The 72,089-nt window shown below is 43.4% G+C and overlaps 1 protein-coding gene across 1 annotated transcript; it reads right to left on the reverse strand.

Moving 5' to 3' along the window:
- Window positions 1-4,246: 4,246 nt before the first annotated feature.
- Window positions 4,247-47,628, reverse strand: LOC146870408 (uncharacterized). Its single transcript, XM_085643062.1, has 6 exons — window positions 47,538-47,628; window positions 46,688-46,744; window positions 46,303-46,452; window positions 40,709-40,765; window positions 40,325-40,474; window positions 4,247-4,980 (listed from the first exon to the last, which is right to left on the reverse strand). Exons 1-6 carry the CDS (start codon window positions 47,626-47,628, stop codon window positions 4,934-4,936), a joined length of 552 nt encoding a protein of 183 aa, XP_085499188.1. The 3' UTR covers window positions 4,247-4,933.
- Between the last annotated feature and the right edge of the window lie 24,461 nt (window positions 47,629-72,089).

Consider the following 72,089-nt stretch of genomic DNA (forward strand, 5'->3'; position numbering starts at 1 on the left):
AGTGGCTCGGTGACGGTCGTCCAGCGGCATTGGTGAGACCAGGGCCACAGTGGGAAGTGATGAGGTGCTCGTCACCGTGCTGGCAGGTCAAGGTGCAAGCAGCGGGGTTGTCGTTGCTGAAGCGCTGTCATCAGCTGATGAGTCGATGGCTTTGGTAGGCCAAGGCTGCAGTGCAGGTTGAGGACTGTGAGTCCTGTAACTTACGAATGGTACCCTTAAACCCCAGTGCAAGCAGAGGCATCACTGTCGGTGTGGATCGACGTCGTTGGTGATACCAGGATAGCAGTGTGAAGCAAGGCGGTGCGGAGTGTGGTGCCCACAGGTCGTGGTGCAAGCAGCATTTCGGTGGCGGCGTCAGGTGGTGTCATCGGTGAGACCAGGGTTGCGCTGCAAACTGCGGTGGTGCCCTCTGCAGTGCCTTCGGGACATGGAGTTGGCAGCGGAGTCGTAGACGGCGTCGGGTTGCTTTTTCTTCTGTTGCAGCACAAAACACACAGTCCCCAGTGCTGATGGCAGAAGAACTTGAAGACCGTAGAAATTGACAGAGTGCACACCTTTTTTCCAAGTTTTCCCTTGTTTACGTCATTTAAATTGTTATGTGCGTGCAAGCCCGAAATCGTGGACTGCCCGGCCACGTGGAAGACAAGTAGAGAGATGTGGGGCGAGACTCCACCCCACTTCGGACGCACAGCATTCAAAAGGGCATATGAAAAATGCCGCAAATTAATCAGATTTTGTCAAAAAGTTTTATTTCCATTTAATCCACTTTTTCAATTCGTCACTCATTTTTATCCGGACAAATGTTGGACACCATGTTTTACATTAAATCCTTAGTGCTTGTAGACATGCCAATACAGGCCTTGATCTGCAGCATGGAATGATACATAGGTCCTCCTTAACAAGTACTTTTCATTACCCAATGCATTTCGGGCCTAGTCTGGCCCTTCGTCAGGGGTTATCTACAAATTAAAACACATTGATTAACTTCTGTCTGGTTTGCATATTTGCGGGGGAACTGTTTAATGAGCTTAATGAGTTGGACTTTTGTTCAACACGGGAGTCGCAAGAGCTAGAGTAGGTATTTACCGAGTTAAAGGTACATCACTAATTTTGTGGGTATTATGTTGATTATGGGGTGAACCTTTGTTACAGATAATGTATTTTTATCTTTCTTATGCATGAACAGACACTAATTAGAGTTGTTTAAAGACAGAAGTTAATCAATGTGTTTTAATTTGTAGATAACCCCTGACGAAGGGCCAGACTGGGCCCGAAATGCATTGGGTAATGAAAAGTACTTGTTAAGGAGGACCTATGTATCATTCCATGCTGCAGATCAAGGCCTGTATTGGCATGTCTACAAGCACTAAGGATTTAATGAAAAACATGGTGTTCAACATTTGTCCGGATAAAAATGAGTGACGAATTGAAAAAGTGGATTAAATGGAAATAAAACTTTTTGACAAAATCTGATTAATTTGCGGCATTTTACATATGCCCTTTTGAATGCTGGGCGTCCGAAGTGGGGTGGAGTCTCGCCCCACATCTCTCTAGAAGAACTTCAAGCCCTTGCTGGTCCTGAGACTTCTACCTCAAGCCCTAGGAGAAACTCAAAAAAAGGAAGTTGCAGAAAGTTCAGTCCAGTCTTTTCACTGCCCAAGACAGAAGCAGCCACTGCAGGCCAACACAGCTAAGCACACAGCAAAATGGTAGTCCCTCCTCATAGCTTCTCCAGCTCTTCTTCTTGGCAGTTTTCTTGGTTCCAAAAGAGTTCTAAAGTTCTGGACCCCAATATTTGTACTCCACATTCCTTTGTCCTCTCAGGCAGAGAGTGTCTGTGCTTAGTTCAAACCAGTTCTCCTCTCTGGCTCAGCTTCCCAGCAAGAGGCAGAGATAGCATTGTCCAAGGCAGACAGGGCCTATTCAGGTGCTAATGAAAACTCCTCCCACTACTCTGAATGCAGCCCAGGTCTATTCAGCCCAGCCCTGACTCATGCAGACTCCCTGGAGCCACTGTGCATCCCCAGCCCCTGTCTCTCCGAAGACAGACAGTCAATACACATCCTAGCAGAGGCACACTGGATGGCTATGAAAGAAAATACTGACTTTCTAAAAGTGGTATTTTCAAACACAGAATGTAAAAATCACCCTCACTAAAAGATGCATTTTAACATTCTGAGTTCAGGCATACTACACTTAATCTTCCTATCGGGTCCCACTGGGAAGTTCTATTTATAAGATGTTATAAATAAACTCCCATTCTATTCTATGGGACAGATAGCGGTTTAATAGTGAAAAACAAAATGCACTGTAATTCACTACCAGGACGTGTCACGCACATCAGGGCATGTCCCACCCTACACATACACTGCACCCTGCCCATAGGGATACCTTGGGCCTAACTTAGGGGTGACTCGCATGTAAGAAAAGGGAAGGTTAGTGTAGGAGAGTAGGATCTGCTTCGTATAGTTAGCCCCACTTTTAGCTGATGTATCACTGTTTTTGACCTAGACTTACTGGGATCCTGCTAATCAGGACCCCAGTCTATCTGCTTTCTCCTCTAAATTGATTGCATGTACTTTAGGTACACTCCAGATTGGATACTGGGGTACCCTTATCAGTCTCTAGTATATGGTACACCATGTACCCAGGGCATAGGTACCCCTGGAGCTGAAGCATGTATTGTGCCACCCATGAGAGGCCATTCAAAATGACACCACATGTCTGCTACTGCAGCCTGTGTAAGGTGCTGCATGCACCCCTTACTTAGATATAGGTTACCTATATCTATTCTAAATCACTACACATATAAACCTATCAGTCACCCCTATGGCAGTCCTTATCAATCCTGAAGGCAGGGTGCTGGATTGTATCTGAGAGATGTGCCCCTGCATGAGCAGAGCTCCTCTGCAGCCTTTGGAACCTATTTGCCGGGGTTGTCTGTGATGCAGCTAACCATATATATTTAAGTGCATTATAACCTTGTGATAAATGTTAACTTTAAAATGGCTGCTTAGAAACATGTCGTGTTTGGTGTCAAACACCTTGGAATCATACCTCCCCACAAGTAACTGGCGGGAAAGGTATGATTCCACCCTTCTAGAGGGACTTCTGTGAAACTCCGGAACACCCAGTACCAGCTTTCTCGACTAGGGCATCACAAAATGGATGCTGCCAGCCACAGGCACGAGTCTGCCCTCTTGCTGCTGAGCCAAGCTCGAGCAGTGGAAGGCCTGACAATAGGTTTCCTGTCACATGGAGGTGTGACCACCTCCCAGACAGGCTTTAGTGTATTGTGGCTGGGTGGGTGCACTCTTAGAGTGCCAGAAGGTCTGCACTGGGGGCACAATTGGTGTCCCTGTGCATAGTCCAGCTCAAACCGGTTGCAGGGGCTACCAGCCCCTGCTCTGGTGTGAAACTTGACAAAGGACATGGGTGTAGCCACCCCTCTGTCCTGACCCTCCCCTTGGTGGGTCCCCAGAGTTAGTCCAACCCCTTCCTAGTGCCAGATAGGGCAGAGTAAGGTTGTATACATAGGCCACCTTGTGGGTGGAGGTCAGGTTCAACCATTGCAGAGCAAAATCCAGACCATCATGGACTCGGTTGCTCTAACTACCCAGACTCAGGTCAGAGCTTTCTTGGGCCTGACTGGGTATTACAGGAGGTTTGTCAAAGGATATGGATCTATAGTGACCCCTTTGAATGACTTAACTTCCAATGAATGCCTAAGAAAGTTCAGTGGACAGTTAGCTGTCAAAAGGCATTTGATGATCTGAAGCAGGCCATGTGCACTGCTCCCATTCTGCAAAGTCTTGACTATTCCAAACAATTCATTGTTCAAACTGATGCTTCTGAGTTGGGGGTAGAGGCTGTGTTATTGCTCCAGCGCTGAACGCTACAAATCCCCTGGCTACAGACCAGACCACAAATCATTCACTCATTCACTGGTGGGGCCTATAACACCAATCATTCATTCTATTCTCAGATCAATGGTCCTCAAGAGAGGGGGAGTTCTTTCCTTTATTCCATGCGCTGGAATTGGGAGGAAGATTGCACCAATCACCTGATGAGTAACAACAAGTTCACCTATACCTTCCTACCTCACCAGGATCTCAATACATTATAACGCAACAGTTCCTCCCATACTATTGGCCATGGATCCGCCAGTTGCTGGGAATAGCAACACTTATTTCTTCTAAACAATATACATTGAAATACTTCAAATAATAACCCGACACAGTTCATTAAATGAAATAATATGTTTAAATAATTAAAGCATAAGGAAATCATATAGCATTCAATATTTTGGTTCGCATATTTACCTAATCTGGCTAAATGGCGTCCTCTATGTCAAATTCAGATCTTTCGTCTCTATGCCCATAAATCAAAGAATCAGTTCGTAAGTTAATTGGGCATCTGATCAGTCCATCAGAGTCTCTGGCAGCAGCTGTCCAGCAGTGTCACCGTCCTCTCCGTCAGCATAACGTCAGGCTATCTGGTAAAGTGATGGTGTGCAAAGGAATAAGCGGCAAAGAGAGACATGTCCTACCCTCTCTAGTCTACTTTTATAATAAATTTTTATCCGCAAATGTTTCAATACATGTTTCAGAACAATTTTAATTGGTTAACCAGGATCATTCTTCCTGTTTCTCATACATTAAATGTTGCATTAGATGCAGCTTCTCAATTTGTGAGTAAATTTGCAACAGTTTCTAGTCCATTCAGGGCATGTTGATTCCCATGCGGGGTCGTGTCCTTTGTGTCATCAATTATAACAGTTCATAGTTTAAGTAAATCCTTTGTTCGGTGCTTGGCGCTCCTCCCAGGATGACCTTCACGGATACAGTCTGCCTGGGGTCAGGACGAGGTTATTGTTGCTCATCTTTTAGCGCAGGCGCACTTCACTCAGTGACTTCTGTGTCATGTCGGGGCGTCAGAATAGGGATGGCAGCCATTTTGTGGCCACTCCAGAAAGGTCAACTTAAGCAAAGAAACATAAAATGTAATTAATACATGGAAATGACTATTAGAATGGTATTCCCTCACTAACCCCTCTATGTGTGTGTATTGATCTAGCAAAAGCAACACACATTGCAGTTTATACTCACAATTTAAAGCACGATTCACAAATCACATCACATAAGCAACATAAAACATGCAAATTCTAAATATCTGATATTAGTATGCGTACGAAATTAGTTTACGTATCAATCAAGCCATGCAAATGCGATTCGCACGTGTATTTTCTAATTAGTAATGTTGATTAATTTAACACAGCAAACAATTAATACTATTAATGTCAATCAATTATTCATGTTAATTCAAAATGATGAAATGAAGGAGGTATACGTTTCTTAGGGAAAACATCGCTCCAGCATTATCACAACTGAATGAAGAGGGTCAGGATCAGCCAGTAGCTTTCATTAGAAGAAGGCAAACACCCAGAGAGAAACGTTGGTCAGCTATTGAGAGGGAGGCCTTTGCTGTGGTGTGGGCCCTGAAGAAGCTGAGGCCATACTGGTTTGGCACTCACTTTATTGTTCAGACAGACCATAAGCCCCTCTTATGGCTAAAACAGATTAAGGGTGAAAACCCCAAACTTTTGAGGTGGTCCTTTTCCTTACAGGGGATGGACTATACAGTGGAACATAGACCTGGGAGTAACCCTGTGTCACTTCCTATGGGGCCGGTGAGGAGGGACGGCCTCTTAAGGAAGCACTCGCACACGTTATATGCAGTAATATTGTGGATTTATTGTCAAAAGCAAAGGAATAAAGCAAACGAAACAATCTGGTTTAAGAATGTCCTTCCTGTGAAAATTTTTTATTTGCGTAATTAATTAAAATTGTTACAAATGTTTTATAAAAACTGACAATGAAAATGATTACTCTTTGCTTTTGCAAAAGGTACTTCTACTGTCCAAAGGTTAAGAAGTCCTCAGTGGCCCCCCGTCTGTTAGGCCCTCATGTTCAATTAATATTAGGCATTTTTTACTTCTTCCAGGAATTTGACTCCACAGCAAGCCAAGATTATGGAGGAGCCACTGAGCCAACATGTGACTGCCTGTCTGCAGGATCGAATGTTTAACACATTCAGGATAGGTTTCAATAAAAATTGTCTCTGGTTTAACAGGGCCGGGCATGTACATAAGAGATGGACCAAAGTTTCTGTATGATACCCGCAGAGGCGGCATTGTTTCGTCTGGTGCAGCTGTTTCCAAGGTGGTAGTAGGTCTTTTGAGACATGCATCCCCATCCGATAAGTCATAAATACTTTTTTAAGATGACCATTGAAGTGGGATGCTAAATAAGGCAATGGTTTTAAAGATGTAAAAGAGTTCATGATAGTCCACCCGTGCCGACGTTTTGACAGTGTCTCTTTGTCCTCCATAAATGATTTCCTTTTTGCCACCACGTTGGCTAGTTTACTTAACGTAGCCTTGTCTGACCCTGATTTCCAGACTGATACCAACTCCAGCTTTTCCTCACAGTATTTCAGATATTGTCCCCAAATAGACGGCTTTTCAGATTCCCCTCGTTTTTTTATTTCCTCCCAGCTTAGCCAATCCAATGTTTCTATGTGTGCAGTTCGAAGTTTATTTCAAAGTTTCACGAAGCTGCTCATACTCCGGTACTTCTGATTTTGTAGACCAAATTCAAGCCTGACTTGTGCGGCTGAGGCAGATTTAGGCAGATTGAAGACCGCTTTATAAATTTTGGTCTGTAGGTTGTTTAAAAAATCGGCCTCCTTCCCACACCATGTGACCAAGCCATACGATAAGGTCGGCATTATCTGTGCTGCCATCGCTTTTAATTGGTGACTATAATTTGGACAGTCCATTTTACCTTTTAGGGAGCGGTGGGCAAAAATAAGGGATTGTGCCTTTGTTTTTAATGCTGTTTTATGATCATTGTATTTTCCTCCTTTTGTTATTGTTACTCCCAAGTACTTATAATTCTCTTGTTCTTTCACTGTAATTCCTTGTGCCGTCCATTTGTATTTTAATTTGTTCGGGTCAACGAGCCGGACCACTTTTGTTTTTTCTTTATTCAGTTCCAAGCTTTCCCTTTCTAAGTACGATGTTAATTTGTTGATGGCTCTTTGTAAACCGATTGGGGTTTTACTCAGCAAGACTATGTCATCAGCGTATTGTAAATAATGAATTGGGTTGTTTACCAAGTGGGGAGGATGACTGTCTACTGATTCAATCGCAATTGTGAGGTCTGCAAGAAAGAGATTAAAAAGAGTGGGGGCTAGAACACAGCCTTGTTTTAGACCTTGGTGTGTTTGAATACTCCCTGTTGTACTACCTCCATTTCCCAGTTTCACCTTTGTCCACGTATTTTGGTGTAAAGCTTTGATGGCTATTAAGAGCTGGTGTGGCAGCCCCCAGCTCTCCAACTTGCTCCATAGGCGCTCTCTGTTTACTCGGTCGAAAGTGGACTTGATATCGATAAAACAAGCGTACAGTCTAGTACCTTTTCCTACGGCTTGATCTATTAGAATTGCCAGACAGGTTAGGTTCGTTGTTGTTCCCATTCCTTGCCTAAATCCTGTTTGAAATTTTGGCATGATCTTTGTTTCTTAGATCCAAGCTTGTAGTTTTGCTAAGATGCAAGAGGCATACAGTTTAGCCTCTATGTCTATTAGGGATATCAGTCTATAGTTCGAGGGGTTTCGATGGTCACCGCGCTTAAAAATGGGATGGATGATGCTCCCTTTCCAGGACACGGGTAGCTCTACAAGTTTGTATATTTGATTAAACAAAGGTGTTAAAATCTCCGACCACAGGTCCGGGTCATGCTTAAAGATTGCGTTTGGCAGCCCGTTGGGTCCTGCTGCCCCCTCTGTCTTTAATTTTAAGATTATCGTTCTTAGTTCTTTTTTGCTGGTTAAATCATCTAATTCTGTTAACCCGTTCTCCAGGTTTTCCTGCACGAATTCCCCGTTTTTGGTTTTATTCTCTCCTTTTAATTCCTCCATGTAGTACTTCTCTGCCCCAAAGTTGTTGTCGTGACCTGTCTCCGTTTTGCTATAGAGTTTGCACGTGTCTGATCCAGATGTCTGCTCCGACCCCGGCTTCCTGTTGAAGTTTAAACCCTTGATTAAGATCATTTATGATACCCCAAAAATCCCGGCTATTCGGATTTTTCCCCGAAATTAATAACTTATGCCAAATGGATTCTTTGTATGTATATTTTGCGGCTGCCAGTGCCTTCCTGTAATTACTCCTTGCTCTCCTCAGTTTAGATATATTTGCCGCAGTTCCCGATGTTTTTTGAATTGCCAGGGCCCGGATCTCCTTAGCCACTTTTCTTTTTTTTGCTCTGAGATCCATATTGAACCACGGCTCCTTTTTGTTATAAAAGATTGTGTGGTTCCCTGAACTTGCTGGGAACTTACGTTGCAAGACCTGAATCGTTTGTTCCCAATTGGATACTCGGTCCTCCTCCTTTTGGGTTCCAAAGTTAGCCATCTGTTCTTTGACTGAGGCCGTGATTTTACCCAGACCCTCACCGCGCCATTTTAATTTTTTCAGATTACACTTTGATGCGTGTTGCAATAGAGAGGTCATTGTTGGCGCCAAACTTGGTGCAGAATTCATACTTATAATTTGAGGAAGATGGTCACTTTCAGCTCGATGTTCTATACCAAACGCTTCGATGCTTGGGATTAACTCATCACTTACTATGGTATAATCAATTATTGAGTGAACCCTGCCACATTAATATGTGGCGGCTGCCGGCCTGTCCCCCTTAAGATTCCCGTTTAGTATTGATAGGCCGTGGTCATTAAGGCTAGATACTAACTGTTTCCCTACCTTGTTTGATTTTATCATCACCTTTGCCTTGTTTTGGTCGATAAGGACATTATTGAAATCACCGGAGATTACAAGTGGGTATTGTGCATAAGTCCTTTGCAAGAACTTAATAAGTGATAACAAGGTCACGTGTTTTTCTTTTTGTGACTGTCTGTCGGGATGGATATAGACATTAAGAATTATCAATTTCCAAGGTTCCGTGCCCAGTGACTGGTTTTCGAAAATTCTGATCACTTGGACCCACTTTAAGCCCAAGTCAATCTCCTCAGATGCCCAATTGAACTTAAGGGTTACATATGTCGAGAGTCCACCGCGAGGGTGACCGTATGTGGAGAGGCTTTCTGCATATATTTGGTGTTCTTGGAAGCCTGGAATTGGTGTTGATGCTAATTTCCAGGACTCCTGTATCAAAATTATGTCGTGTCGTAGAAAAAAGGCTTGGGTTTCATAGTCTTGGGCCATTTCTCGAAAGCCATGCACATTCCACGAACAGATTAAAACTATGGGCTTCTTTATTGCTTTCTGGAAGTGAATGTCCTTCCTTGCTGCACCGGTTCCAGAAGGGCTTGGTTCTCTTTCAGGGCTCCAGACGGGATTCCAGGCCTTGTCGATAGAGAAGAGAACACAAAACATAAAAAACAAAAGAGACCACTGATCAGTGGATGGCGTTTAGGTATCATGCCGAAGGGGTGGGGGCCAGGAGGGAATCACCGGCTCTATCAAAGGTGTGGAAAACAAAGAAGAAAGAGAGACGGTGACCTCCCGCTAACTACCCATTCCCTCCCTGTGGTTCAACAAGGCCCAGGATATACAGGCGTACCTGATCCAGCCACTCTCCTCCTGGAGAGCGGCGGGTCGTGGCGCGGTGTCGGACTCTTCCGACGGTCTCTCCAGGCTCCAGGGACATTGCTGAAACCTCCAGTTCACTGGCAGGCGGGTTGTCCTCAGTGGGGCGCGTGCTCGGCGTCTTTTCCTGTTCCAGCGCGTCTCCCGTGTGCACCCCGCTGATACTGCTGACTTCCTCCTTCAATACAGCAAGGTCCGCTGATTGTATCCACGAGGCCGACATCATGCCTCCGAACTCCTCCTCCTGCTGGCTTCGATTGAATTTAAAGGTACCAACCGCATCCCGCACCTGCATCAGTATGATATCGGCATGAACAGGAGCCCCTGAGTCCTGCTCGCCAGGCTCCTCCTTCCGACACCATGCAAATGCAGATGGGCTCTCAAGATATTTCCACTTAGAACATGAAGACTCAACTGGTCAAAGTTAGTTTCATGTCCCTATGTTTGGGTGTGTGTGTAGGAGAGTAGGATCTCCTTCGTATAGTTACCCCCACTTTTTGCTGATGTATCACTGTTTTCGAACTAGACTGTCTGGGATCCTGCTGTTCAGGACCCCAGTCTATCTGCTTTCTCCTCTAAATTGATTGCATGTACTTTAGATACACTCCAGATTGGATACTGGGGTACCCTTATCAGTCCCTAGTATATGGTACACCATGTACCCAGGGCATAGGTACCACAGAGGCCTCACAGGGGCTTAAGTATGTATTGTGCCACCCTTGAGAGGCCATTCAAAATGACACCACAGGTCTGCTACATCAGCCTGTGTAAGGTGGTGCATGCACCCCTTACTTAGATATAGGTTACCTATATCTATTCTAAATCACTACACATATAGACCTATCAGTCACCCCTATGGCAGGCCTTATCAATCCTGAAGGCAGGGTGCTGAGTTTTATGTGAGAGTGTGCCCCTGCATGAGCAGAGCCCCTCTGCAGGCTTCGGAACCTATTTTCCGGGGTTGTCTGTGATGCAGCCAACCATATATATTCAAGTGCATTATAACCTTGCAGTAAATGTTAACTTTAAAACGGCTGCTTAGAAACATGTTGTATTTGGTGTCAAACACCTTGGAATTATACACCCCCGTCAGTAACTGGCAGGAGAGGTATGATTCCACCCTTCTAGAGGGACTTTTGTGAAACACCGGTACCAGCTTTCTCGACCTGGGCATCACAAAATTGATGCTGCCAGACACAGACACAAGGCTGCCCTCCTGCTGCTGAGCCAAGCTCGAGCAGAGGAAGGCCTGACTTAACACCTCCCAGACAGGCTTTAGTGTATTGGAGCTGGGTGGGTGCACTCTTAGAGTGCCAGAAAGTCTGCACTGGGGGCACATTTGGTGTCCCTGTGCATAGTCCAGCTCAAACTGGTTGCAGGAGCCATTTGCTCCTGCTCTGGCGCGAAACTGGACAAAGGACATGTGTGTAGCCACCCCTCTGTCTTGACCCTCCCCTAGGTTGGTCTCCAAAGTTAGTCCAACTCCTTCCTTGGGTATAAAGTAGGAACTCTGACTACAGGACTGGAGATTTTACCTGGACTAAACTCTGCTACAGAAACCAAGTACTTCGACGGTCTACACTTTGCTGGACAACAGAAGAATCTCCCTTGGAGTAAAGGAGTTACTCCCCTACAGCAGCAGGCATCTTAACACATCTGACCAGTTTGCATCTCCCAAGCTCCTGAAGACTCCAAAGATTTCTGCATAATAGGAGGTGGGTTCTCGAGCGTCTCTGAGGTCGATCTGCTCTCTCAGCAATCCTGAGACCAGTATCCCTCGTGGGGACCGTGCAACTCAAACCCCTATGCACCGTGTACTTTTGCAGCAGCATATACTTTTTGGCAATCCCTGAGGCTGTGATTTGGACTACATGTAGTCCTGACCCCGAGCAGTATTTCTACTGAAGATTTCTGTCCTCCACTCAACGAGTGCTCCGTGGGCTGGTACTTCGTGATTCAGCTCGAGGTCCATTCGCGATCCCTGGTCCGTTGGCCTGTGGGTCCCTGCGAGGGTCACTTTGAATTTCCTTGGGCTTCCCTGGTTGCTTAAGACGTGCCCTGACTCCTCATAGCTTAGAGAGTCCCCAGGACCTTGCTGGTCCTCACCGTAACTTGTTTCCTCTGCCCGCGTGGGTTGCCTTTGCCAAGGCTTGTTGGTGTTCCATCCGGACACTGACCCTTCAGCACTAGACATCCTTCGTGGGACAGTTCACCTCCGGACTTTGGTCATTGTCGCCATCTCCTGGTCCCCGTGGCTGCAAAGTCAAGCATCCTACCTTCACATCTGAAGCACCCGACATCGGTGGGCATTCGTCTATCGAGCCCCTGGTCACCCTGAAGTGACCCAGACTCTGTCCCCTCTGCTTTCAGGTTCTTCTCACCTCAGATCCAGGCTTGGATCCAGACTTCTCATCTTCCCGGCAGCAGCCCTTTCTCGCATCACGCCATTGAAAACGACGAGGGTTTCTGACACCACTCGACCCCTATGCACCCGGCTCTTCTGGGATCGATGAGGGTTTCCGACACCACTTGACCCCTATGCACCTGGCTCCTCTGGGATAGGTAACACGGGTACCTCAGTACTCACAAGGGTGCTGGCCTTAGAACCTTCTATGTTCCAAAGGGTTTGCTTAATGTCCTCTCCGAAGTGTCCTTAAAGTGTAATTTTCCAACCGTGACTTTTCCATAGAGTTGTAAGGAACTCGCGTCTGTGTTCCCACACTGCACCCGTCCTCCAGGGGCTCCCTGTCTCACTCCTTTGGGTGGTTCCTTGGGGTCCCAGCGATTCTACGTGCTCTAGGCACTGTGTCTAGTGAAGTCGTTGTTATTATACCTTTTTTTAGTATATGGTTCGGTCTCCCCCTGGAGCTCGCTGTGTATTGTGCTATTTACTGTCGTATTGTGTGCTTTGTGCTCTAATCTCATATAGAGATTAGTAGAGATTGTTTAGTAATAAATACATATATTTTATATAACACTTGTGTGGTTCTCCTTTCATTTGGTCACTTAGGAGGTTCTGATCTGGTAAAAGAAGCTGCATTATATTCCTCGAAGATTAAGCCTGAAGGCTACTCTCCATAGCTACCACTAGGATAGCATTTATAAAGGTTATCTTTAACCGAATCACCATAAGGTTCGTTTGGACTGGTACAGGGTGCCCACTTTAATTAGTGGACAGCATATACCAGGCCAACTTCTCACAGTTAGGGCCTGGCAAGTAGGTGCACTTGCCAAGTCGACATGGCAGTTACAAACTGCGCGCATACTCTGCAGTGGCAGGGCTGAGTTACCTTTTCAGGGCTACTCATGTGTGTGGCAAAATCAGTGCTACAGGCCCACTAGTAGCATTTGGTATACAGGCCCTGGCACACTCAGCGCATTTTACTAGGGGTTTACCAGTAAATCAAATATGCCAATCATGGAAACACCAATCCATAATACAAATTTCACAGAGAGCATATGCACTTTAGCACTGAATAGCAGTGGTAAAGTGCCCAGAGTCCTAAAACCAACAACAGCAGGTCAGGAAAAAATTGGAGGAAGAAGCAAAATGTTTTGGATAACAACTGTTTTTCCTTGACAAATGTTTGAATTGTGGAGTTGGTTTTAGTATTGAACTTTGAAAAACTGCAAAGAACTAAAAATTGCTTACTTACCTTTTCTCTAGGAAATGTCTCAGTGTGATATCTAGGTGTACCACACTGAGTAGAAAAAGTAATCCAGAAAGTAATCTGTAAAGTAATCAAAAGCAATCCAACAGTAATTTCCACTGTATTGAAAAGATTTACAAACCTGTAACAAAAACATTTTCATTCAGTTTGCTTGTATTGTTCCACCTGCCTTGAAATTTATCAAATACACTTACCTGTGCCGGGCTTGTTGGTTCTAGGAAACAAATATAACTATATAATATTTTTATACAAATCAAATTGGTCTGAGTTCAGTCTTTGTGTGTGTGACATCATTTGCTGATTGAGTGTGTACCACAAATGCATAACACTACCCTCTGCTAAAGCCTTACTTCTCGCCCACACTTTCACAAATGGAGAGTAAGGTGCTATCAACTTTTACCTCTGCCTACCTTTGGGGTTCCACTGGACTCTGCGCACACTATACCTCATTTTGGTATAGTATATACAGAGCCAGATTCCTACAGACGTTTCCTCCTCAGATCTGTTCCTGGAATAAATACGCTATTATGAAGGATTCTCTGTTTCTGCATGGTGAATTCAACATTAGGAGAGTCCATTTAGTAAAAGATAATGAAACAAATTATACAAGAGAATTGGAACAACATTTCAATACTATACTAAGTGTAGGGTAAGAATATAGGAAGAAAATCTTTCCTTCATATGAAATTAAGATTGATGGGAAAATCGTTACAGTACTTGTGAATTCATATGCTTAGTGTACTATTCTTAGGAAGAATTTAATAGACCAGTTGTGGGAATATAAAAAACAATTTCCTCCTGATGTATCTCCTGAAGGTTATACTGATCACAAAATCGATTTGGTTGGTTACTTTTGGGCGGAGTTTGAATTTTTAGGAAAATACAGATGTGGGAAGGAATATGATTATAGAAAGGACAGACGTTGTTAGTTTGGCCTTGTCAACAAGATATGGGGATTAGGCTTAATCCCAAATTGAATCGGAAAGTGTATGTAGTAAATAATGTTGACTCTTTTATTAGTCATGAGGATGTCAAACATGAAAATGAGTTTGAGGAAAAAAGTTGCAAGAGAAGTATAAAGATGTGTTCAATGAGAAAGAAATTAGGTGAATTTCGTGAGTTCAAGCATCGCATAATATGAAAGGATGTCGCTATAGCAGTAAGACATAAAGTCAGCCAGGAATGTACCACTTATCCATAGAGAGAAACTAGAGGGAATGCTAAACAACTTATTCACAGAGGGAATCACAGAACCTTTAGAGGCCTCTCCTTGAGTTTCTCCAGTAGCTATATCTGTTAACGTTTTTGGAGTTTTGACACTCTATATTGATCTATGCAGTTTAAATAGTGCAATCTGGTTGGATAGCTACCCGTTACCTAATTGTCATGAATTAGATTCCACTTTAGCAGGTGCCACTGTGTTTTCAACCTTAGATCTAGCGAGCGCCAACCATCGGGGCAAACTGGAAGATGATTTGAATGTATTAACCATTTCTGTCATGCTTGAAGGGAATGTATTGTTACCGTAGAATGCCCCTGGGGTTGGCTAGTGCTGCTTCAGTCTTTTAAAGGTTAATGAAACAGACACTTGATGGTATACCAGGGGACATAGCATTTCAAGATACCATCTTTGTCTTTGTAAAAGATAGTGTTGACATTTCAAAAATGTGGACAGTGTTTTAAAGGCATTATCCGATAATGGATAGTCTCTAAAACGTACAAAACATACATTTTGAAACATGAAGTCGAATATCTAGGTAATTCAATTAGTGAGTTTAGTATTAAACCAAAGCGGAACCATAAAAAGCCATTTTGGAAGCTCCTGTTCGTGTTTTTAAGGAACAGTTAATGGCATTTCTTGGATGAAGGGAATTGTATTTGAAATTCAATCAGAATTATGCGTCAAAACTTGAACCTTTTATGAAATTAGTAAAGAAGAATGCTAAATTTGAATGGTGTGATTCTTTAACTAATATGTTCAATGACATCAAGGCTCAAATTGTTGAAGCGCCATGTTTCAAACCATTTGTCTTTGGATAAGAATGTGTAGTAGTGGTAGATGTGGGTGTGATCTAGGAGCTGTTTTAATGCTTCAAAAGCATGACAAAGAATGTAATAGATCATATGGATCTGCAACACTCTGTCAAGCTGAAAAGGAATGTTTCAGTTATTGAGAGACAACTTCTTACCTGTTTCTTGGGTTCTGAGTATTTTAGGATGTTTTATGGGGTACAAAATTTTCTCTAAAAACTGAACACAAACCATTTGTAAATATGTTCTCGTCTGGGGGGGAGGGAGGGGTCGTATGATGAGTGCAAGATTAGCTTTCAGATTATAGGCATTTCAGTATAAAATAGAAAAAGTTCCTGGTAGGAATAATGTTCATGCCAACTCTATGTCGAGATTACCTATTTTGAGGGATGTTCAGATGGAGAGGAACGAGAGCCCCATGAACATGCAGTAGCCTTTTCGTTTGCTGACATTAATGTAACTAATAAGGAATGTGCAGCTTTTGTTGAGGGAGCATGGTATGAAAAAATATAAAAGATTCAGTTTTGAATGACGTAATTATATTTATTAAGTAGGGATGATCCCAATAACATGGAATTTCTGGGGAATTAATGGGTTTTGCCAAAATCCAGGATGAATTTGCAGTAGAAAACAGTCAAATTAATGAGACGTAATAGATCAGTCCCCATGTTTAGGGTAAGCAAGAAATTAAATGATAGTTCTCACGAAGGCCATATTTGTATATTAGGTACCAGAAGATGGTTGCGTGTGAATTTTTGGTGGCCTGGTCCGGATATTATTGCAGAAAGGCAACTTATATCCTGTGTTTCTTGTTCAACAAGTGACAAATTGGATAATCCAATAATTGTATAATCTTGTACAGTTAGGTTTCCTGTTGCACCATGAACGGAGCTAGGAATGTATATAATTGGACAGTTTTCAGCTCTGCCTAAGCAGGAGACATTTGGTATTGTTGTAAATTATTCTTTTTCCAAGTGGCCTGAGATTAAGATTGTAGGGAATATTTTATTACTTGTGGTTGAATTTTTGGACACGTCATTCTGTAGAAAAGGGATTCCCAAGAAATTGTGTCTGACAATGATTCACAGTTTGTAAGTCTTTACACTCAAAATGACTTCACTAAATGTGGGATTAAACACAAAAGGATTTCAGGATCCAACCCTGAGTCAAATGGTCAGGTTGAGAGGTTCGATAGAGTATTGAAGGAGGCCATTCTGTTAGCTGTAAAAGGGAAAATCTATTGGAAGAAAGTGTTATATGCTATGTTACTTATGTACAGAACTACTCCCAATTCTGTGACTTCTGTGAGCCCTTTTGAATTTCTGAGGGGATTGCAAACCTAGTACCAAATTGGTGGCTAAGGAACAAGCATGGCTATACTTTTGAAATTTATTTTAACATTGTAAGAATACTTGTGGAAAGATACAAACAGAATATGAAAGCAGATAATGGATATTAATATAGGGAGTCCCAGCAAGCAAATAGTAAGTGTTGGAAATTGGGATTGAATAGAGTATAACAGTATTGGAGATTGATTTAAATATGAATGCACTCATGAGAAGATGACTGTGAACATTTGAATTCCTGTACTCTACACTGGAGCGCTCTGGGATGCTTTGGCTATTTTAAAATGCTGTTTGGGTTGAAGGCGGAACAGTATGGAACGTCGAGCATGTATTTCTTTTTGAGGTGAAACAGGTGGTGACAAAGATAGCGAAGGAAGTAGTAATAATGTGTTTTTTTATGTGGTCTAATGGGGCATTAATCAAGCCATACTTCGTTATGTTATACGAACCGTGCCAGAGAACGAAGTTTACCTGTCAGATTAAATGCTTATATTTTACAGTGATGCGTATATAAGGTAAATATGTGTGGTATGTTATTCCTGCAAAACCTATGACTAGTTGGTCTTGCACGTTCCCCTTGCACAAACTAGAAATGTGGGGGAATAAAAGGGATGACCCATGATCTCGAGGGATCTGTTACTCTTTGCACAAGCATCCTAGGGAGGTTTCCTCCTCTTTTGATCTATTCCTGGAATAAATAAGCTAATTTCAAGGATTCTCTGTGAATGTGTGGGGAATCCATTTCTTCGTACACCATCTCAACAGATACCCTATCTCATATGGCAGGAGAGTGATCACCCTCACCTGCAAGTAGAGACAGATCTCTCTCTTATCTACCAGAAGGGACATCTCTCTCTCTCATCTGCCAGGATGGTGCCTTCCCTCATATGGCAGGAAGGGGTCCCCTCACCACCTGCCAGTAGAGACAGCTCTCTCTCACCTACCAGGAGAGATTGCTCTCTCTCTCATCTACCAGTAGAGACAGCTCTAACTCATCTGCCAGGATGGTGGCCTCCCTCCTATGGCAGGAGAGAGATCTCCTCACCTGTCAGTAGAGACTGCTCTCTCTCCTCTACCAGAAGGGACATCCCTCTCTCACCTGTCAGCAGGGCCTGCTTTAGCCCTGTGTGACAATGTTTGTTGCCCCCCCCATGACCACCTCTGCCACGGATTCCCTCACTACCATCCTTTCACAGTACCCCTGAAGTCTCCACAACCACTCACTCTCAGATGCAGTTTAATTAATTATATAGTGCCACTCATACTTTTGTAGGGTGTCAGAGCACTTTACATCGCACACAGACTAACAACACAGAGACAATCAGTCATAGGTGTGTAAATCAGTGTACATGAAATGTTACGTTAGACAGAGGAATAAAAGGTGTAGGATTCACATGGCATCCATACTGGTAGGCATAATAGTTTGAGAGTGCTTGGTTTGCAGAAGCACAAATTTAGGGGCTTATTTATGAGGCCTTGCGTCACTTTTATGCCACCCGTGCTTCACTTTTTGTAACGCACCGGCAGTGTAAAAAAAAGCGCATTGTTGAGCTCTATTTACAAAGGGACGCATCTAGGCAGATGTGTCACTTTGTAAACCCCTGCGGCACATTATACCTGTGCCCGGTATAATGTATGCAGGGTGGGCATTCCCCCGCATCCAAGCCTCGTAGAAGTGGCGCATTGAAATCTATGAGATTTCAGTGCGCCACATCTAGGATGCTATTGCGCCAATATCTCACGCCTGCCTCACAGTAGGCGTAAGACTGACGCAGGCCCTTTCGAAAGGACATATTGCTGGAGTTGTGTCTGTTTTCAGAAACACCCCAGCAATGCATCAGTTTTGCGCCGACAGATACTGACGTGTCTGTCATTCCTTGCAACATGATTTGTCATACAGTAAATATGAAGCATCAATTGTGTTGCAAAGGGGGCTCACTGAGAAGTGTTGCATCGCTGCTTTCATGCAGCGATGAGACACTTCTCATAACTGAGGCCCTTACAATTTAAAAAATAAAACCATGGTTGGGGGTTCTCTTTAATAATAAGAATTGATTTTTACCCTGATGAACCCATTTTGTAACATTAGGATAATGAAAGACTGGGGCAAAATCATAACGCTCCAGCCTATATCTTGCCGTTTTCTTGCAGTTCTTTCATGACAGTTAATAGCTCACTGTTCTACATTAGGATTCTAACTTATACACTGCAAGTAACAAAAGGATCTCTGAGACAAAAGCAGTAACCCACTGGCCTATTTACATTATATGCACGTTGTGATCTGCATGGTACTAGGCCTGGGCAAAAATTTCATTCCGTTCGCGGAAATTGCGATAATTTGACATTTTCGCGTTCCGCGGAGAGCACGAAAATGTCAAAATTTCCGCTTTCCGCAACTTGGCGATAACTTGTTTCTTGCTCGCGCTGTAAAATAATACATTCTCGCGCGCGCGCGATCGCCTTACCTGAATCCCTGCGTTCGCCGACAAGTTTTCTTGATCCGGTCGCGTTCTCCATGAGATGTTGGATTGTTTTTAGCCATTTGTGCTGTCTCGCGACAGTTTGCGCCCACAGTGACGTCATGCGTCGCGCGATCACGTCTTTCTTCTCGCGATCATGCACCGCGAGACAACTCAAAACAAGATGGCCGCGCCCGCGAGCAACCACATGGGTAAGTTGGCGACCCGCAACCATGCAGAAAATCTCGCGAACAAAATTCCGCATCTTCGCGATATTTCCGCTTGTTTGCGATAATTTTAAACATTTTCGCGATAATTTGCGAAAGTGGATTTCGCAAATTCCGCCCACCCCTACATGGTACAAGTTCTTTGCATCAGGCATATTAACCCTCTGTGTTACCTTAGGATGAGTAAAAACGTCCACGAAACAAAACTCTGACCTCTCTCTCTCCCCAGAAAGAACATTAATCATTGGAGTTACTTTGACACTTTTATTGTTGGCTGAAAATTGCTGGAGGCAAAGAACACAGAAACATGTGCCTTTAAAACCATAATATATCGCTGACCCACCCGCAGTCAGCACCCGGTGTGGTGGCACCTGTCGCACCGCTCTAGAGCCGGCCCTGTCCCTCCCCCTTCATATGGCGCCTCCTCCCTCCCCCTTCATATGGCAGGAGGGAGATCTCCTCACCTGCCAGTAAGGACAGCTCTTTCGTCTGCCAGGATAAATATGTTATGTTATACGGTTTCTAAAGTGCATAGCTGCCCCAACAAGCGGGGCTTCCCAGCGCTGGAACAGAAGATAAATGAGCTGTCACTACTGGCATTACTGAAAGGAAAGGGGAAGGTTGGTGGAAAAAAGCCATGTCTTACGAAATTTCCCAAAATGAAGGCGGTTCTGGATGTTCCCGATGTAGAGAGGAAGTTTGTTCCAGAGAAAAGTGGCCAGGGTACCGAATGAGCGGCCACCAGCTCTTACCCTCTGGACTTGGGGAATAATGGTCAGGTTAAGGTAGGCGGCCACGAGAGCTGTAGGGTGATAGGAGGTTAGACAGGATTGGGCCTCCCTGGGAGTGCAGGATCTTGTGGGCGATGCATGGGGTCTTAAAATGAATGCGCGTGTCCACAGGGAGCCAATGCAGCTGCAAGAAGAACGGAGGCAGAGCAGAATTTGGGGAGGGACAAATAGCAGCTTAGCTGCAGCGTTTTGGGCCAGCAGGAGTCTTCTGGTGACAGATTTGTTAGCTCCTAGGTACAGAGTGTTACAGTAATCTGACTTGGACAGAATTACTTCCTGAATGGTGGTTTGACAGGTGTGTGGGTTGAAGAGGCTCAGGATGGGTTTAAGGCTTCTCATAAGCACGAAATAAGTACCAGCTACAGATTTGGTGTGAGCTTCAAAGGTCAAAGTGTTATCTATCCTGACTCCTGAGTCTTTGATAGAGGACTTGAACTTGGGGGGAGACCAAACGGAGGTAGGCCACCTGTGGTTGCCCCAGATGTGGGCATGTTTGCCTAGTAAAAGTATTTCTGTTTTATTTGCATTCAGACGTAGACAGTTGTTGCTGAGACACTTTAAGGCATAGGCAAAGTGGGCTCTGGCCCAGGGCTCCAGCCTTTCATGGGGCCCCCTGACAGAGCCAGCTCTGTTCTGCAGAGAGTCTTGCCCTGATAACCTTGAATAATAAAACAGATTGTTTTAAACACATTTTCCTTTAATTTATTGTTAATGTGGGTGATGTGTGAGAGTATATTACAGACATTTTGCAGAGAAATGTTGTGCTTATGATTCATGCAACATCCTCTGCTGGCCATGGAAATAGAAATAGGTAGGCTCCATCCTCCACATACGGTAGCCATCTTGGAGTGGTCAATATACCTCAATCCCACATACTTGGTTTCTGAGGTTTCCTTTTAATGACTTACGTAAACTGCCTTGAGTGAACTGCCTACTGCAAACAGAATAAAATCTATCCATGAATTGCTTACAATTATGTTGATATGGCCCATCCTCCTATCTTTTTAGCCCAAGACAGATGGTCTCACATAGGTTTTGTCTTCATAAGTGAACCTGATCGACCGGTAGTAGTCAATGGGAATCAACTGATCACTCCACCTTTACCTCACCCCCCTGAAACTCTCCTTTAGCTGGTACACTGAATACCTCTGACACCTCTCTGACTTCTTTCGGGATCCTTTACCCTAGTTACTTGCTCCTCCTATGTCACTAGCTGAGTCTAGAGTTGACATGCATCCAAAACCCTTGAATTCCATTTCTCCCAACCTCGAGCCAGCTGGCCATAATGCTTTCAGAATCATATATCCCCCTAACTTATCAAAAAATGCAGCTAAAAACTTGAAACCTAGATTACTTAAAACCAGTCCGGAAACCCTTATCTCAGATCCCTACTTCTCCATGAAAAAAGGTGTTACTATAAATGATCTCATCTTCTACACTAATCGACAGGTGCAATGGAGGAAGTCCATCTACTCACTGCTCCAGATCTCCACTTTCCTGAAGACTCCACATGGACTTACAGTGATGGTTGCGCCCTCCCCGGCTTATAGATCTGAAGCCACCATCTCCCTTTACAAAAACTGAATCATCCTTATCCAAGCGTCAGACCGCAACCTAGCTGTATTTGACAATTTTTTCCCCTTCATCATGAATACATTGGCTAACATCAAATCCGTCCCCTTCCCTAGGAGCCGCCAGTTCCCCTAAGGTCCCCCAGTCTCCTCAAAGTCTATCCTCTCTCATCCTAAACTCCCCTTTTGACCCTGCCTTAGCTCCGATGGGTTTCCATTTAGTTACCACCACACTTAATAACAATGCTCCTTCAATGCCAGGTGAGAATGAGCCTCTTCTGTACAGCCACCATACCAGTCTTCATGCTCACCCCTCCCCGAGAACAGCTAGCTCTGACTTCCCTAGCTCCAAAGATCACAGCATAGCCCTGGTCATCCCCTTGATCCCTTCCCCCTGCTCACCCCTCAATCCTAGCCTGTACCCACAGGTTCTTCGGGGTCAGTATTAGTCTAACCCTTCTTCCCCTATCCTACCCAACCCTCCGAGCCCCCAGCACCAAGTCCCGGAATTCCTCCCCACCTGGCACTCACAGTCGCCGCCGGGCCTATCGATCCCCTCATCCACTAGTTCTCCCCCACTGCAGGAACCTGCTCTTAGCCTTGCACTCCCATTCCCACACTTCATTGGAAGCCAGACTAAATGAGATTTCACTGTGTCTCCAACAACTTAAGGCAGAGGTACAAAGCCTATTTCACCGGGGATCTGTCAGTTAAGTCAAGATTAAGCTGTTCCACAATGACTAATCACCCTATCCACACGCTCCTATCTAACGGGTGTACCAGGCTCCCGGCTTCCCTCTCAAATCGTTGGTCATCGTCCTACACGCCCCATAGTTGGGTAACCGCTCCCCATCGTAGCAACCTGTCACGGCCCTCTAGATGTATAGCCTCACTGTCTGACAGGGATATTCATTCTCTCCTACTTCATACGATCTGACACATTCTTCGACCAAAACAAACTTGCACCAAATTGAAACAATCCTTACTGACCCTTTCAGGAAACGTAGGTTAAACACCAGAGCGTAAAATGAGAACAACCTCACGAGAGTCACCACCACACTATCTGCACCAATGGACACCAACCCAAAACTCAAATGCGTGCTCTGAAACTGTAGATCGGCTGTTAAACATGCTGCTGACATTGCTGACCTCATCCTTGCACAGGGCCTTGACCTTGTAACGCTGACTGAACCCTGGCTTAATGACTCAGCTGTTCCCATCCTGGACATTTTAGTGCCTCCCAACTACGATATCATTAGGTTGGATAGAGCAAGCGAACAAGGTGGAGGCATCACCTGTATACATCGTAGCCATCTAACAGTGAAAGTACTATAATCTGACCTCCTGGTGTCTTGTGAATACCTATGTATTAAGGTGGTGGTAGCAACAATCGCCCATGCAAACTGCACACGTTCTACCACCCACCATGCGACTACGTTCCCTTCATAGAACAGATCATAGACATTATCTCAGCTAACGCTGATCTCCATGGCACTCAGATCTTCCTGGGAGATTTCAACCTTCACTGGAATGATATGAATGATGGGGCAGTCAATAGCCTTAAATCCTTCCTGCTAGACCTCAACCTAATCCAAATTTGTGACAGCCCTACTCATATTAAAGGTGCTACCTTAGATCTTGTCATTGGTAGGTCTAATACCATCCAACTGGAATCGATCGTCCCGTGTGATTGGACAGACCACCATTGCATCACCTTCCTCATCCTGGATTCGGTAAGAGCCAATAGAGTCCAGCCTAAGAACCCCAGACACTGAAAAAGATGTCTACGAAACATCAACTCGCACGATCTGACTGCTCTCTGCGATAACATCCTGCCCCCTCCTATGAACATGTCTGATGTCCATGACCTTATGGCCCATTATAACCGCTCCATGACAAAGGTTCTAGACTCGGTGGTGCCGCTACAGCTAAAAAGATTATACTCCAAAGTCTCCAAACCATGGTACAATGATAGTCTTAATACTGATAGACGGAATTGAAGAATTGCACAAAGAATGTGGAGATCCTCTCCCTCCCTTGAACATCTCAACTATCTGAGATCCCTAAGAAGCATCTATAACAAACGCATCAGATGCTCGAAAGCCTAACCTCTCCGCATTGAGTCGAGGGCCACAGCCGAATTGCGAAGAATTCGCAGATTTCTTCACGGATAAGACTACTAAGATCAAAGCTGAACTATGGTCAGCCCTTGAGCACTTGTCGATCATTCCCCCTAACCTCCTCCTTCCCCTCTGGTCAGATGTCACCCTGCCTGCTCAGCTTCCCCCCTTCTTCAAAACAACACATCCTGGAGCTTTTTCAAAGCCTTGGATGAAAGCACTATACGCAAAACGCTGGCTACTTTGAAACCATCTAATCATTACAACGACCCAATGCCATCGAACCCCTTCTCTGAAATTAGATGCTCCATTCTCCCACTTTGGACTAAGATCGTCAATGCTTTACTTCGGTGCTATTCCGGACTGCCTAAAATCTGGGCAAGTTACCCCTATTCTAAAGAAACCATCCGCGGATCCTACTTACCTACATAACTTCCGCCCAATCTCTAACATTCCCACATTGGCAAAGCTCCTGGTGAAATGTGTGCTCACACAACTGTGTAACCACATCGATCAATCCCAACTCCTGGACCAATTTCAATCTGGTTTCTGCCAGGGTCATAGCACAGAATCCGCTCTCACTCACATTGTAGATGATGCGCTAAGAATACTTGATCAAAATGAGTCTTGCCTATTGATCCTCCTCGACCTTTCGTCAGCATTTGATACTGTCAAACACCATAACCTAATTGACCTCTTGGAGCACAGGGGCCTCTACTAAACAGGTTCTCCTCATTCCTTCATAACAGATCCCAAAGCTTCAAGGTGAACCAGTCCTTTTCTCATCCTTCTCTGGTCACGCTGGGTGTTCCACAGGGATCTGCGCTCTCACCCACGCTCTTCAACCTGTTCATGGAGCCTCTGACAGAAATTCTAAAATCATCCACCATTCACTGTCACATGGATGCGGATGATACCCAATAATATATGTAGATCACCTCCCCTGAGGACATCTGGTCCCTCAACTCAGTCCTACTGAAAACACAAAGCTGGCTGACACATAACCACTTGAAGCTAAATGCTCTCAAAACTGAATTCCTCCTAATCACACCACACAAACAATCTCCTCTCATAGAACAATGGATGAATCAGCTAACTGCTCTTAACTGTATGCCACACATCGTTGATTACGCAACCTCTCTGGGAATAATGCTAGACAATAGTCTGAACATGCTGAAGGACATTAGTACCCTCGTCAAAGGAGAAAACTTCCAACTCAGCATCTTAGGGAAAATAAAACCTTTCTCCCTCCACATGACGTAGAGGTTGCGGTGCAGGCCTTAGTGATCTCAAAGCTGTACTATAGCAGCGCAACCCTTTGCGGCCTTCCAAGAGCAAGACGGCTCCTCTTAGAGTTGCTCTCAATTCTACAGCTAGGCTCTTAACAGGGGCTAAAAGATACAACCATATTTTGCCAGATCTGATATCCCTGAACTGGCTTCCATATGAAGCTCGGATACATCTAAAGATTGCATGCATGACCAATAAAGCCATTCATTTCAATACCCCGCAGTACCTCACTCAAAAACTGGAGCTCTGAGGTGGATTGAGAGCCTCCAGAAGTGCCAGCACTCTACTGCTCAAACAACAAAAATTCAAGAAAACAAAAACCTACAATTGAGCCTTTTTAGGTATTGCCACAGGATTCGGAACTCCCTGCCCCCTGAAGTCAGGCTGAATCCTTCTATGGTCCTTTTAAAAAAGGAAGTTAAAGTGTTATTGATGAAGAAATTTCTGCCTTAGAAAGATAGCTTCCAAAGGAGACGGAGGTCACCATCGCAGGTTTGTGTCCTAGTTGCCAGGGCTCCAGAGGTTGCCAGGCTCTACAAGAATGTTAACTTTCGTCTTTGTTCTGTTTAATATCCCACCTTACCCCTCCTGCCTCCCCTCTCTGAAAAACCCCTAAGTCAGGTGCCATATTGTTGCACCCTAGTGTGACCTACTACCCTACCCCGCCCCATGAGTTTAAAAAGAAAAAGACAAAAACAGCAAAAAAAACAAAAAACAGCTTCCTATCAAACATGTCCACGCTCTTTACTTTTCCGTAGTGATTTTCTGCATTAGTTCCTGGGCTTCATCGAGACTGGTAAACATATGAAACTTGCCTTGAACCAAAACTCAATTTCGATTGTTGAGCAATGGCCGCTTGAGATCCCTGTGCTTTAAACAAGTAAAACTCTTTCTGACGACATGCCGCTGCTGCACTCATATCTGAAAAGATCCGGCAACTAGGGACTTCCCGAGTGGAGAATTGCTTCTTCTGAATTGCTCTGTTCAAAATCTGATCCTTCAGTCAATAGTCCGCAAAGTTGACTTAAATTGTTCTAGGCAGTTTTGAGTTGGGGAAAGGCTGTGCTGGAACTCTGTGTGCACGTGTAATCGTGAGGTCACCCGAAAACTCGGGCAGTACATTCTCTTTGATGAAAGATTCGACCCACTGAAGTGTTTGTGACTCTTCACAACCTTCAAGGACCTCAACTAGCTCCAGATTTGAACGGCGACAATGGTTCTCCAACTCTTCTAGCTTAGTTTCCAGCAAGTTTTTCTGTTTTTTCTATTGAGGCCTGCTTCTGCATCGAGGTCATCTGATATTCTAGGAGAGAGATCCTTGATTCAGCCTCTTGGAGTCTTGCCAGATAAGATCCGGCTACTTCTTCAATTTTTGATAACGTGCATGAAGTGCTGCTATCTCGGTTGCTTGCGTAGCTTTTATCTACCTTATCTCGTCAAGGACAAGATTCAACATAGCTTTTATATCACACTGGAAGCTTGTCCCTGTCTCCAAAAGCTGAACACCAAGCGGATCTTTTGATCCTAACTGTGGTTGTTGACCTGTTGCTAAGTTTCTAGCCGCCACAACAGTCGACGATGATGAAGGGCTCGCCAATGGTTTTAAAAGTAAAGGGAGTTCCTGAGCAGCCAACTGAAGACATGGTTGAGCCTGCACATCATGTTCTGGAAATTGATGTAGTAGAGGGAGCGGAGGGAGCGGAGGCTGAGGAGGGAGTGAAGGCACTTTTGATTTCAGAAATAAAAAATATTCCTTAACTTTACTCTGAGGTGCACTGGAGGTGTTTTCCTGACTGCTCTCCTGGTTCGCCGTTGCATCTTGATTCAGCTCCGGTGAGCTATTAATCAGACTTTCTCCCAACGTTGCTGAGCCAAATGATGCACTGTCTTGTTCTTCAGCCCCTGGACTTAGATTTGTTCCTCTCTAGCTGGAACTTTCAGCCCTATCCTGATTAGTGGCCCCTTGACTCCCCGCACCGTGCTCCAAGACATACGCTTCAGAATTGATGGGGCTAGCAATTGGGGCTGACCCCCGACGACCTTTCTGCGCGCGCCCAGCTCTTGCCGTTGCAGAGGCAATCTTCATCTGTGTTGTTCGAAATTTAGACTTGGGCGCCATATTTGAATCTGGTTGAGCCAGTACATTGGTGATTTTTAAATGTTTCCCAATCCTGGAAATAAATGTATTTCCACAATTAAGCCCAGCACAGCACATCCTAATTCCCCCAAAAAGTTTTTTTCCCCCTTTTCGCCTTTCTTTCCTCTTTTCTTCCCTTCTCCTTCTTCAGCTTTTTAGCTATTTTCCCCCCTTCTTATACTATGGGCAAATAGCCTCTCAGCAAAAACCCCAGCGAATTCAGTCATATCCAAACAAAAGGGGGGAAAAATCCAACTCACACGAGTTTTTACTGCTTACTTCTTTGTTAGAGGTGCAGCTGTATCTCATTTTCAGCCTTTACTCTCTCCACACTTACCGGCTGCATCTGATGAAGCGTCGCGCTCCCACAAACTGCCTTTACATCCAAGAAGTGCTGCCCTTCACTTCACTCCCAGCAGCGGATTCCTGAGTGCAGCTCCCAAACGCGGCTTCCTCCGCTTTCGGCTACAGAGGAGGCTCGGTGTGTGCCCGGTATTTGGCGAACGAGTGCCAGGGCGCAAGAAGGAAACCAAGCGCACGCGGAGTAGCCCCACAGCAAAACAGAAGCAGCAGCAACAACCAGCCTCGCACAGCCCACAGGTCTGCGAACAACGGTCAGCGGATTCACCAACGTGGGGCGGGGAAGTGGTCACCTGAGTCTACGTGCAGGTGGGATTCGCCATTACCTCTCCTCAGCTACCCAAAATACCTGGGCATCATGGTCGATGCGCGCCTTCCAGACCTGGGCATCATGGACCACGCTTGGCTTCCAGACCTGGGCATCATGGTCCAAGCATGGCTTCCAGACCTGGGCATCATGGTCCATGCGTGGCTTCCAGAACTGAGCACCATGGTTCATGTAAGCTCTCCAGAACTGGTCACCATGGTCGATGTAAGCCCTCCAGAACTGGGCACTATGATCCATGTAAGCCCTCCAGACCTTGGCATCATGGTCCACGTGTGGCTTCCAGACCTGGGCATCATGGTCCATGCATGGCTTCCAGAACTGGGCAACATGGTTCATGTAAGCCCTCCAGAACTGGTCACCATGGTCCACGTAAGCCCTCCAGAACTGGGCACCATGGTCCATGTACGCCCTCCAGAACTGGGGGCACCATGGCCCATGTAAGCCTTCCAGAACTGGGCACCATGGCCCATGTAAGCCATCCAGAATTGGGCACCATGGCCGATGTAACCCCTCCAGGACTGGGCACCATTGTCCATGCACGGCTTCCAGAACTGGGCATCATGGTCCACACGTGGCTTCCAGAACTGGGCACCATAGTCCACACGTGGCTTTAAGAACTGGGCACCATGGTCCATGTAAGCCCCTCCAGGCCTGGGCATCATGGTCCATGCATGGCTTCCAGAACTGGGCATCATGGTCCATGCATGGCTTCCAGAACTGGGCACCATGGTCCATGTAAGCCCTCCAGAACTGGGCACCATGGTCCACGCATGGCTTCCAGAACTGGGCACCATGGTCCGTGCGTGGCTTCCAGTTCTGGGCACCATTGTCCATGTAAGCTCCTCCAGACCTGAGCATCATGGTCCATGCATGGCTTCCAGAACCGGGCATCATGGTCCATGCATGGCTTCCAGAACTGGGCACCATGGCCCATGCAAGCCCTCCGGAATTGCGCACCATGGCCAATGTAAGCCCTCCAGAACTGGGCACCATGGTCCACACGTGGCTTCCAGAACTGGGCACCAAAGTCAACACGTGGATTCCAGAACTGGGCACCATGGTCCATGTAAGCCCCTCCAGACCTGGGCATCATGCTCCATGCATGGCTTCCAGAACTGGGCATCATGATACATCCATGGCTTTCAGAACTGGGCACCATGGTCCATGTAAGCCCTGCAGAACTATGCACCATGGTCCATGTAAGCCCTCCAGAACTGGGCACCAAGGTCCACGCACGGCTTCCAGAACTGGGCACCATGGTCCACGCATGCCTTCCAGATCTGGGCACCATGGTCCACGCGTGGCTTCCAGATCTGGGCACCATGGTCCACACGTGGCTTCCAGATCTGGGCACCATGGTCCATGCATGGCTTCCAGAACTGGGCACTATGATCCATGAAAACCCTCCAGACCTTGGCATCATGGTCCACGTGTGGCTTCCAGACCTGGGCATCATGGTCCATGCATGGCTTCCAGAACTGGGCAACATGGTTCATGTAAGCCCTCCAGAACTGGTCACCATGGTCCACATAAGCCCTCCAGAACTGGGCACCCTGATCCATGTAAGTCCTCCAGAACTGGGCACTATGGTCCATGTAAGCCCTCCAGAACTGGGCACCAAGGTCCATGTACGCCCTCCAGAACTGGGGGCACCATGGCCCATGTAAGCATTCCAGAACTGGGAACCATTGCCCATGTAAGCTATCCAGAATTGGGCACCATGGTCCATGTAAGCCCTCCAGAACTGGGCACCATGGTCCACGCACGGCTTCCAGAACTGGGCACCATGGTCCACGCGTGGCTTCCAGATCTGGGCACCATGGTCCACGCGTGGCTTCCAGATCTGGGCACCATGGTCCACACGTAGCTTCCAAATCTGGGCACCATGGTCCATGCATGGCTTCCAGAACTGGGCACTATGATCCATGAAAACCCTCCAGACCTTGGCATCATGGTCCATGTGTGGCTTCCAGACCTGGGCATCATGGTCCATGCATGGCTTCCAGAACTGGGCAACATGGTTCATGTAAGCCATCCAGAATTGGGCACCATGGCCCATGTAACCCCTCCAGAACTGGGCACCATTGTCCATGCATGGCTTCCAGAACTGGGCATCATGGTCCACACGTGGCTTCCAGAACTGGGCACCATAGTCCACGCGTGGCTTCCAGAACTGGGCACCATGGTCCATGTAAGCCCCTCCAGGCCTGGGCATCATGATCCATGCATGGCTTCCAGAACTGGGCATCATGGTCCATGCATGGCTTGCAGAACTGGGCACCATGGTCCATGTAAGCCCTCCAGAACTGGGCATCATGGTCCATGCATGGCTTCCAGAACTGAGCATCATGGTCCATGCATGGCTTCCAGAACTGGGTACCATGGCCCATGCAAGCCCTCCGGAATTGCGCACCATGGCCAATGTAAGCCCTCCAGAACTGGGCACCATGGTCCACACGTGGCTTCCAGAACTGGGCACCATGGTCAACGCGTGGCTTCCAGAACTGGGCACCATGGTCCATGTAAGCCCCTCCAGACCTGGGCATCATGGTCCATGCATGGCTTCCAGAACTGGGCATCATGATCCATGCATGGCTTTCAGAACTGGGCACCATGGTCCATGTAAGCCCTCCAGAACTATGCACCATGGTCCATGTAAGCCCTCCAGAACTGGGCACCATGGTCCACGCACGGCTTCCAGAACTGGGCACCATGGTCCACGCATGCCTTCCAGATCTGGGCACCATGGTCCACGCGTGGCTTCCAGATCTGGGCACCATGGTCCACACGTGGCTTCCAGATCTGGGCACCATGGTCCATGCATGGCTTCCAGAACTGGGCATCATGGTCCATGTATGGCTTCCAGAACTGGGCACCATGGTCCATGTAAGCCCTCCAGAACTGGGCACCATGGCCCACGCATGGCTTCAAGAATGTGGCATCATGGTCCACCTGTGGCTTCCAAAACTGGTCACCATGGTCAACACACATGGCTTCCAGATCTGGGTGCCATGGTCCATGTAAGCCCCTCCAGACCTGGGCATAATGGTCCATGATTGGCTTCCAGAACTGGACATCATGGTCCATGCATGGCTTCCAGAACTGGACATCATGGTCCATGCATGGCTTCCAGAACTGGGCACCATAGTCCATGTAAGCCCTCCAGAACTGTGCACCGTGGTCAATGTAAGTCCTCCAGAACTGGGCAACATGGTCCATGTACACCCTCCAGAACTGGACACTATGGTCCATGCATGGCTACCAGAACTCTGCACCATGGTCCGTGGAAGCTCTCCAGAACTGGGCACCATGGCCCATGTAAGCACTCCAGAACTGGGCACCAGAACTGGCCAGCATGGTCCATGTGTGTCTGCCAGAACTGGACACCATGATCCATGTAAGCCCTCCAGAACTGGGCATCATGGTCCATGCATGGCTTTCAAAACTGGGCATCATGGTCCATGCATGGCTTCCAGACCTGGGCAACATGGTCCAAGCATGACTTCCAGAACTGGGCAAAATGGTCCATGTAAGCCCTCCAGAATGGGGCACCATGGCCCATATAAGTCCTCCAGAAGCAAGGTCCATGTGTGGCTTCCAGAACTGGGCATCATGGTCCACGTGTGGCTTTAGGAACTGGATACCCTGGTCCACATGTGGCTTCAAGGTCCATGTAAGCCCCTTTAGATCTGACAACATGGTCCTCGCATGGCTACCAGACCTGGGCATCATAGTCCACGCATGGCTTCCAGACCTGGACATCATGGTCCACGCGTGGCTTCCAGACCTGTGCATCATGGTCTACACGTGGCTATCAGACCTGAGCATCATGATCCATTTGTGGCTTCCAGAACTAGGCACCATGCTCCATGAAAGCCCTCCAGAACTGGGCACAACGGCCCATGTAAATCCTCCAGAACTGGGCACCATGGCCCATATAAGCCCTCCAGAACTGGACACCATGGTCCACGCATGGCTTCCAGAACTGGGCATTATGGTCCATGTATGCCTTCCAGAACTGGGCATCATGGTCCATGTAAGCCCTCCAAAACTGGGCACCATGGTCTATGTAAGCCCTCCAGAACTGGGCAGCATGGTCCATGTAAGCCCTCCAGAACTGGGCACCATGGCCCATGTAAGCATTCCAGAACTGGACACCATGTTCCATGTAAGTCCTCCAGAACTAGGCATCATGGCCCAAGTAAGCATTCCAGAACGGGGCACCATGTTCCATGTAAGTCCTCCAGAACTAGGCAGCATGGCCCATGTAAGCATTACAGAACTGGGCACCATGGTCCATGTAAGCATTCCAGAACTGGACACCATGGTCCATGCAAGCCCTCCAGAACTGGGCACCATGGTTCATGTAAGTCCTCCATGTTGGAGAGTAGGATCTGCTTCTTATGGTTATGCCCACTTTTTGCTGATGTTTCACTGTTTTTCGACTTTAGTCTGGCTGGGGCCCTGCTATCCAGGACCCCAGCCTAGCTGCTTCCTCTCTAAATTGATTCCCTGTACCTTAGGTACACTCCAGATTGGATTCTGGGGTACCCTTATAAGTCCCTACTATATGGTATACTATGTACCCAGGGCATAGGTACCTCAGAGGCCTGCCAGGGGTTGCAGCATGTATTATGTCACCCCTGGGATGCCTTCCAAAATGACACCACATGACTACTACTGCAGCCTGAGTGAGGTGGTGCATGCACCCCTTACTGAGATATAGGTTCACTATATCTCACCCTATCACTGCACCTACAAACCTATCAGTCACCCCTATGGCAGGCCTTCTCAATCCTGAAGGCAGGGTGCTTGGTTTTATGTGAGAGGGTGCCCATGCATGAGCAGAGCCCCTCTGCAGCCTTCGGAATCTATTCTCCGGGGTTGTCTGTGATGCAGCCTGACCATATACTCTTAAGTGCGTTATAACCTCGTCGTAAATGCTAACTTTGGGATGGCTGCACGGAAACATGTCGTGTTTGGTGTCATACCCTCACACCAGTAACTGGTGTGTGGAAGTATGATCCCACCCTTCTAGAGGAAGAGACATGACAGCACTGGTATACCCGGTACCAGCTAATAGAGCCCTGGCATCACGAAATGGATGCTGCCAGCCACAGACACAAGTCTGTCCTCATGCTGCTCACCGAAACTCTGGCAGGGGAGTTCTGGACAATAGGTTTCCTGTCACAGGGAGGTGTTTTCACCTCCCAGACAGGCTTTAGCGGATTGGGGTTGGGTGGGTGCATTCCAAGAGTGCTTTGAAGTTTGCACTGGGGGTACATTTGGTGTCCCTGTGCATAGTCCAGCTCAAACCAGTTGCAGAGGCTGCCAGCCCCTGCTCTGGCGTGAAACTGGACAAAGGAAATGGGTGTAGCCACCCCTCTTTCCAAATTCTCCCATAGGTGGGTCCCCTGAGTTAGTCCAACCCCTTCCTTGGGTATAAAGAAGGAACCCCTGACTACAGAACTTTAGATATCCCTGGACGAAACTCTGAAACTGAATCCTGGAACTTCGATGATCTACACGACTCTAGATGACTGAAGAAACTCCCTTGGAGTAAAGGAGTTACTCCCTGCTTGGCAGGCACCAAAGACGCAACAGTCCGGTTTGTATCTCCAAAGCTCCTGAAGACTCCAAAGAATTTTGCAAAACAGGAGGTGGGTTTCCGTGGTTTCTGAGGTCGATCTGTGCGCTCAGCAACTGTGAGGCCTGTATCCCTCGTGGAGACCGTGCAACCCGAACCCCTGGACACCACGACGATTTGCAGAAGCATCAGATTTGAGGTGACCTCTGCAGCTGAGCTTTGGGTTACTTGTAGCCCTGACCCCGAGCAGCATTTGCACTGAAGATTGCCCGCCTACACTCCACGATTGTTCCGTAAGCTGGCCCTTTGTGTTTTCTCTTGAGGTCCCTTCGCGATCCCTGGTCCGTTGACTGGTGGGTCTCTGTGAAGGCAACTCTAACTTTAATTTAGCTTCTCTGGTTGCTCCAGATGTGCCCTGACTCTCTATCACTTGGGGAGTTCCCAGGACCTTGCTGGTCCGCACCAAAGCATCTTTCCTCTTCCTGTGTGGGTTGCTGTTGCCAAGGCTTATTATGTCCAATCTGGGCACCGACGCTGCAGCACTCGACATCCTTCATGGGACAGCTCGAATACAGCCCCTGGTCATCGTCGACAGCTCCTGGTCCTCGTGGCTGAAGAGTCAAGCTTCCCCTCTTCGCACCTGAAGCACCTGACATCGGGGGGCATTCGTCTATCGTGTCCCTGGTCACTGGCTCTGTCCCCTCTGCTTTCAGGTTCTTCACATCTTCGATCCAGGCTTGGATCTCTTTGGACACCTCTCCTCTTCCTGGCAGCAGCACTTTTCAGCATCTTGCCATTGAAATCGGCGAAGACGCCCGACACCATTTGACACCTATGCACCCGGCTTCCCTTGGTGAAGTAACACGAGTACTCCAGTACTCCCATGGGTGTTGGCCCTAGAACCATCTAAGTCCAAAAGGGTTTGTTCCTAGTCCACCTCTAAGTGTCCTTAACTTTTAAAATTCCAACCGCAACTTTCCCTATAGAAGCTAACGGAGCTCGCGGCTGTGTTCTCACACTGCACAAGTCCCCCGTGGGTCCCCTGTGTCACTACATTGGGTGGTTCCTAGGGGTCCCAGCGATTCTACAGGCTCTAGGCCTTGTGTCTAGTCAAGTCGTGGTTCTTATACCACTTTCTTAATATATGGTTTGGTTCGCCCCTAGGGCCTATCGTATATTGTGCTAATTTACTGTGATATTTTAATTGTAACATATGTGCTTTGACCTCTAGCCTCATAAAGAGACTAGCAGGATGTGTTTAGTAATAAATTCATATATTTTATATATATACCTGGTGTGGTTCTCCTTTTATTTGGTCATTCAAGAGACTATAGACTGGTAATACAAGCTGCTTTACATTCCTCCAAGACTTAGCCTGAAGGCTGCTCTCCACTACCACTAGGATAGCTTTCAAATAAGGTTGTCTTTAACCTATCATCACTAAGGGGCTGTTTGGACTGGTGCAAGGTGCCCACTATCACTAGTGAACAGCATATACCAGGCCAACTTCTCACACTCCAGAACTAGGCACCATGGCCCATTTAAGCCCTCCAGAACTGGGCACCATGGTCCACGCGTGGCTTCCAGAACTGGGCACCATGGTCCACGCGTGGCTTCCAGAAATGGGCACCATGGTCCACATGTGCTTTCCAGAACTGGGCACCATGTTCCATGTAAGTCCTCCAGAACTGGGCACCATGGTCCATGTAAGCATTCCAGAACTGGACACCATGGTCCATGCAAGCCCTCAAGAACTGGGCACCATGGTCCACATGTGCTTTCCAGAACTGGGCAACATGGTCCATGTAAGCCCTCCACAACTGGACAACATGGTCCACGTAAGCCCTCCAGAACTGGGCACCATGGCTCATGTAAGTCCTCCAGAACCGGGCACCATGGCCCATGTAAGCATTCTGGAACTGGGCACCATGGCCCATGTAAGCCCTCTAGACCTGGGCACCATGGCCCATATAAGCCCTCCAGAACTGGGCACCATGGTCCACACACGGCTTCCAGAACTGGGCATCATGGTCCACGCGTGGCTTCCAGAACTGGGCACCATGGTCATGTGCGACTTCCAGATCTGGGCACTATGGCCCGTGTAAGCCCTCCAGATCTGGGAACCATGGTCAATGCGTGGCTACAGAACTGGGCACCATTGTCCATGTGTGGCTTCAGAACGGGGCACCATGGTCCATGCGTGGCTTCCAGAATTGGGCACCATGGTTAATGTGCGACTTCCATAACTGGGCACCAGAACTGGCCACCATGGTGCATGTAAGCCCTCCAGAACTTGGCATCATGGCTCAATCGTGGCTTCAGGGTCCATACAAGTCCCCAAACCTGGGCACCATGGTTCATTTGTAGCTCAACCCTGCTGCAGAATTTGTCCCTCTCCTGCCACATAATTCCAGTGGCCCTGTGATAGGATTGGACACAATGCCCAAACGTGCTCTCTAGAGCAGCGCACAATATTCTAGGTGTGGCCCTGTTTTCTAGACACTTTCTTAAGATGTGACCTCCAGAACAGATGCAGTATTCAGATGTGACCAGGGGCGTAGCTTGGTCTGTAAGATTGGGGGATGCAAGCATCAGATTTCCCCACCATCACCCTGGCATATTATGTTATAATACATTATATGACAAGCAGGGCGCATGAGAGGGGCTTCAGAGGCAGTGGAAAGGGAGAGGAATACGGATAATAGGAGTACTAAATGAGAGAAACACAATATTTTGTAAAATAAACCTTTTTTGGGGCTTTCAAAACAGAGATGAGAGAGTGTGTGTGTGTGTTTTTCTCTGTGTGTGTATGCAAAAATCACAAGTGAAATGTGACAGACACCTCACCAGACCAGACCGAAAGCACCTGTACCCAACTATTCATTAAAAAATACATTTATTGGCAGGGGGAGGTGTAACACCAGTGGCGGCTCCTCTGCTAAGGAGGGGGTGCGCCGCCCCACTGCTCTTTGAGCATTGGAAAAACTAAAAACTCAACGATAATACCACTGTTATTATCATTTTATGTTTTTGTTGTTGGGCAGTTTTCACGGGGCGGGCAGGGCTTGGCTATCATCACAGCCAGCAAGAGAAGCCTCCCAGTCCTTCTCTGAGCGCCGAACCATGGCGCTCAGACCATATACAACGCTTCTGTCATGGGGACAGCAGCATCGTGATTTGCTTTGGGGAGCCTCTGTGTGCTTCCTGCTTTGAGCAGGAACAGAAGTTGGCCTAACGGCTAGGGCGGCCGACCTCGAATCTGGGGAACCGGGTTCGAGTTTAGGCAATGGCACTGAGCATCCTGTGATTCTGGGCAAATCACTTAATCTCCCCGTGCCTAACAAAAATGAATGTGTCCTCATGTATCGCAACTGGTGCTCATTTAAAGCGTTCTGATACCCGATACCGGGTCAAGTTAGCACTATATAAAACTCAAGAAAAAATAAAATAAAATTAGAGGATGAAGGCGAGGCGGCGGCCGGTACTAAGGTAAGTAACTTTTTCATTTCTTTTTCCTCCCCCCTCCCCTCCGTACTACTCGATGGCACCCACCACTGGGTAACACCCCAAACATCCCCCACTGAAGCAACGCTTCTGGCTGAGCCGGTCCATTTCCTGCTCTCCATTTTTGCCCTCACACTCAGAGTGATAAAAAGTTCTGACCTCTGCAGCAGTGCCACACTTCGCTGCCAGTGATGCAACTTCAAAGAGACTCGTTATAGTTCTTTCACAGTCTCATCATGTCAGAACTAAGGCGTTGTCAGTGTTATATACAAGAAGCCATAGTTGTTGCCTATTTATCTTATGCAACTAACAACCATTGACAAAACCTGTAGTCCTCCTGGTTTGTTGTAGGTGTAGTGTTACTATTTGTATTAAATGTCTCAATGCAGTGACAGAAGCAGCGTAATACTGGTGGGGGTTGGGGGGTGCACACTATGCTAAGCACAGATTTTTAGCTTACGTGTTTTTAAGACACGCCCTTAAATACATCGGTCACGCTCCTTTGGGAAATTCCGCAGTTTTTTAGGTCTCGCTTGACCCAGCGCATGCGCTGGTCTGGCGAGACTTTTAGTAAGGGCTTCAAAAAATGCTGCCATGGCTGGCCTAGCGCTTGTGTTCACGCGAGCATGCACGCGCGCAGCCGCCAATTGTCTTTCACGGGTCATTAAGCGTGTGGACGCTGCAGCTGCTTTCACTTTTGCAGCCACGTGCCCACTCGCTCCGCCCTGTCTGTGTCTATGTCTTTACTTTTGCTTTAATCGTGGCACCGGCGCTTTAATTTTAACATTAAAAGTAAAGTGCGGGTGCCGCAATTATATCAAAAGTAAAGAAATAGATTTTTTATCCATCTTTGAGATCGTGTCTTGGCTTGTGACAGTACTGTGTTTGTTACATGATGGACATTGTTTCAATAGCTGGGTCTATGCAATAGCATTCATGTTAAGGACAAGAGTTTGCCTGGCGAAAGCATTACCAGGAGTCCCTAGCAAATAACTACTGATCCGCGACTGTGAATGATAACAAAAGCCCAATGTGACCAAGGACATTTCAGGTTCAGCAAAAGGTGGGAAGTGATGCTTCTAGATGTATGTCTGAGCAGGACGAATCAGGTTAGCATTTCTTCAGACAGCACCCCACCCTCATAAGATTTCAGCGGCTTTCTTCATAGCCGTACCAGCTATTGATAAACCAGTATAATCTGTCATACCGTAACACAGGTGGTGAATATCAACATAGCTATGGGAGGACCGCCACAGCGGATCCCACATGAAAACTTCACCCTGTCTACCCAGGTGCCATGCATTTTACCATCTACGGGTTTTCTTTCTTCAAAGAGCATCACAGTCTCTTAGCAACAGTGCTGTTTATTTCTGAGCAGTTTCAGGTGAGAGGCAGTCTCGTTATTTTGAGAAGTCGTGCCTGTGACTGGTGGATCTCAGCATACAGGTCGAGTTATGTGAGGCTCGCGACAAGCTTGAAAAGCTACCCCACACATCTTTGGATATGACAAGGCTCACTGCCCCAAAATGCCACCGAAGAGAACACCTCTTTCCTCTGAGGGAATCATCTTTCTTAAATCTTGCTTTCTTGATGTCACTTATAGCATCTGTTTTTAGCTTACCTGCACGCTTATTTCCAAAGTCCTAGGGCTGTGTAACAACCCAGAAAGCCTTACTAAATACATCCATACTTAAGAACTGTCTCCACCAGGATTTGAACTACCTTTGTTATGTGACCCCACTATCTAAACTCCTGAAATATCCTTGGTGCAACAACATCAGCTGTTGCATGGCTAAACCTTGTACCTTATAAGTGTTTAGCCATGCAACAGTTGATGTTGTTGCACTAAACATATTGTGCTGCATAACTAAATACTTATAAGGTCACAAAAGCGAGACCTATTGGCTATGCCAATGCTTGTTCATCCCACTTACAGCGATTGAAGTGGCCCTCAGACCTGGGCCGAGCACCTGTACTGTTCAAAGTGATGTGTGCAGCGGCAGCACAGACTCGGTTGATGATGCCACCCTCCTTCCTTCACCCCCAGCCTGGTCATCAGAAGAGCTGAGCCCCCCAGCAGGGCCTTTGTCATTCACCCGCAGGTGCAAACATCCCGGCCATTGCTGGCCATTAGTTCTTCCTCACCAGCGTCTTCCTCGACACCCCTCTGCCGCCCCCTTGGCGCCCAAGGATCCCCCCCCTCCACGTTCCACAGAAAACAAACAAAAAACATTACGCTCCCACATGAAGGACTGAAACACGTGACCAGCATGGTGTCCACACAATAGACACGCTGAGCTGTCCTACCGGAGAGGAACCTGTGATCTATAGCTTACAGGCGGGACTCTGCAGCAGGCACATTAACCCACTGAGGTGTACACCCTAATGCAAACGTGTGACCTGCGTCAGGCTCCCTAACCTGTGGCATATCTTACAATGACTCCGAGCTGTGGCATGAACGTTAACCACGTCTCTCTCCTGCAGGAACATTACCCACTGAACTATCTTACCACCTTCTGAGAGAGGGGGCATCTCTGGGTGACAGAAACCGGGGAACAGTAGTATGAGAAAGCGATGGCGTATTGGGGCCGCCTCGGGGTGGGTGTTTAGTGTGGCACACTTCGGTTGCAGAGTCTGGTGTAAACACAAGTGGGAGGGCATAAAGGCGTAAACCGGAAACTAAGGGGTGTAAATCTGGAGACCTATATGCAAAGCAAGCAGAGACGTCTGAAGGCATGGGCAAAGTGGACTCTGGCCCAGGGCGCCAGCCACTGGGGGGCCCCTGATAGATATATCTCAACAAGAGAGAGAGGGAAAGTGTTAGGGTTTGTGCAAGGAACATAGCTCAGCCTCATACTGAGTCATAAAGAACATATGCTCAATCATATTGTTGCTGTGTACTTTGCGGAGAAAACAATATGTAAATATGTCCTTGGTTTATTGTTATTATGCACAATTATTATGAGGCCTTATTATTTGTACTAAAACCTTTGTAAAAATCATTGCATTTGCTTATGCTTGTTTCTGGAGTAAAAGTCAAGGAGCTCTTCCTAAAAAATCATGCTGCCAAATCAAAGACTAATTTTCATAAATAGCACGTTGCCTACTTGACAGTTGAGGCACGTGCAACACGTTTTTCTGCCTCCCCAACTAAAGAACCCCACCCTTCAAGAACTGTATAAAAGCCCCTGAACTCCAACTGCACACGCTTGCGCTCGTTTCCATTCTTCCTCACCTGAATTCCAGAGACGTCTTCGAGCCTGCAGCAAGAGTTTTCTCTCAGCGAAGCTCCCATTCCCAGCTGGGTCTCCACAGCAACGCTGACTCTGAGATTCATTTTTCCGGTTCTGAATCCTTTCCGGTCCTGCATCCTTTCTGTTCCGACCTGAAACACAAAGCAAGAAGAAAAGGTCAAGTAAGGTTATCGCGTGTGTGAATAGAAGAGCATTTGAAGAGACGGAGGTATTTTAGAATTTGATTTACTATTTCTTTCTTTTGGAGTCAAAGCTGAATGCCTACAAAAAATGATAATTTGTGAGTTGTCAAGCCAAGACATAATTATTTTTTAGCGGCACAAGAAACAAGTTTTGAGAATTAAGGCATGCTTTCATTTAATTACCTTGGAACATTGGAACATTTTCCAGAACCTTGAAATAACGAAGGACAGCAATTACGCCTGAAAAGAAAAAGATCAAGAGAAAGGACAATAAATAAGGACATTTCTCAGATGCATTACATATGTTTTTAAAGTTTATTATTAGTAAGTGAGAGTCAAAAGCACAATATACTGAGGACTAGGAGTGGTGCATAATAGTGAATACTGTTCCTTTATTTTTACAGATACTTGTCAGAATAATAATTTGTGCTGCATATTTAAATGAACACTTTTGTGGTGAAAATAACCACAAGCACTGAAAGGTATTTTCCTAAATGATAATGTATAATAGATAGTCGGAGGGAAACAGTATATGAGAAGAGTTAATGTGTTTTCACTTCTGTTTTATTTAGATATCAGCTCACAGACGCAATAATACCTGAAATAAGGAAAAGAGTGGCGTCAATTGAAGCTGTAACCAGTGGAGTGTTTCTTTTGTTTATTATTGTGTCCCTTTTTTCCCCCTTTCCCTGGAGATTTATACTTATCGGACTGCGTTGTGAATTCAGTCAGATGGGTATAGGTTTTTAGGGGCAGAAGAGAAATAACGTCTCATCTCTCAAGTTAAACAACCTGGACTTCAGGTGAGTGAAGGTTTAACAGAAGTGCAAGCCTTCACAACAATTTAAGTTCTCCTTGAGAGATATGGACTTGGAAGAAGACAGGATAGATGGCCAAGCCATGGCTAATGCTCTAGTTGAAGATGTAGAGAGGAATAATTCAGTAACCTTGATGTTACAACAAATGCAGTTAGAAATAGATAAGTTAAAACAGGAAAACGTGACGTTGCGTCAGGAGGTGGTGCGATATAAACCTAGAGAATCTTTATGGGAAGTTCCTTTTTCTTCTGCTTTCAAAAACTCTGCAGAAACAGGAGCCAGGGCCAAGACCTCAGATACATTCATGGCATCGGAAACAACTACTTCGCCAGTACAAGTCACAGTGGCAGTTCCAAATGTTGTGCCTTTATCTGCACCAGAACATTTCTTTGGCGATAGTAGTAAGTTTAATGTTTTTATTAGCCAGTGTCAATTACACTTCATTTGTAAACCACAATTGTTTCCTACTGATGCAACTAAAGTTGCTTTTGTGCTTTCTTATTTAGGGGTTACCGCAGCTAACTGGTCCATCCCAGATATCGATAGAGATGATCTTATTTTGCATAATTGGCCTTTGTTTAAGAGAACCATGACAAAATTGTTTGCAAAACACACTTATGTTCAAGCCAGTGACAACGAGTTACTCAACTTGAAGCAAGGAAACAAAGATCTGTTAACTTATGTAACCACGTTTAATAGGTTATTAACTGAGACTCAGTGGCCAGAAGAGAAACGCACTTCCTTATTTTATAGGGGCTTGCGAGATGATTTAAAAGATGCCCTGGCGCACATTGTAGAATTACCTGATGACTATTCGGATTTTGTAGATCTGGTTGTAAAGTTAGATCATCGTTTAGGAGAGAGAGAAGGGGATAAGTCAAGAATGGAAGCTAGATTCTCAGTAGTGAAACATGACAAGAAAGAGTCAGATAATAAGGCATTAGAACCAGAACCTATGCAGATAGGAACCACTAAAGGACCTTTGACTAGTGAAGAAAAAGAAAGAAGGAGAAAATTAAATTTATGTTTATATTGCGCCCGATCTGGACATTTCGCCAAAGATTGTCCTATAAAGCCCAAAATACCTAGAAAGACAAATGCCTTAGTGATGAGCCCTTTGGAGCAGGAAAACTAAAAAACTCGTCAAGAACGCAGATCGCTTGTGCGAGTAATAAAAAGTCACAGATCTCCCAATACCTAGCAAACACAGTGACCCGTATACTTCGCCACTTTGTTATTCAGGTTATTTTAATTATCAGTACTCAACTGCGACATTCTGTACCAGTCATATTGTATTCTGGAGCTACGGGGAACTTTGTGGATATTAAGTTAGCTCAAAAATTACATATTCCCACAGAGTGGAAAACCCAACCAGAGTCAGTTTGTGCAGTTGATGGGTCTGAATTATCTTCAGGATTGATAACAAAAAAAACTTGTCCCATTACAATGGTATGTCAAAATAGTCATACGGAAATGATAAGTTTTGATTTGATTGATACACCTACATTTGGTCTTTTTTTAGGTGTACCTTGGTTGACAACACATAATCCTAAAATAAATTGGGCTTTACGAACAGTAACCTTAGATTCCTCTCATTGTCGAGCATGTTGTTATCAAGAAGCTCCTAATGATTCCATGACTGTTTTACATTCTGCCAATACACTAACACCATCTCCTAGAATTCCGCTTGAGTATCAAGAATTTAAAGATGTATTTGATCCAGTAAAAGCTTGCACGTTACCACCACATAGATCATACGATTGTCGTATAGATTTAATACCTGGGGCTCCACTACCAAGCAGTAGAGTTTATGCTCTTTCTGAAGAAGAAACTAAATACTTGAGAACCTATTTAGATGATTTATTAGCATCAGGTTTCATCCGACACTCAACGTCCCCTGTTTCTTCGCCATTATTTTTCATTCCTAAACGTGACGGTGGCTTGCGCGCATGTATAGACTATCGCGGATTAAACAAAGCTACAATTAAAAATAAATATCCTTTGCCATTAATTCCAGTTCTCCTTAACCAATTACGCCATTCAACTATATACACCAAGTTAGATTTTAGAGGGGCTTACCATCTTGTCCGAGTCAAAGAGCACGATGAGTGGAAAACAGCTTTCCTAACCAAATTTGGTTTGTTTGAATACACAGTCATGCCCTTTGGCTTGTGTAATGCCCCTGCGGCTTTTCAATACTTTATAAATGAATTCCTTGATATCTGTGTAATTGTTTACATAGATGATATACTCATCTATTCTAAGACCAAAGAAGAGCATACACATCAAGTAAGAGCAGTTCTTGCCAAATTACAAGAAAACCATTTATTTGCAAAATTAGAAAAATATATCTTCAATACAAACACCGTAGAGTTTCTTGGATATTGTCTGTCCCCAGCAGGAATCATGATGGACCCAAAGAAAGTGAGTGCTATAAAGGATTGGCCAGAACCCACATCGGTAAAAGAAGTGCAGAAAATGTTGGGTTTCGCCAATTTCTATAGGCGTTTTATACCTCACTTTGCAGAGACAGTGGTGCCCATTACTAAACTTTTACAGAAGGGACAAGTATTTTCTTGGACAGATCAGGCAGCCCAAGCTTTTGCTCATTTAAAAAAGAAATTCACTTCTGCACCTTTATTAAGACATCCAGATCCGGATCTTCCTTTTTTTGTAGAAGCGGACGCTTCACAAATGGCGGTTGGAGGAGTTCTCTCACAGAGAGATACTCAAGATGGACAGTTACATCCTGTAGCGTTCTATTCTAAAAAACTACTCCCTGCCGAGCCGAATTACACAGTGGTAGAGAGAGAACTCTTAGCAATTAAGTTAGTTTTCACTGAATGGAGACATCATTTAATGGGAGCAAAATATCCTGTAACCATATTTAGTGACCATAAGAACTTACAATTTTTTAGTTCTGTAAAGGCACTCACACCTCGTCAAATGCGATGGTTGAATTTTTTTAGTGCTTTTGATTTTGTGATTACTTATAGGCCAGGGACACAACAAGTGCAATCAGATATTTTATCAAGATATGGTTACACTACTGAATCTAAGAAAGATGCGATAGGTCCTCCTATCATTCCCCACAGAAAATATTGGCACCAATTACACAAAGCGATTTCATGACGTTAGTCAGGACAGAACATCTTAAGTTAAATGCACAAGAATGGCTAAAAAATCCCAAGAATTCAATCCAAGAGGGTTTATTCTATCATAACTCTTTATTATTTCTACCAACCATTGAATTACAGAAAATAGTGTTAACATGGCATCATGATTCGACCTTAGTGGGCCATCCAGGATATCAAAAAACTCTAGAAAATTGCAAGAAACATTTTTGGTGGTCTTCAATGATCACAGACGTTCAAAATTATGTAACAGCCTGTCCTATTTGTGCTAGTAATAAATCGTCACATAAAGCACCAACTGGATTTCTGCAACCATTATCAACCCCACCAACTCCTTGGCATACAATAAGCGTAGACTTTATTTCTAATCTACCTACAGCAAATAAATATACAACTATTTTGGTAGTCGTAGATTATTTATCTAAAATGGCACACTTCATACCTCTACACAAACTCCCAACTGCAATATAATTTACTAACATCTTTATAAAAGAAATAGTGCGTTTGCATGGCTTGCCGACCAAAATTGTGTCTGATAGAGGTAGCCAATTTACTTCTAAATTTTGGACAAGTCTGTGTAAAAAATTACAGATGGACATAGCTCTTTCCACAGCCTTCCATCCGGAAACCGATGGTCAAACGGAAAGAACTAATCAAACATTACTACAAACACTATGCTGTTTAATGGCTGAATTTACCAGTGAATGGGATAAAGCATTGCCAGTAGCAGAATTTATTCATAATAATAATGTACATTCAGCTACGCAATGTACACCATTTTATTTTCTAAATGGTTATCATCCAAGAGCATTACCCATAACTATAGCTTCTTCCTTTACACCGGCTGTCACAGAACGTCTCAATCATTTATTAGACATTCAAGAAAAGGCAAAAAGACATTTACATAATTATAAAGAAGTGATGAAAAAGTAAGCAGATAAGCACAGAGCTGTCGCTCCAGATTAGCAAGTTGGAAATAAAGTGTGGCTTTCCACCAAAAATTTAAATATGATAGGTCCCCGAAAATTACAACCACGTTATGTTGGACCATTTCCCATACATCGAATTATAAACCCAGTTACGGTACAGTTAGAGTTACCATCTGAATATTCCATGCATCCCACCTTTCATGTCTCCTTGTTAAAACCTTACAATCCAGAAACAAGACCTGAACCACCACCCCCACCTATTCCTATTGATGGACATTTAGAATACGAGGTACAACGTGTTTTAGATGCCAAAAGAATTCAAGGTAAACTGTATTATCTGATAGCTTGGAAAGGCTATCATGCTGATGAGAATTCTTGGGAACCAGCATCTTTCATTCACGCTCCTAGATTGGTGAGACAGTTCCATTTGAGATTTCCACAGAAACCTCGCCCTGTAGGGCGGCTTTTGAGGTGAGCGACTGTTAGGGTTTGTGCAAGGAACATAGCTCAGCCTCATACTGAGTCATAAAGAACATATGCGCAATCATATTGTTGCTGTGTACTTTGCGGAGAAACAATATGTAAATAAGTCCTTGGTTTATTGTTATTATGCACAATTATTATGAGGCCTTATTATTTGCACTAAAACCATTGTAAAAATCATTGCATTTGCTTATGCTTGTTTCTGGAGTAAAAGTCAAGGAGCTCTTCCTAAAAAATCATGCTGCCAAATCAAAGACTAATTTTCATAAATAGCACGTTGCCTACTTGACAGTTGAGGCACGTGCAACACTTTTTTCTGCCTCCCCAACTAAAGAACCCCACCCTTCAAGAACTGTATAAAAGCCCCTGAAATCCAACTGCACACGCTTGCGCTCGTTTCCATTCTTCCTCACCTGAATTCCAGAGACGTCTTCGAGCCTGCAGCAAGAGTTTTCTCTCACCGAAGCTCCCATTCCCAGCTGGGTCTCCACAGCAACGCTGACTCTGAGATTCATTTTTCCGGTTCTGAATCCTTTCCGGTCCTGCATCATTTCTGCTCCGATCTGAAACACAAAGCAAGAAGAAAAGGTCAAGTAAGGTTATCGCGTGTGTGAATAGAAGAGCATTTGAAGAGACAAAGGTATTTAAGAATTTGATTTACTATTTCTTTCTTTTGGAGTCAAAGCTGAATGCCTACAAAAAACGATAATTTGTGAGTTGTCAAGCCAAGACATAATTATTTTTTAGCGCGCACAAGAAACAAGTTTTGAGAATTAAGGCATGCTTTCATTTAATTACCTTGGAACATTGGAACATTTTCCAGAACCTTGAAATAACGAAGGACAGCAATTACGCCTGCAAAGAAAAAGATCAAGAGAAAGGACAATAAATAAGGACATTTCTCAGATTCATTACATATGTTTTTAAAGTTTATTATTAGTAAGTGAGAGTCAAAAGCACATTATACTGAGGACTAGGAGTGGTGCATAATAGTGAATATTGTTCCTTTATTTTTACAGATACTTGTCAGAATAATAATTTGTGCTGCATATTTAAATGAACACTTTTATGGTGAAAATAACCACAAGCACTGAAAGGTATTTTCCTAAATGATAATATATAATAGATAGTCGGAGGGAAACAGTATATGAGAAGAGTTAATGTGTGTTCACTTCTGTTTTATTTAGATATCAGCTCACAGACGCAATAATACCTGAAATAAGGAAAAGAGTGGCGTCAATTGAAGCTGTAACCAGTGGAGTGTTTCTTTTGTTTATTATTTTGTCCCTTTTTTCCCCCTTCCCCTGGAGATTTATACTTATCGGACTGCGTTGTGAATTCAGTCAGATGGGTATAGGTTTTTAGGGGCAGAAGAGAAATAACGTCTCATCTCTCAAGTTAAACAACCTGGACTTCAGGTGAGTGAAGGTTTAACAGAAGTGCAAGCCTTCACAACAATTTAAGTTCTCCTTGAGAGATATGGACTTGGAAGAAGACAGGATAGATGGCCAAGCCATGGCTAATGATCTAGTTGAAGATGTAGAGAGGAATAATTCAGCAACCTTGATGTTACAACAAATGCAGTTAGAAATAGATAAGTTAAAACAGGAAATCTTGACTTTGCGTCAGGAGGTGGTGCGATATAAACCTAGAGAATCTTTATGGGAAGTTCCTTTTTCTTCTGCTTTCAAAAACTCTGCAGAAACAGGAGCCAGGGCCAAGACCTCAGATACATTCATGGCATCGGAAACAACTACTTCGCCAGTACAAGTCACAGTGGCAGTTCCAAATGTTGTGCCTTTATCTGCACTAGAACGTTTCTTTGGCGATAGTAGTAAGTTTAATGTTTTTATTAGCCAGTGTCAATTACACTTCATTTGTAAACCACAATTGTTTCCTACTGATGCAACTAAAGTTGCTTTTGTGCTTTCTTATTTAGGGGTTACCGCAGCTAACTGGTCCATCCCATATATCGATAGAGATGATCTTATTTTGCATAATTGGCCTTTGTTTAAGAGAACCATGACAAAATTGTTTGCAAAACACACTTATGTTCAAGCCAGTGACAACGAGTTACTCAACTTGAAGCAAGGAAACAAAGATCTGTTAACTTATGTAACCACGTTTAATAGGTTATTAACTGAGACTCAGTGGCCAGAAGAGAAACGCACTTCCTTATTTTATAGGGGCTTGCGAGATGATTTAAAAGATGCCCTGGCGCACATTGTAGAATTACCTGATGACTATTCGGATTTTGTAGATCTGGTTGTAAAGTTAGATCATCGTTTAGGAGAGAGAAAAGGGGATAAGTCAAGAATGGAATCTAGATTCTCAGTAGTGAAACATGACAAGAAAGAGTCAGATAATAAGGCATTAGAACCAGAACCTATGCAGATAGGAACCACTAAAGGACCTTTGACTAGTGAAGAAAAAGAAAGAAGGAGAAAATTAAATTTATGTTTATATTGCGCCCAATCTGGACATTTCGCCAAAGATTGTCCTATAAAGCCCAAAATACCTAGAAAGACAAATGCCTTAGTGATGAGCCCTTTGTAGCAGGAAAACTAAAAAACTCGTCAAGAACGCAGATCGCTTGTGCGAGTAATAAAAAGTCACAGATCTCCCAATACCTAGAAAACACAGTGACCCGTATACTTCGCCACTTTGTTATTCAGGTTATTTTAATTATCAGTACTCAACTGCGACATTCTGTACCAGTCATATTGGATTCTGGAGCTACGGGGAACTTTGTGGATATTAAGTTAGCTCAAAAATTACATATTCCCACAGAGTGGAAAACCCAACCAGAGTCAGTTTGTGCAGTTGATGGGTCTGAATTATCTTCAGGATTGATAACAAAAAAAACTTGTCCCATTACAATGGTATGTCAAAATAGTCATACGGAAATGATAAGTTTTGATTTGATTGATACACCTACATTTGGTCTTTTTTAGGTGTACCTTGGTTGACAACACATAATCCTAAAATAAATTTGGCTTTAAGAACAGTAACCTTAGATTCCTCTCATTGTCGAGCATGTTGTTATCAAGAAGCTCCTAATGATTCCATGACTGTTTTACATTCTGCCAATACACTAACACCATCTCCTAGAATTCCGCTTGAGTATCAAGAATTTAAAGATGTATTTGATCCAGTAAAAGCTTGCACGTTACCACCACATAGATCATACGATTGTCGTATTGATTTAATACCTGGGGCTCCACTACCAAGCAGTAGAGTTTATGCTCTTTCTGAAGAAGAAACTAAATACTTGAGAACCTATTTAGATGATTTATTAGCATCAGGTTTCATCCGGCACTCAACGTCCCCTGTTTCTTCGCCATTATTTTTCATTCCTAAACGTAACGGTGGCTTGCGCGCATGTGTAGACTATCGCGGATTAAACAAAGCTACAATTAAAAATAAATATCCTTTGCCATTAATTCCAGTTCTCCTTGACCAATTACGCCATTCAACTATATACACCAAGTTAGATTTTCGAGGGGCTTACCATCTTGTCCGAGTCAAAGAGCACGATGAGTGGAAAACAGCTTTCCGAACCAAATTTGGTTTGTTTGAATACACCGTCATGCCCTTTGGCTTGTGTAATGCCCCTGCGGCTTTTCAATACTTTATAAATGAATTCCTTGATATCTGTGTAATTGTTTACATAGATGATATACTCATCTATTCTAAGACCAAAGAAGAGCATACACATCAAGTAAGAGCAGTTCTTGCCAAATTACAAGAAAATCATTTATTTGCAAAATTAGAAAAATGTATCTTCAATACAAACACCGTAGAGTTTCTTGGATATTGTCTGTCCCCAGCAGGAATCATGATGGACCCAAAGAAAGTGAGTGCTATAAAGCATTGGCCAGAACCCACATCGGTAAAAGAAGTGCAGAAAATTTTGGGTTTCGCCAATTTCTATAGGCGTTTTATACCTCACTTTGCAGAGACAGTGGTGCCCATTACTAAACTTTTACAGAAGGGACAAGTATTTTCTTGGACAGATCAGGCAGCCCAAGCTTTTGCTCATTTAAAAAAGAAATTCACTTCTGCACCTTTATTAAGACATCCAGATCCGGATCTTCCTTTTTTTGTAGAAGCGGACGCTTCACAAATGGCGGTTGGAGGAGTTCTCACACAGAGAGATACTCAAGATGGACAGTTACATCCTGTAGCGTTCTATTCTAAAAAACTACTCCCTGCCGAGCAGAATTACACAGTGGTAGAGAGAGAACTCTTAGCAATTAAGTTAGTTTTCACTGAATGGAGACATCATTTAATGGGAGCAAAATATCCTGTAACCATATTTAGTGACCATAAGAACTTACAATTTTTTAGTTCTGTAAAGGCACTCACACCTCGTCAAATGCGATGGTTGAATTTTTTTAGTGCTTTTGATTTTGTGATTACTTATAGGCCAGGGACACAACAAGTGCAATCAGATATTTTATCAAGATATGGTTACACTACTGAATCTAAGAAAGATGCGATAGGTCCTCCTATCATTCCCCACAGAAAATATTGGCACCAATTACACAAAGCGATTTCATGACGTTAGTCAGGACAGAACATCTTAAGTTAAATGCACAAGAATGGCTAAAAAATCCCAAGAATTCAATCCAAGAGGGTTTATTCTATCATAACTCTTTATTATTTCTACCAACCATTGAATTACAGAAAATAGTGTTAACATGGCATCATGATTCGACCTTAGCGGGCCATCCAGGATATCAAAAAACTCTAGAAAATTGCAAGAAACATTTTTGGTGGTCTTCGATGATCACAGACGTTCAAAATTATGTAACAGCCTGTCCTATTTGTGCTAGAATTAAATCGTCACATAAAGCACCAACTGTATTTCTGCAACCATTATCAACCCCACCAACTCCTTGGCATACAATAAGCGTAGACTTTATTTCTAATCTACCTACAGCAAATAAATATACAACTATTTTGGTAGTCGTAGATTATTTATCTAAAATGGCACACTTCATACCTCTACACAAACTCCCAACTGCAATAGAATTTACTAACATCTTTATAAAAGAAATAGTGCGTTTGCATGGCTTGCCGACCAAAATTGTGTCCGATAGAGGTAGCCAATTTACTTCTAAATTTTGGACAAGTCTGTGTAAAAAATTACAGATGGACATAGCTCTTTCCACAGCCTTCCATCCGGAAACCGATGGTCAAACGGAAAGAACTAATCAAACATTACTACAAACACTACGCTGTTTAATGGCTGAATTTACCAGTGAATGGGATAAAGCATTGCCAGTAGCAGAATTTATTTATAATAATAATGTACATTCAGCTACGCAATGTACACCATTTTATTTTCTAAATGGTTATCATCCAAGAGCATTACCCATAACGATAGCTTCTTCCTTTACACCGGCTGTCACAGAACGTCTCAATCATTTATTAGACATTCAAGAAAAGGCAAAAAGACATTTACATAGTTATAAAGAAGTGATGAAAAAGCAAGCAGATAAGCACAGAGCTGTCGCTCCAGATTAGCAAGTTGAAAATAAAGTGTGGCTTTCCACCAAAAATTTAAATATGATAGGTCCCCGAAAATTACAACCACGTTATATTGGACCATTTCCCATAAATCGAATTATAAACCCAGTTACGGTACAGTTAGAGTTACCATCTGAATATTCCATGCATCCCACCTTTCATGTCTCCTTGTTAAAACCTTACAATCCAGAAACAAGACCTGAAACACCACCCCCACCTATTCCTATTGATGGACATTTAGAATACGAGGTACAACGTGTTTTAGATGCCAAAAGAATTCAAGGTAAACTGTATTATCTGATAGCTTGGAAAGGCTATCATGCTGATGAGAATTCTTGGGAACCAGCATCTTTCATTCATGCTCCTAGATTGGTGAGACAGTTCCATTTGAGATTTCCACAGAAACCTCGCCCTGTAGGGCGGCCTTTGATGGGAGCGACTGTTAGGGTTTGTGCAAGGAACATAGCTCAGCCTCATACTGAGTCATAAAGAACATATGCGCAATCATATTGTTGCTGTGTACTTTGCGGAGAAAACAATATGTAAATAAGTCCTTGGTTTATTGTTATTATGCACAATTATTATGAGGCCTTATTATTTGCACTAAAACCATTGTAAAAATCATTGCATTTGCTTATGCTTGTTTCTGGAGTAAAAGTCAAGGAGCTCTTCCTAAAAAATCATGCTGCCAAATCAAAGACTAATTTTCATAAATAGCACGTTGCCTACTTGACAGTTGAGGCACGTGCAACACGTTTTTCTGCCTCCCCAACTAAAGAACCCCACCCTTCAAGAACTTTATAAAAGCCCCTGAAATCCAACTGCACACGCTTGCGCTCGTTTCCATTCTTCCTCGCCTGAATTCCAGAGACGTCTTCGAGCCTGCAGCAAGAGTTTTCTCTCACCGAAGCCCCCATTCCCAGCTGGGTCTCCACAGCAACGCTGACTCTGAGATTCATTTTTCCGGTTCTGAATCCTTTCCGGTCCTGCATCCTTTCTGCTCCGACCTGAAACACAAAGCAAGAAGAAAAGGTCAAGTAAGGTTATCGCATGTGTGAATAGAAGAGCATTTGATGAGACGAAGGTATTTAAGAATTTGATTTACTATTTCTTTCTTTTGGAGTCAAAGCTGAATGCCTACAAAAAACGATAATTTGTGAGTTGTCAAGCCAAGACATAATTATTTTTTAGCGTGCACAAGAAACAAGTTTTGAGAATTAAGGCATGCTTTTATTTAATTACCTTGGAACATTGGAACATTTTCCAGAACCTTGAAATAACGAAGGACAGCAATTACGCCTGAAAAGAAAAAGATCAAGATAAAAAGGACAATAAATAAGGACATTTCTCAGATGCATTACATATGTTTTTAAAGTTTATTATTAGTAAGTGAGAGTCAAAAGCACATTATACTGAGGACTAGGAGTGGTGCATAATAGTGAATATTGTTCCTTTATTTTTACAGATACTTGTCAGAATAATAATTTGTGCTGCATATTTAAATGAACACTTTTATGGTGAAAATAACCACAAGCACTGAAAGGTATTTTCCTAAATGATAATGTATAATAGATAGTCGGAGGGAAACAGTATATGAGAAGAGTTAATGTGTTTTCACTTCTGTTTTATTTAGATATCAGCTCACAGACGCAATAATACCTGAAATAAGGAAAAGAGTGGCGTCAATTGAAGCTGTAACGAGTGGAGTGTTTCTTTTGTTTATTATTTTGTCCCTTTTTTCCCCCTTCCCCTGGAGATTTATACTTATCGGACTGCGTTGTGAATTCAGTCAGATGGGTATAGGTTTTTAGGGGCAGAAGAGAAATAACATCTCATCTCTCAAGTTGAACAACCTGGACTTCAGGTGAGTGAAGGTTTAATAGAAGCGCAAGCCTTCACAACAATTTAAGTTCTCCTTGAGAGATATGGACTTGGAAGAAGACAGGATAGATGGCCAAGCCATGGCTAATGCTCTAGTTGAAGATGTAGAGAGGAATAATTCAGTAACCTTGATGTTACAACAAATGCAGTTAGAAATAGATAAGTTAAAACAGGAAAACTTGAGGTTGCGTCAGGAGGTGGTGCGATATAAACCTAGAGAATCTTTATGGGAAGTTCCTTTTTCTTCTGCTTTCAAAAACTCTGCAGAAACAGGAGCCAGGGCCAAGACCTCAGATACATTCATGGCATCGGAAACAACTACTTCGCCAGTACAAGCCACAGTGGCAGTTCCAAATGTTGTGCCTTTATCTGCACCAGAACGTTTCTTTGGCGATAGTAGTAAGTTTAATGTTTTTATTAGCCAGTGTCAATTACACTTCATTTGTAAACCACAATTGTTTCTTACTGATGCAACTAAAGTTGCTTTTGTGCTTTCTTATTTAGGGGGTACCGCAGCTAACTGGTCCATCCCATATATTGATAGAGATGATCTCATTTTGCATAATTGGCCTTTGTTTAAGAGAACCATGACAAAATTGTTTGCAAAAAACACTTATGTTCAAGCCAGTGACAACGAGTTACTCAACTTGAAGCAAGGAAACAAAGATCTGTTAACTTATGTAACCACGTTTAATAGGTTATTAACTGAGACTCAGTGGCCAGAAGAGAAACGCACTTCCTTATTTTATAGGGGCTTGCGAGATGATTTAAAAGATGCCCTGGTGCATATTGTAGAATTACCTGATGACTATTCAGATTTTGTAGATCTGGTTGTAAAGTTAGATCATCGTTTAGGAGAGAGAAAAGGGGATAAGTCAAGAATGGAAGCTAGATTCTCAGTAGTGAAACATGACAAGAAAGAGTCAGATAATAAGGCATTAGAACCTGAACCTATGCAGATAGGAACCGTTAAAGGACCTTTGACTAGTGAAGAAAAAGAAAGAAGGAGAAAATTAAATTTATGTTTATATTGCGCCCGATCTGGACATTTCGCCAAAGATTGTCCTATAAAGCCCAAAATACCTAGAAAGACAAATGCCTTAGTGATGAGCCCTTTGGAGCAGGAAAACTAAAAAACTCGTCAAGAACGCAGATCGCTTGTGCGAGAAATAAAAAGTCACAGATCTCCCAATACCTAGCAAACACAGTGACCCGTATACTTCGCCACTTTGTTATTCAGGTTATTTTAATTATCAGTACTGAACTGCGACATTCTGTACCAGTCATATTGGATTCTGGAGCTACGGGGAACTTTGTGGATATTAAGTTAGCTCAAAAATTACATATTCCCACAGAGTGGAAAATCCAACCAGAGTCAGTTTGTGCAGTTGATGGGTCTGAATTATCTTCAGGATTGATAACAAAAAAAACTTGTCCCATTACAATGGTATGTCAAAATAGTCATACGGAAATGATAAGTTTTGATTTGATTGATACACCTACATTTGGTCTTATTTTAGGTGTACCTTGGTTGACAACACATAATCCTAAAATAAATTGGGCTTTACGAACAGTAACCTTAGATTCCTCTCATTGTCGAGCATGTTGTTATCAAGAAGCTCCTAATGATTCCATGACTGTTTTACATTGTGCCAATACACTAACACCATCTCCTAGAATTCCGCTTGAGTATCAAGAATTTAAAGATGTATTTGATCCAGTAAAAGCTTGCACGTTACAACCACATAGATCATACGATTGTCGTATTGATTTAATACCAGGGGCTCCACTACCAAGCAGTAGAGTTTATGCTCTTTCTGAAGAAGAAGCTAAATACTTGAGAACCTATTGAGATGATTTATTAGCATCAGGTTTCATCCGACACTCAACGTCCCCTGTTTCTTCGCCATTATTTTTCATTCCTAAACGTGACGGTGGCTTGCGCGCATGTATAGACTATCGCGGATTAAACAAAGCTACAATTAAAAATAAATATCCTTTGCCATTAATTCCAGTTCTCCTTGACCAATTACGCCATTCAACTTTATACACCAAGTTAGATTTAAGAGGGGCTTACCATCTTGTCCGAGTCAAAGAGCACGATGAGTGGAAAACAGCTTTCCGAACCAAATTTGGTGTGTTTTAATACACCCTCATGCCCTTTGGCTTGTGTAATGCCCCTGCGGCTTTTCAATACTTTATAAATGAATTCCTTGATATCTGTGTAATTGTTTACATAGATGATATACTCATCTATTCTAAGACCAAAGAAGAGCATACACATCAAGTAAGAGCAGTTCTTGCCAAATTACAAGAAAACCATTTATTTGCAAAATTAGAAAAATATATCTTCAATACAAACACCGTAGAGTTTCTTGGATATTGTCTGTCCCCAGCAGGAATCATGATGGACCCAAAGAAAGTGAGTGCTATAAAGGATTGGCCAGAACCCACATCGGTAAAAGAAGTGCAGAAAATTTTGGGTTTCGCCAATTTCTATAGGCGTTTTATACCTCACTTTGCAGAGACAGTGGTGCCCATTACTAAACTTTTACAGAAGGGACAAGTATTTTCTTGGACAGATCAGGCAGCCCAAGCTTTTGCTCATTTAAAAAAGAAATTCACTTCTGCACCTTTATTAAGACATCCAGATCCGGATCTTCCTTTTTTTGTAGAAGCGGACGCTTCACAAATGGCGGTTGGAGGAGTTCTCTCACAGAGAGATACTCAAGATGGACAGTTACATCCTGTAGCGTTCTATTCTAAAAAACTACTCCCTGCCGAGCCGAATTACACAGTGGTAGAGAGAGAACTCTTAGCAATTAAGTTAGTTTTCACTGAATGGAGACATCATTTAATGGGAGCAAAATATCCTGTAACCATATTTAGTGACCATAAGAACTTACAATTTTTTAGTTCTGTAAAGGCACTCACACCTCGTCAAATGCGATGGTTGAATTTTTTTAGTGCTTTTGATTTTGTGATTACTTATAGGCCAGGGACACAACAAGTGCAATCAGATATTTTATCAAGATATGGTTACACTACTGAATCTAAGAAAGATGCGATAGGTCCTCCTATCATTCCCCACAGAAAATATTGGCACCAATTACACAAAGCGATTTCATGACGTTAGTCAGGACAGAACATCTTAAGTTAAATGCACAAGAATGGCTAAAAAATCCCAAGAATTCAATCCAAGAGGGTTTATTCTATCATAACTTTTTATTATTTCTACCAACCATTGAATTACAGAAAATAGTGTTAACATGGCATCATGATTCGACCTTAGTGGGCCATCCAGGATATCAAAAAACTCTAGAAAATTGCAAGAAACATTTTTGGTGGTCTTCAATGATCACAGACGTTCAAAATTATGTAACAGCCTGTCCTATTTGTGCTAGTAATAAATCGTCACATAAAGCACCAACTGGATTTCTGCAACCATTATCAACCCCACCAACTCCTTGGCATACAATAAGCGTAGACTTTATTTCTAATCTACCTACAGCAAATAAATATACAACTATTTTGGTAGTCGTAGATTATTTATCTAAAATGGCACACTTCATACCTCTACACAAACTCCCAACTGCAATATAATTTACTAACATCTTTATAAAAGAAATAGTGCGTTTGCATGGCTTGCCGACCAAAATTGTGTCTGATAGAGGTAGCCAATTTACTTCTAAATTTTGGACAAGTCTGTGTAAAAAATTACAGATGGACATAGCTCTTTCCACAGCCTTCCATCCGGAAACCGATGGTCAAACGGAAAGAACTAATCAAACATTACTACAAACACTATGCTGTTTAATGGCTGAATTTACCAGTGAATGGGATAAAGCATTGCCAGTAGCAGAATTTATTCATAATAATAATGTACATTCAGCTACGCAATGTACACCATTTTATTTTCTAAATGGTTATCATCCAAGAGCATTACCCATAACGATAGCTTCTTCCTTTACACCGGCTGTCACAGAACGTCTCAATCATTTATTAGACATTCAAGAAAAGGCAAAAAGACATTTACATAATTATAAAGAAGTGATGAAAAAGTAAGCAGATAAGCACAGAGCTGTCGCTCCAGATTAGCAAGTTGGAAATAAAGTGTGGCTTTCCACCAAAAATTTAAATATGATAGGTCCCCGAAAATTACAACCACGTTATGTTGGACCATTTCCCATACATCGAATTATAAACCCAGTTACGGTACAGTTAGAGTTACCATCTGAATATTCCATGCATCCCACCTTTCATGTCTCCTTGTTAAAACCTTACAATCCAGAAACAAGACCTGAACCACCACCCCCACCTATTCCTATTGATGGACATTTAGAATACGAGGTACAACGTGTTTTAGATGCCAAAAGAATTCAAGGTAAACTGTATTATCTGATAGCTTGGAAAGGCTATCATGCTGATGAGAATTCTTGGGAACCAGCATCTTTCATTCACGCTCCTAGATTGGTGAGACAGTTCCATTTGAGATTTCCACAGAAACCTCGCCCTGTAGGGCGGCTTTTGTGGTGAGCGACTGTTAGGGTTTGTGCAAGGAACATAGCTCAGCCTCATACTGAGTCATAAAGAACATATGCGCAATCATATTGTTGCTGTGTACTTTGCGGAGAAACAATATGTAAATAAGTCCTTGGTTTATTGTTATTATGCACAATTATTATGAGGCCTTATTATTTGCACTAAAACCATTGTAAAAATCATTGCATTTGCTTATGCTTGTTTCTGGAGTAAAAGTCAAGGAGCTCTTCCTAAAAAATCATGCTGCCAAATCAAAGACTAATTTTCATAAATAGCACGTTGCCTACTTGACAGTTGAGGCACGTGCAGCACTTTTTTCTGCCTCCCCAATTAAAGAACCCCACCCTTCAAGAACTTTATAAAAGCCCCTGAAATCCAACTGCACACGCTTGCGCTCGTTTCCATTCTTCCTCGCCTGAATTCCAGAGACGTCTTCTTCACAGACGCAATAATACCTGAAATAAGGAAAAGAGTGGCGTCAATTGAAGCTGTAACGAGTGGAGTGTTTCTTTTGTTTATTATTTTGTCCCTTTTTTCCCCCTTCCCCTGGAGATTTATACTTATCGGACTGCGTTGTGAATTCAGTCAGATGGGTATAGGTTTTTAGGGGCAGAAGAGAAATAACATCTCATCTCTCAAGTTGAACAACCTGGACTTCAGGTGAGTGAAGGTTTAATAGAAGCGCAAGCCTTCACAACAATTTAAGTTCTCCTTGAGAGATATGGACTTGGAAGAAGACAGGATAGATGGCCAAGCCATGGCTAATGCTCTAGTTGAAGATGTAGAGAGGAATAATTCAGTAACCTTGATGTTACAACAAATGCAGTTAGAAATAGATAAGTTAAAACAGAAAAACTTGAGGTTGCGTCAGGAGGTGGTGCGATATAAACCTAGAGAATCTTTATGGGAAGTTCCTTTTTCTTCTGCTTTCAAAAACTCTGCAGAAACAGGAGCCAGGGCCAAGACCTCAGATACATTCATGGCATCGGAAACAACTACTTCGCCAGTACAAGCCACAGTGGCAGTTCCAAATGTTGTGCCTTTATCTGCACCAGAACGTTTCTTTGGCGATAGTAGTAAGTTTAATGTTTTTATTAGCCAGTGTCAATTACACTTCATTTGTAAACCACAATTGTTTCCTACTGATGCAACTAAAGTTGCTTTTGTGCTTTCTTATTTAGGGGGTACCGCAGCTAACTGGTCCATCCCATATATTGATAGAGATGATCTCATTTAGCATAATTGGCCTTTGTTTAAGAGAACCATGACAAAATTGTTTGCAAAAAACACTTATGTTCAAGCCAGTGACAACGAGTTACTCAACTTGAAGCAAGGAAACAAAGATCTGTTAACTTATGTAACCACGTTTAATAGGTTATTAACTGAGACTCAGTGGCCAGAAGAGAAACGCACTTCCTTATTTTATAGGGGCTTGGGAGATGATTTAAAAGATGCCCTGGTGCATATTGTAGAATTACCTGATGACTATTCAGATTTTGTAGATCTGGTTGTAAAGTTAGATCATCGTTTAGGAGAGAGAAAAGGGGATAAGTCAAGAATGGAAGCTAGATTCTCAGTAGTGAAACATGACAAGAAAGAGTCAGATAATAAGGCATTAGAACCTGAACCTATGCAGATAGGAACCGTTAAAGGACCTTTGACTAGTGAAGAAAAAGAAAGAAGGAGAAAATTAAATTTATGTTTATATTGCGCCCGATCTGGACATTTTGCCAAAGATTGTCCTATAAAGCCCAAAATACCTAGAAAGACAAATGCCTTAGTGATGAGCCCTTTGGAGCAGGAAAACTAAAAAACTCGTCAAGAACGCAGATCGCTTGTGCGAGTAATAAAAAGTCACAGATCTCCCAATACCTAGCAAACACAGTGACCCGTATACTTCGCCACTTTGTTATTCAGGTTATTTTAATTATCAGTACTGAACTGCGACATTCTGTACCAGTCATATTGGATTCTGGAGCTACGGGGAACTTTGTGGATATTAAGTTAGCTCAAAAATTACATATTCCCACAGAGTGGAAAATCCAACCAGAGTCAGTTTGTGCAGTTGATGGGTCTGAATTATCTTCAGGATTGATAACAAAAAAAACTTGTCCCATTACAATGGTATGTCAAAATAGTCATACGGAAATGATAAGTTTTGATTTGATTGATACACCTACATTTGGTCTTATTTTAGGTGTACCTTGGTTGACAACACATAATCCTAAAATAAATTGGGCTTTACGAACAGTAACCTTAGATTCCTCTTATTGTCGAGCATGTTGTTATCAAGAAGCTCCTAATGATTCCATGACTGTTTTACATTGTGCCAATACACTAACACCATCTCCTAGAATTCCGCTTGAGTATCAAGAATTTAAAGATGTATTTGATCCAGTAAAAGCTTGCACGTTACAACCACATAGATCATACGATTGTCGTATTGATTTAATACCAGGGGCTCCACTACCAAGCAGTAGAGTTTATGCTCTTTCTGAAGAAGAAGCTAAATACTTGAGAACCTATTGAGATGATTTATTAGCATCAGGTTTCATCCGACACTCAACGTCCCCTGTTTCTTCGCTATTATTTTTCATTCCTAAACGTGACGGTGGCTTGCGCGCATGTATAGACTATCGCGGATTAAACAAAGCTACAATTAAAAATAAATATCCTTTGCCATTAATTCCAGTTCTCCTTGACCAATTACGCCATTCAACTATATACACCAAGTTAGATTTAAGAGGGGCTTACCATCTTGTCCGAGTCAAAAAGCACGATGAGTGGAAAACAGCTTTCCGAACCAAATTTGGTGTGTTTGAATACACCCTCATGCCCTTTGGCTTGTGTAATGCCCCTGCGGCTTTTCAATACTTTATAAATGAATTCCTTGATATCTGTGTAATTGTTTACATAGATGATATACTCATCTATTCTAAGACCAAAGAAGAGCATACACATCAAGTAAGAGCAGTTCTTGCCAAATTACAAGAAAACCATTTATTTGCAAAATTAGAAAAATGTATCTTCAATACAAACACCGTAGAGTTTCTTGGATATTGTCTGTCCCCAGCAGGAATCATGATGGACCCAAAGAAAGTGAGTGCTATAAAGGATTGGCCAGAACCCACATCGGTTAAAGAAGTGCAGAAAATTTTGGGTTTCGCCAATTTCTATAGGCGTTTTATACCTCACTTTGCAGAGACAGTGGTGCCCATTACTAAACTTTTACAGAAGGGACAAGTATTTTCTTGGACAGATCAGGCAGCCCAAGCTTTTGCTCATTTAAAAAAGAAATTCACTTCTGCACCTTTATTAAGACATCCAGATCCGGATCTTCCTTTTTTTGTAGAAGCGGACGCTTCACAAATGGCGGTTGGAGGAGTTCTCTCACAGAGAGATACTCAAGATGGACAGTTTCATCCTGTAGCGTTCTATTCTAAAAAACTACTCCCTGCCGAGCAGAATTACACAGTGGTAGAGAGAGAACTCTTAGCAATTAAGTTAGTTTTCACTGAATGGAGACATCATTTAATGGGAGCAAAATATCCTGTAACCATATTTAGTGACCATAAGAACTTACAATTTTTTAGTTCTGTAAAGGCACTCACACCTCGTCAAATGCGATGGTTGAATTTTTTTAGTGCTTTTGATTTTGTGATTACTTATAGGCCAGGGACACAACAAGTGCAATCAGATATTTTATCAAGATATGGTTACACTACTGAATCTAAGAAAGATGCGATAGGTCCTCCTATCATTCCCCACAGAAAATATTGGCACCAATTACACAAAGCGATTTCATGACGTTAGTCAGGACAGAACATCTTAAGTTAAATGCACAAGAATGGCTAAAAAATCCCAAGAATTCAATCCAAGAGTGTTTATTCTATCATAACTCTTTATTATTTCTACCAACCATTGAATTACAGAAAATAGTGTTAACATGGCATCATGATTCGACCTTAGTGGGCCATCCAGGATATGAAAAAACTCTAGAAAATTGCAAGAAACATTTTTGGTGGTCTTCGATGATCACAGACGTTCAAAATTATGTAACAGCCTGTCCTATTTGTGCTAGAAATAAATCGTCACATAAAGTACCAACTGTATTTCTGCAACCATTATCAACCCCACCAACTCCTTGGCATACAATCAGCGTAGACTTTATTTCTAATCTACCTACAGCAAATAAATATACAACTATTTTGGTAGTCGTAGATTATTTATCTAAAATGGCACACTTCATACCTCTACACAAACTCCCAACTGCAATAGAATTTACTAACATCTTTATAAAAGAAATAGTGCATTTGCATGGCTTGCCGACCAAAATTGTGTCTGATAGAGGTAGCCAATTTACTTCTAAATTTTGGACAAGTCTGTGTAAAAAATTACAGATGGACATAGCTCTTTCCACAGCCTTCCATCCGGAAACCGATGGTCAAACGGAAAGAACTAATCAAACATTACTACAAACACTACGCTGTTTAATGGCTGAATTTACCAGTGAATGGGATAAAGCATTGCCAGTAGCAGAATTTATTTATAATAATAATGTACATTCAGCTACGCAATGTACACCATTTTATTTTCTAAATGGTTATCATCCAAGAGCATTACCCATAACGATAGCTTCTTCCTTTACACCGGCTGTCACAGAACGTCTCAATCATTTATTAGACATTCAAGAAAAGGCAAAAAGACATTTACATAATTATAAAGAAGTGATGAAAAAGCAAGCAGATAAGCACAGAGCTGTCGCTCCAGATTCGCAAGTTGGAAATAAAGTGTGGCTTTCCACCAAAAATGTAAATATGATAGGTCCCCGAAAATTACAACCACGTTATATTGGACCATTTCCCATAAATCGAATTATAAACCCAGTTACGGTACAGTTAGAGTTACAATCTGAATATTCCATGCATCCCACCTTTCATGTCTCCTTGTTAAAACCTTACAATCCAGAAACAAGACCTGAACCACCACCCCCACCTATTCCTATTGATGGACATTTAGAATACGAGGTACAACGTGTTTTAGATGCCAAAAGAATTCAAGGTAAACTGTATTATCTGATAGCTTGGAAAGGCTATCATGCTGATGAGAATTTTTGGGAACCAGCATCTTTCATTCATGCTCCTAGATTGGTGAGACAGTTCCATTTGAGATTTCCACAGAAACCTCGCCCTGTAGGGCGGCCTTTGAGGGGAGTGACTGTTAGGGTTTGTGCAAGGAACATAGCTCAGCCTCATACTGAGTCATAAAGAACATATGCGCAATCATATTGTTGCTGTGTACTTTGCGGAGAAAACAATATGTAAATAAGTCCCTGGTTTATTGTTATTATGCACAATTATTATGAGGCCTTATTATTTGCACTACAACCATTGTAAAAATCATTGCATTTGCTTATGCTTGTTTCTGGAGTAAAAGTCAAGGAGCTCTTCCTAAAAAATCATGCTGCCAAATCAAAGACTAATTTTCATAAATAGCACGTTGCCTACTTGACAGTTGAGGCACGTGCAACACGTTTTTCTGCCTCCACAACTAAAGAACCCCACCCTTCAAGAACTTTATAAAAGCCCCTGAAATCCAACTGCACACGCTTGCGCTCGTTTCCATTCTTCCTCACCTGAATTCCAGAGACGTCTTCGAGCCTGCAGCAAGAGTTTTCTCTCACCGAAGCTCCCATTCCCAGCTGGGTCTCCACAGCAACGCTGACTCTGAGATTCATTTTTCCGGTTCTGAATCCTTTCCGGTCCTGCATCCTTTCTGCTCCGACCTGAAACACAAAGCAAGAAGAAAAGGTCAAGTAAGGTTATCGCATGTGTGAATAGAAGAGCATTTGATGAGACGGAGGTATTTAAGAATTTGATTTACTATTTCTTTCTTTTGGAGTCAACGGGCGCCATCTTTGATCGGGCTGCCTTCCTTCCTAGCCCTGCCCCTCCTCCACCGCCCCTCCCCTACTTAAGATCCTGGACCTGCTCTCCTACCGTGTTTGCCAGTAGCCCGGTGGCAGTGGGCTTGCTGGTTAATGCTTCGTTTGCTGGTCACGATCACCCTGCTCTCCGCCCCCGCTGATTCCCAGCGCAGGCGATGTACACTTGTATCGTTTATTACTGCTATTAATTTGTTTTTAAAGTTTGTGCAGGTCTCTTACCTTATTGCGGTTTCAGAGGTGGGCTGCCAGGGCGGGTTGGTGTATTTGCGGGCTCCTAGCTGCAACGGGCGCCATCTTTGATCGGGCTGCCTTCCTTCCTAGCCCTGCCCCTCCTCCACCGCCCCGCCCCTACTTAATCGTACAGCATGTGTCAGCGCAGCGGACGAGCGCAGCGGGCGCGACGTAGGCGCGCCGGAGTTGCGCCAGAGTTAAGCCCGTCTGCGCCCGTCCGCGGCCGCCCGGGGCTAGGGGCACGAAAGGCTACCTGTCCACTTACGTACTCGCCCGCGCTATTACTCTCATACTGGGTTCCTGGAGCGGTTGACCCTTCGATCAGTACCCACCTGAGACAGCTAGACTTATACTCTTCCCCACCTTACTGTCTGTAATGTTCTAAGTAACTCCACAGGAACAGGCGTTTAGGTTTCAGTAGAGGTTTATTCATAACACCCCATCCATCAGCTCCATAAGGGTAACTGACCAACAGGTACAAGCTGAGTTCTATGTTCTATGTTCTATAGAACCCAGAACTCTTGGGACAGGAGAAGGACATCACACATCTCCCATCCAATAACAAGATAAATACTAAATGTATTGAGAAATACAGACATAGTATAATCACTTAAAATCAAGAAACATCATGACTATTAAGTAACATAGTCTTTCATGTGAACAGGTACTGAGGTCTTTCGACCACTACGTCTCAGATCATTTTTCAACAACTCATCTGTACCATTGGACAATTTTTTACATGACTTTTCCAACTCAGAATTATGCTTTATAATTACAACTCGATTTAGATTCCAAATTTTCCCATTTTCAAGTTTAACAGCATTTCTTAAACACATTACCACCCTCATGGGAGCAGTAAACTTGGACCAAGATAATGTACCGATTGGAGCCTTCACACGTACCCAATCTCCTACCTTTACCTTTACTTCTTTAACTCTTTTTCTCATATCAAAGTGAATTTTATTTTTTAGCTGTAGCTTCTCCTCTCTTTTCCTCCAAAGACCAATGCTATTGTCTTTCACACCTTTACCCCACGACATCCAACTAGGACACAATCTCGTGTTTGGAGTCCTGCCTTTAAATAATTCAAAAGGCGATTTACCCGTAGAGGTATGAGGAGTGAAACGATGAGCCAAAATACATTTTTGTAATTCAACTTTCCAATTCAAACAATTACTTCTAGAAAGTTGTATATTTTCCTTTATAACTCTATTAAATCTTTCTACTGTCCCATTTCCTTCTGGATGATATACCGAACATTTCTTATGAATGATACCACATGATGAAAGATAATCATTCATTTCTCCTGAACAAAACTGGGGACCATTATCTGATAATAGAGTTTTCGGGAAACCCTCTCTCATAAACACATCTTGTAAAAATGAAATGACACAAGTTGAGGTGATCTCTGAAACACATATAACCTCAACCCATCTAGAATAAAGATCAACCAAAACAATTAAATATGGAGTACGATGTTCTCCATTAAGAGGACCAACAATATCAATGGCAATGTCCTCCCAAGGACCATTGGGAAGTCTTCTACAAATCATGGGCACAGTGTGGGAGATAAGAACCTTATCACTAACTTTGCATTGTAGACATTCTCTGACCTCACGCTCAACTTCTAAATCCATAGCAGGCCACCAAAAACTAATTCTCAACCTTTCCTTAGTTTTGACTATACCTAAATGTCCTTGATGTGCCTCTTCCATCAATCGTTTTCTTAAAGAAGAAGGAGGAACCAATTTATTCCCTCTCAACAATATATCTTTATCTATCGATAACTCATCAGCCACCAAACGCCAAGTTTTTGATAAGGAATTATCATGTGAACCTTTAGTTTGAATCATGTTCATAACTCTGACCAATTCGCTATCTTTTCTTAATTCCTCTTTCCACTCATTTTCTTTTACAACACCTGAGGTAATTTCACACACACTGACATCCTCTTCAACAAAATCATCATCAATCCATTCCTCTCCTACTTCACCAACCAAACGAGACAGACAATCAGCTGAAACATTATCAACACCAGGAAGATGTTCTACACTGAAATTAAACTCTTGTAAACCTACAACCCAACGTCTTATACGAGATGAAATTGAATCAAGTCCCTTTTTCATGAATATTTCCTTTAGTGGTTTGTGGTCTGTACATACCTTGAAACACGTTCCCCATATAAAATTTCTAAACTTATTGAGAGCCCAGAATATAGCCAAAGCTTCTTTTTCAATTACAGAATAATTTAATTCTGGTCCACGTAAACTCCTTGATGCGCATGCAATTAGCTGTTCTTTACCATCTCTTCTTTGTTTTAAAATGGCTCCCAACCCTTTTGAACTTGCATCGGTCACTACAGTGGTCTCTCCTCCTGGAATGAATGCCTGCAAACTCGGTGCATTTTTTAAATTTTCTTTGGGACAGGAGAAGGACATCACACTGTCCTCCTAGTATTAGTCCACCCTTAGTTCCTCTATCCAATACACTATCTTGCCCCCTTCAGCCCCCCCAGCACCAACTTGCAATACTTCAGCAATACTCCTAAACACCAGGTCCGCGGTTAGTCATCAATACGAGCTATTTGACTATATTGACACCCATAACCCAAACCTCATATTCTTAACTGAGACCTGGTTTAAGGCTGACTCCCTACCCAATGTATTAGCCGCGTTGCCTCCATCATACTCTGCCATTCGAGCAGATCGGCCTGAGGGCAAGCGGGGTGGCGGAGTAGCCTTAATAGCCCGGACAGACTTCTGCTTCCAGATTCTCCCCTCCTTACCCATTCCTGAGGTAGATTACCTTGTAGCTCGCTCAACTCTCCATCAGGTACCATTCACTTTTGTCTTAATTTACCGCCCTCCCCAGCCAACCCCATCCTTTCTTCCTAGCATTCAGGCTCTCTTAGCCACCTTGGTGGTTAACAATTCATCGGTACTAGTGCTAGGGGATTTAAACTTTTGGCCCAATGAACCTGCTGAGAGCCCTCAATCCAAAGCATTTACAGACTTTATGATTTCCTTGAACTTCTCACTGCTCACTCATGGTTCCACACATATCCACGGTCACATGTTGGATCAAATCTGGGCGTTAAACATTCCATCCACACCCCCCATAATTTCCCCGTGTTCTTGGTCCGACCATTCTATCATTTCCTTTTCCCTTGCACTGACCGCGTTGGTCAAACCTCCACTTCCTAAAAACATTTGGGTCAGGAAATGGGGAAAAACGGACATGCCCTCCTTTTGTTCAACCTTGGCCAAAACCGCCCCTGACCTTATAGGCCTCACTGGTACCTCGCAACTGGCCGCCATTGACAATTGGCTGACTCTGGCGGGCGACGAATTCGCCCCCATGAGGCGACTCACTGTTAAGCGGGCCCACGCAGCCAATCGATGGTTCACTTTAGAGCTAAAAGACCAGAAACTGGCAGCTAGAAGAGCCGAGCGAGCCTGGAGGAAAAACTATAGCCCAGAGCTAAAGACTACATATTTGTCTGTTTTAAAAACTTATAAAGCGGGCATTCTGGCGGCTAAAACTGAATTCTACACTAGCAGGATTATGGCAGCAGAGTCCCGTTCAAAGGAAATCTTTACCGCGGTCCATGAACTAGCATTATCCAGTAGAACCACGGCTACCATTCCCCCATCTCAGTCCCTCTGTAACTCGCTCAATGAGTTTTTTGTTGACAAAGTAGTCAAAATTAAACTTAACATTCCCCCACCTTCCCTTGCTTTCGTTAATCCTTCCCCTCCGCCCACTGTCCCCAAACTCAATCTCATTCCACCATTAACTGAGGACACCTTCTTCTCATTACTTCATCGAGTCAAATCCGGTTCTCCCTTAGATTTTGCCCCCGCCCATATCCTTAGGGAAATCTATTTAACCTCCCCCACTCCCCCTTTGACCCTCCTCAATGACTCGTTAAAGAAAGGAAATGTTCCTGGCATACACAAATCAGCGGTTGTAATACCTATTATTAAAAAATCTGACGCTGATCCTTCCTCTCCCTCCAACTATCGTCCCATATCCCTACTGCCTTACCTAGCAAAAATTCTGGAAACTCACGTCACAACCACCTTAAGCACTCATGTTGAAGTCAATCACTGTCTTTCCTCCCGTCAAGCCGGCTTTCGCCCATTGCACTCCACCGAGAAAGTGGTGATCTCGGTTATGGACGTGCTACGTGAAGGCATTGACACCAACCTTCCGCAAGCCTTGATTTTATTAGATCTGTCCGCCGCCTTTGACACGGTGGATCATTCCATTCTTCTCAATCGTGTCAGGGCGGCGGGCATAGAAGGTCTTGCCTTCTCGTGGATTGAGTCTTTCCTCACAGGGAGGGCCCAAGCCGTCCATCTGGCCAATTTCACCGCAGACTTTCGTAAGGTGGAGTGCGGAGTCCCTCAAGGCTCATCACTTTCCCCACTTCTATTTAATTTATACATCTATCCCCTCATTTTTTCTTTACAGCAGATGGAGGTCACGGTGTTTAATTACGCCGATGATCTCCAGCTAATCTTTAATCTCTCTAATTCCCCCTCATCTGCCCCCAATGTTCAGACTGTAATGACATTCATTCAGGACTGGATGAACTGCAACCACCTCAAACTCAATCCGGACAAGACTGAGCTAGTCCTGACCGGAGGTGGTTGCAGTCCATGGACCTCCTCCCACTGGCCCTTGTCACTTGGTGCTCCCCCTCTTCCTGTTTCTAAGGTCAAAACCCTTGGGATCTTTCTTAACACACAACTCTCTATCCACTCACATGTGGGTTCAGTGGTCTCTGCTTGCTTCTTTTCTCTAAGACTAATTAGGAAAGTATCCCGCTTTTTCTCCCTTCCTGCTTTAAAAATTATTGTGCTGGCCATGGTACTGTCGAGAGTTGATTATGGTAACATCATTTACAATGGAGCTCCAGCATATGCGTTCCATCGCCTGCAGCTCATTCAGAATCAAGCGGCCCGTTTGATTCATGGCTTACCCAAATACCATCGTGCCACTCCCCTGCTTAAAGCTCTGCACTGGCTCCCGGTGAGGGAGCGTGCCCTTTTTAAACTCGGTTGCCTCACTTTTCAGGCTAGATCGGGTACAGCCCCCGAGTTTATTTGCGCCGCCATAAAACCGTACCTCCCAGGTCGCGAGCTCCGCTCTGCCCACATGGCTCTTCTGACCACTCCTCGTTTTAAGAAAAAGAAATCTGGCGGAGCGAAATTTGCTGTTCTCGCCCCGCTTTTCTGGAATTCTCTCCCTCCTGCTCTCCGAACTTCTCCTTCATATATACAGTTTCGGAAAGATCTTAAAACCCTGTTATTCGAGCAAGCTTACACTGTCTAGCCCTACTGCCGTCCGCTACTGCATCACTTAAAGCGCCATGACACCGCATGGTATACGTGCGCTCAATAAATGCTTTTAAATTCAAATTCAAATTCAAAGCTGAATGCCTACAAAAAACGATAATTTGTGAGTTGTCAAGCCAAGACATAATTATTTTTTAGCGCGCACAAGAAACAAGTTTTGAGAATTAAGGCATGCTTTCATTTAATTACCTTGGAACATTGGAACATTTTCCAGAACCTTGAAATAACGAAGGACAGCAATTACGCCTGAAAAGAAAAAGATCAAGAGAAAGGACAATAAATAAGGTCATTTCTCAGATGCATTACATATGTTTTTAAAGTTTATTATTAGTAAGTGAGAGTCAAAAGCACATTATACTGAGGACTAGGAGTGGTGCATAATAGTGAATATTGTTCCTTTATTTTTACAGATACTTGTCAGAATAATAATTTGTGCTGCATATTTAAATGAACACTTTTATGGTGAAAATAACCACAAGCACTGAAAGGTATTTTCCTAAATGATAATGTATAATAGATAGTCGGAGGGAAACAGTATATGAGAAGAGTTAATGTGTTTTCACTTCTGTTTTATTTAGATATCAGCTCACAGACGCAATAATACCTAAAATAAGGAAAAGAGTGGCGTCAATTGAAGCTGTAACGAGTGGAGTGTTTCTTTTGTTTATTATTTTGTCCCTTTTTTCCCCCTTCCCCTGGAGATTTATACTTATCGGACTGCGTTGTGAATTCAGTCAGATGGTTATAGGTTTTTAGGGGCAGAAGAGAAATAACGTCTCATCTCTCAAGTTGAACAACCTGGACTTCAGGTGAGTGAAGGTTTAATAGAAGCGCAAGCCTTCACAACAATTTAAGTTCTCCTTGAGAGATATGGACTTGGAAGAAGACAGGATAGATGGCCAAGCCATGGCTAATGCTCTAGTTGAAGATGTAGAGAGGAATAATTCAGTAACCTTGATGTTACAACAAATGCAGTTAGAAATAGATAAGTTAAAACAGGAAAACTTGACGTTGCGTCAGGAGGTGGTGCGATATAAACCTAGAGAATCTTTATGGGAAGTTCCTTTTTCTTCTGCTTTCAAAAACTCTGCAGAAACAGGAGCCAGGGCCAAGACCTCAGATACATTCATGGCATCGGAAACAACTACTTCGCCAGTACAAGCCACAGTGGCAGTTCCAAATGTTGTGCCTTTATCTGCACCAGAACGTTTCTTTGGCGATAGTAGTAAGTTTTATGTTTTTATTAGCCAGTGTCAATTACACTTCATTTGTAAACCACAATTGTTTCCTACTGATGCAACTAAAGTTGCTTTAGTGCTTTCTTATTTAGGGGGTACCGCAGCTAACTGGTCCATCCCATATATCGATAGAGATGATCTTATTTTGCATAATTGGCCTTTGTTTAAGAGAACCATGACAAAATTGTTTGCAAAAAACACTTATGTTCAAGCCAGTGACAACGAGTTAGTCAACTTGAAGCAAGGAAACAAAGATCTGTTAACTTATGTAACCACGTTTAATAGGTTATTAACTGAGACTCAGTGGCCAGAAGAGAAACGCACTTCCTTATTTTATAGGGGCTTGCGAGATGATTTAAAAGATGCCCTGGTGCACATTGTAGAATTACCTGATGACTATTCGGATTTTGTAGATCTGGTTGTAAAGTTAGATCATCGTTTAGGAGAGAGAAAAGGGGATAAGTCAAGAATGGAAGCTAGATTCTCAGTAGTGAAACATGACAAGAAAGAGTCAGATAATAAGGCATTAGAGCCTGAACCTATGCAGATAGGAACCGTTAAAGGACCTTTGACTAGTGAAGAAAAAGAAAGAAGGAGAAAATTAAATTTATGTTTATATTGCGCCCGATCTGGATATTTCGCCAAAGATTGTCCTATAAAGCCCAAAATACCTAGAAAGACAAATGCCTTAGTGATGATCCCTTTGGAGCAGGAAAACTAAAAAACTCGTCAAGAACGCAGATCGCTTGTGCGAGTAATAAAAAGTCACAGATCTCCCAATACCTAGCAAACACAGTGACCCGTATACTTCGTCACTTTGTTATTCAGGTTATTTTAATTATCAGTACTCAACTGCGACATTCTGTACCAGTCATATTGGATTCTGGAGCTACGGGGAACTTTGTGGATATTAAGTTAGCTCAAAAATTACATATTCCCACAGAGTGGAAAATCCAACCAGAGCCAGTTTGTGCAGTTGATGGGTCTGAATTATCTTCAGGATTGATAACAAAAAAAACTTGGCCCATTACAATGGTATGTCAAAATGGTCATACGGAAATGATAAGTTTTGATTTGATTGATACACCTACATTTGGTCTTATTTTAGGTGTACCTTGGTTGACAACACATAATCCTAAAATAAATTGGGCTTTACGAACAGTAACCTTAGATTCCTCTCATTGTCGAGCATGTTGTTATCAAGAAGCTCCTAATGATTCCATGACTGTTTTACATTCTGCCAATACACTAACACCATCTCCTAGAATTCCGCTTGAGTATCAAGAATTTAAAGATGTATTTGATCCAGTAAAAGCTTGCACGTTACCACCACATAGATCATACGATTGTCGTATTGATTTAATACCTGGGGCTCCACTACCAAGCAGTAGAGTTTATGCTCTTTCTGAAGAAGAAGCTAAATACTTGAGAACCTATTGAGATGATTTATTAGCATCAGGTTT

This window comes from Triturus cristatus, chromosome 1_1, assembly GCF_964204655.1.
Source record: "Triturus cristatus chromosome 1_1, aTriCri1.1, whole genome shotgun sequence".
In the NCBI taxonomy this organism is placed as follows: Eukaryota; Metazoa; Chordata; class Amphibia; order Caudata; family Salamandridae; genus Triturus; species Triturus cristatus.

Coding starts and splice junctions, on each gene's coding strand:
- LOC146870408 (XM_085643062.1), bottom strand. CDS start 47,628: ATGAATGTATCTGAGGTCTTGGCCCTGGCTCCTGTTTCTGCAGAGTTT. Junction 40,766..46,302: donor AAGACGTCTCTGGAATTCAG/GTGAGGAAGAAT, acceptor TTTTCTTTTCAG/GCGTAATTGCTGTCCTTCGT. Junction 40,475..40,708: donor AAATGTTCCAATGTTCCAAG/GTAATTAAATGA, acceptor TTTGTGTTTCAG/GTCGGAACAGAAAGGATGCA.